This window comes from Papilio machaon, chromosome 24 (assembly GCF_912999745.1).
Source record: "Papilio machaon chromosome 24, ilPapMach1.1, whole genome shotgun sequence".
In the NCBI taxonomy this organism is placed as follows: domain Eukaryota; kingdom Metazoa; phylum Arthropoda; class Insecta; order Lepidoptera; family Papilionidae; genus Papilio; species Papilio machaon.
In genome coordinates, this window is record NC_060009.1 from 5,048,035 (window position 1) to 5,120,123 (window position 72,089).

The following is a 72,089-nucleotide window of genomic DNA, read 5'->3' on the forward strand; positions in this document are numbered from 1 at the left end:
CTGATAGAGTCCTGTTTTATTTGTAGTTGTTTCCACCGCAGAAACATGTTCTCTTCGTATTCATGCAAAAACATGTTACTGTCTTACTCATTCTAGTTCAAAAAAACTGAGATGGCAATAGGTTAATAGTCGACACTGGATAAGCGAGAGATATTGTGCGGTCTAGACGGACTACCTCCTTAAGCGAGAAACTCGGGTAAGTGAGAAAAATATCGCGATCTCTTACTTATTCAGGTTGGACTGGATGTTTCTAATACGAGTATATAAAATTCTCGTGTCACAGTTTCCGTTGCCATACTCCTCCGAAACGGCTTGACCGATTCTCATGAAATTTTGTGAGCATATTCAGTAGTCTGAGAATCGGCCAACATCTATTTTTCATTTTTTTTTTAACTTCGCGCGGACGTAGTCGCGGGCGACAGCTAGTATACCTATATATTTAGTTGGGCTGCGGAAATATGGTTAACAATATTTATTTGTATAATTTATTTTAACAGATATACCTGTGCCTGACGCAATTTGTCTGGGCGAGATTACTGCATAGGCAGTTAGGTGAGCCATTAAAGATTACTGTAGCTACTTACGATTTTATGTCTATTGTTTATCTGTCACGTACACATTTGCAATTGATTCCTACCTTTAAAAAGTGATATAAGCCACTGAACAGGACGATTATTGCTACCTTTCATTGACTTGTAACTGTTCCAAATTTAATCCAGATTTGTGAACCCGTTTTGGAGTTACGTGGAAACATATATATATACATCAATATATCACAACTTTAGTATTTGTAACATTATTAAGAAGTAAGATCGGTATTGTAATGTTTAAAATGGTACTCTGATTTGAATGATGAATGACAGACAGGCAAAGCTCTATAAAGTTACGAGTCCCAAGTCTAGTGCGAAATAATAAAGATGAATTCAACTTTAATTAAGAATCCTTAATGAAAGATTTCAATCTTAATGTAACGTTAGTGATGGACGTAACAGGGAGGGGCTTTGGTTATTAATTTTCGAGGAATTCTTAGTTATTACACTTTAAATGAATGTAGAGTTTTTATTGACTATATTTTGATTTAATTTATGAAACTGGATAGTCTTTTTAGAAAACAAGCTTTTACCTGCGACTTCGTTGGCGCGGAATAAAAGAATGCACACAAGATAAAAAAGTTCCTATGTCCGTCTCCTAGTTCTAAGCTGCCTCCCCATCAATTTTCAGCTAAATCAGTTCGACTGATCTTGAGTTATAAATAGTGTAACTAACACGACTTTCTTTTATATATATATAGATAGATATATAAATTTAGACAGCGGATGTTGGTTTTAAAATAAATAAAAGTTGGTTAAAATAAATGTTAGAATAAAATGGTCCAAGTCAATGAAAGAGCTTGGTAATTAAAGCAACGGTTCAGTTACTAATTTTTGTGCTGTTACTGGCTCAGAGGTAACATTTTAATTAGTGATTTAACGTTAGTTCAAAGCTTTGTAAATTTAATGAAAATGTTTATTTTTTTTTTTACTTTAAAAATTAATTCTTTGCAGTTCGACTACATGAGGTAGAAAGAGAAATTCCCATGATGTCACAGCACTGGAGTTGTGACGTATGTCGCTGTTACTTTGCAAATAATTTGTAAAACCCTGTGCTTATTGTTACTCGACGCTGCAAGACTTAATTGACAGACATGAAGTAAAGATTAAAAAAAGTAAATATTGGATATGACAATATATTTTTGTATACCTATAAATATGATAATAAAAACAAAAGTGAAATTAAATTTTTGTTGCACTTTTCATGTATAAATACGTAGAAATATTTCTTTTTACTTTTATAACAAAGAGTTCTTTGATCAAAAAGGTCCCTATTCTCAAGAAATCGGAGTTTTATACTCTGAATTAGAACAGGAACTGATTTAAAAATATATTTTTTAAATCTAAAATGGAATTAAAATTTAACAAAGACATTACTTCTGATGCTGTTTACATTTTAAAGGTTAACTTTTTTTTTTAAATTGTCAAAGTTACACCAAAGCTTTTCTTTTGTTGTACCTTTGCTTTCGATCGCTTCATGAAATGTTTGTAATATACTTACTATATAATAAATGAGTTTTCACTGCCGAAACATTCACACAAATACAAATTATTATTTCTCTCATCTATCTAATATATAAAATTCTCGTGTCACAGTTTTCGTAAGCGTACTCCTCCGAAACGGCTTGACCGATTCTCATGAAATTTTGTGAGCATATTCAGTAGGTCTGAGAATTGGCCAACATCTATTTTTCATTTTTTTTAACTGCGCGCGGACGGAGTCGCGGTCGACAGCTAGTATTCTCTAAAAAGACAGAGGCAACATTATTTTGTATTAATGTTACAGCAGTGTAAACGTACTAAAAATCTTGTTTACCTAGGAACACATACTATATTGTTATATAGGCTATATAATTTTATACAGTTAGATCGGCAGTCGAAATCATTTAAAACTTTTTTGAGCATGCCACACTCGTGTCATCCCTTTTCTGCGAGCTAGATTAGCACTCGGCAACATCAAAGCTATGGCACTGAGCCAACGCGAGGTACAGTCGGAAACACAAACGATTAGCAAAGGAAATTATTATTATTTTTGAACTACGTAATAGTTAAGACTGTTTTTAAGAAGTTTACGCACCGGACGTTTAATTCTGAAATGTTGATTTGAATCTTTTAGATAAGGATTTTTTTAATGAGTTTCTTAATTAAAATAAAGTGTGTGGTGATGATAGTGGTAAAGATTTATTTAATCTTCTTCAGAAGATTTTTATTTTCCGAGAGCAATTAATGCGATAGCATTAAAATTGTATATCCGCCATATTACTCTATCCTAGTAGATTTAAAAAGATGTATATTTTATTTGTAAAATTTTTGTACGCGATTGTACTTTTATATTAGTTGCTACCCCGATTCGAGTTGTATTAATTATAATGTGTATTTGTGCGTTGTCTAGACGATTGGGCAAATGTCCCGATACTTACGTTCCAATAATAAAAAAGCTAATTGCGCTTAGCGCCAACGTCAACTTTGTCATTAAATTGAGCGATCATTTTTCCCGGGAAATGTTGACTAACATTTTTTTCGGCGACAGTACGAAAGTGGAATCGACTCTCGCTTACGAATTTTCGTGCTAGGGTCTCCGTTTGGCGAAACGAAACAGGCCAATATCAAATAGCTCGCTGTATAAGTTATTACATATTAAGAATTCTGTCAACGTCGAACATGCCGCAAAAAGCTTGCTTTTGCATAGCTTTCGGTGTGTCTACTATGAACGTTATTAAAAACTTTTATAGTGGTAGACCCCGCAACAACAATATTTGTTGGGTGCACGAATGGACCGGGTTGACCGGTGCAATACCACGACCACACAGAAGACAGGCGTGAAGTGGAAGCAATTCCACGTTTTGTCTGATGAGTGTGGTGCCCAAGGCCTAATTTTAGTCCACGTTTCCTTCTCACCCTTTTCTTATAAGGAACGCATAGGAAGAGGATATATCCACTTTCTGTCCGGCCCCTCATCTATCAATTAAAGGTAGGCAACGCATCTGCAATTGCGGATGTCTATGGGCAACGATCTCTTTACTATTTAGGCGGACTCAGGTGACCGCTTGCTCATTTGCCACCTTATAATATAAAAAAAATGAAATTTAAAAAAACAATACGCGATTGTGAAACGAGATTAGAACTTTGATTACGTACACAACTGTGTTACCATTTCTGCTGGCGACAGTACACCGATTAAAGCGTTTAGCTTTTTACTTTGTGACTGTACCCTTTTTGTTCACATAAATCCATTAGCATTTTTAAATGACGGAGAAAGAATCTTTTAAAATGAATTGTACGTATCTTCCGTACATTTGTCCGCCTGTACGTATATATCTCGGAAATCTTTCCAGAAATACCAGATCGACTTTGCCCACATCGTATTGTGTGTAATACAAATAAATGTTCATAAAATTAAAAAGTTTGCATTCTTAGATTTGTCATGTAATAAAATAAAATAAATCAAAATAGAGCATCGATGGCTAAGGGGTTACGCACTTGACTTGCAATCTACAGATCCTGGGTTCGAATCCCGCTATGTACCAATGTGTTTTTCGGTTTTAAATTTACATATATACATTTATCTAACGTTCTTACGTTCACCATAATGCAACCTGCACATATCTGAGAAGAAATTCATAGATATGTGTGAAGTCAAAACGCATTGGGCCAGCGTTGTTGACTATGGCCTGTTCACTCCTAACTTAGGGTAGGCTTCGAGCCCCTCAATGGGGACCTTGTACAGTGTAATGTTTGGTCTAACATAAAATTGAAAACTGCTGTAAACATTAATTTCTAGTTCCATACGTAAAGACTAATATAAATAGTTGTCTAAAATTAAAGTGAATTTGTACGAAAATTACAAATGTACAATTATTTTCACAGGCAAACGGAGAAGGACAAAGAGTAATAACAATAATAATATGACGTAAATAACACCTCAGTGTAGGCGAGACGGGTCCTAGCTCCGGCCTCGTCTCGCCTGGAGCGTTCGCTTTTCACTCCGTTGCTTTTATAGGCCTTTGTGTATCTGGTATTTATAGTTATGTCCCCATTCTGTTAACTACGGCACCAGTGCGTGGATTCTGGACGTCAAGTTATTTGAAGAATGACGGGGAAGGGTTGAAGGTTTTTATAGAAGCATGGATATATACGCATTACGTGTAACGTCTACTAGAAGGTAGTGATAACCATCATAAATTGACATGATGAAGTTAAAACTTTTTAACTTTTATTTTCGTCAAGTGCGGGTTAGGCCCTTCATACAAAAGGCGTCGTACATCTACGAAACTTACTAGTTTAGTAAGTTTAAACGACATTTCTATCTGCAAGTTTGTCAAGTAATCGTTAGAAAATTCGCTGCAATTTCCAATAAGGCGGAACAATTGGCATGTAGTTGCTTTGCCTGTACTGACCGAAAGGACGCTTCGCATTCGTATTGATGATTTAACGCTGTGTATACGGAACACAGGCAACGCGATCCTCGCGACACAACCATAGGTACAATATTAGTTTTGACGATTTACGTTGCTTAAAGTACGAAGGGCCTAAGTCTTTAAGCTTAAGTCATTGTATGATAATGTTTTGCTTTAATCGGACATATCCATTAAGTCTTTCACAAGTCACAAATATCGGTAGTTTGTCAATATTACGTAAAAACCCTTCCACCTAGTAGTCCGACCTATATCATATAATGAATAAAATTCCCTTTCATTTTTGATAGCTAATATATTAATTTGACACATGTAAATTATGTCCCGCATGTCTTCGTTACCCGGGCGTTGAAATATTGTGTGTTTTTGTTCTCGAAAAAAAAAATATAACGTAAGCATGAAATAAATAACAAATTAAATTCGATCAAGACTGCCTGGGCCGAATGATATACTATTTGTGTTGAATAGAAACATAGCGCGACAAATTTATTCGACCCAGTGAGAGAGTCGATACTATCGTGGTTAATTCTGTCAGAGAATATTTAAAACCTACTTAGGTATAGAAAATGACTAACAAAACAAGACATGATAAGACTATTGTGTGTGTTTATCTTGTGACGTTTTTTTGACATTTACATAGGGGCGCTAGTGAACTATTTTAATTTATTTTTACTTTTGCCCACCGGGTCAGATAAGTCTGTCGGTCTATATCCTAATATACGACACAACGATGAAAGACACATGTCTTTTGAGTAGTGGAATTGAGTCGGAAACATGTCGCTAATTCACACTAATCGTAATTATAATTCCTGTGTAGGTGTCACAGATGTCAGAGAATTGTGCGAAACTGAGTTAAATCTTCCGTCTCGCTTAAGTATTTGTTTAATTTACTAAAATTCCATTTCAATACGAAAGTGAAACCTTTTTAACTAAATAAATATTTCTTAGAACATTTTATATAAGCAATAGGCTCGAAAGCATCTAGAATCAAATGAGTTGAACATATAATAAACAAACTGCCGCAACTTATGACTATTTAATGTTTTAACAGACTCTTAGTGTAGCTTTTTTATTCTCACTGAACACATAGAGACTAGACATTTAAATGTCTCTGAGTACGACAGTAAATCAACAAAATAATACTTTTTAAATCAACAAAACAATGTATACAGTTAGTAAAGGCAGATATTTCTTTATATTATTTTAGTTTTGTTTAAGATATTTTCTGAGATAAGCTTATTTAGCTTAATCTAGATTATTCCTACGTGATTTTATTTCAACAAAATATTATACTGCGGCTTATTTGTGTACACAAGAACTTCCTACGCATTTTTATTTAATTATCATGTACAGTGATAGTAAAAAATATTTTTTTTATTAATATTTGTAAAAGGCCGGATATGATGCAATATTTCGAATATATCTATATATCTATATATATATAAAAGAAAGTTGTGTTAGTTACACAATTTATAACTCAAGAACGGCTGAATCGATTTGACTGAAAATTGATGGGCAGGTAGCTTAGAACCAGGAAACGGTCATAGAATAATTTTTACCCCGTTTTCTATTTTTTATTCCGCGCGGACGGAGTCGCGGGTAAAAGCTAGTCTATATATATAAAAGAAAGTCGTGTTAGTTACACTATTTATAACTCAAGAACGGCTGAATCGATTTGACTGAAAATTGGTGGGCAGGTAGCTTAGAACCAGGAAAAAGACATAGGATAATTTAACCCCGTTTTCTATTTTTTATTCCGCGCGGACAGAGTCGCGGGTAAAAGCTAGTTTTTTTTAATAAATGATGGATTTGTGTGTATGAAATAGTATACAAGTCTAAGTAAAATAATTATATACACACTTGCACTTGCATTTTTAAGTTAATTTAAAATTTGTAAAACTCTACTGACCTGTCTCTTAACACGTAAGACAGAACTTATAAATGACTAATCGTGGGTTTCTGAGTTCAAAATTTCCGTCTCTGTTTAGCTGACTTCATTTGTTAATGATAATGACAGGGATGACGATATGTTTTCTATAAAGACTTTTATTTTAGAAACCTATAGTAAAATTATAAACGGAACCCTATATTTATATTATAATAAATTTGAGCTGCTCTTATGGGACGCTAATACAAACACTCGGACGTGATGACATCTCGAATGGTGATAATTTTAAATTCACATTTCTGACACTTGATTAATCTGGCACCTCGCGACTCGAAGGAAGTTCATTGAACTGTAAAATTTAGTGTAGGTCATTTAGTATGAGGTAACTTCCGGTGAACTAGAGAAACTAAATTTGAATGGTTTTTTTATTTTGTTTTAAAATACGCATTGGCGTGTGGCCTTTTTTTATGTGATAATTAGCTATCACCCACGACTCCGTCCGTGCGGAATTAAAAAAAAACTTAATTAGTAGCCTATGTATTCCAGGCTATGTTATACATCTATGCCAAATTTCAGCGAGATCCATGCAGAGATACCTTCAAACAAACATCCATCCATCCATCCATCCAACCCCGCATTCCTATCTATATATATAAAAAAAGTCGTGTTAGTTACACTATTTATAACTCAAGAACGGCTGAATCGATTTGACTGAAAATTGGTGAGCAGGTAGCTTAGAACCAGGAAACGGACATAGGATTTTTACCCCGTTTTCTATTTTTTATTCCGCGCGGACGGAGTCGTGGGTAAAAGCTAGTTTGTAATATTAGTAAGATATGTAACACTAAAAACAGCGACTTTGTTCGTGTATTTGGCTGCATTGTAACTATTACCTTTATCAAGATAATATTGGTTTCTATTAAATTATGTGCTATCGCTTTTATCAAAAAGCCTCGATAAGCTTTCAAAGTAAGTAGCCTTTGATTTACATCGTGCATCATCAGCGGAAAAAAATTTTCAACCACCTATTTGTCATACTAATGAATACAATTTAACCTTGACCTACGTAACGGGTTAAATGTTAACCTTCAAATGTATACTATATTCATTTATTTAATCTTCATTTTCTTTGTAACATATTGTTACAATTTCAGAAAATTTTAAATGTAAAATGGCAGTTTTAGAAATGTAAAAATTGATAAAAAAAAATTAATTAAATTGGTTAATTAATTTTCTTTGTAATAGTACTTGAATTGACATTGTCATTACTTTAATTTTAAAAAAAAAACAGAGACATCAACATGTTTTAATACAAGTATAACGACAGTGTAAACTGGCAGTGATATGCCACAATTATTTGTGTAAAATAAATCATATAAACAAAAAAGTAATGAGATTCAATGTGGATGGCTATAAAGGTAGGGGAAGACCAAAGAAAGTATGGATGGATTGTGTGAAAGAGGACATGCGTAATAAGGGGGTAAATTCAGATATGACGCCTGATAGAGATGTATGGAGGAGTTGTACATACTGTGCCGACCCTCCATAGGGATAAGGACAGGTTGATGATGATGATTTGTGTAAATAAAATAAGGATTTAAATATTTATTTCGTAACAATTACGTGTTATCGCTTGCGTATGACCACTTTGTGTTGCGTCAACGGATGCTATGAAACTAAAAGCATTTCTATCTGGTAACCACTCTGTAAGATAACATTGAAACGCAAATAACTATAATTGTATACTTACAGTTATCTCTCGCTTTAAACAGTAATGGTATTTTTAAAATACATTGAAACGTGGTACGGATTGTAAAAGTTATTATTGCGTCGAATGGGAAAATTAAGAGAATATCAAATATCTTAAATTTATTTATCTTAAATAGATAGTCGTATCGGTGAATGGACTGATAGCGAATAGCTTCGACCAACATCTTAAGAAGCTCTCGCTAAACAGTTGGATTTAAGGCCTAATACGATTTTAGAAACCGCGCGCATAGTGAGGAGGTTCCTGTCTCTGTAGCCCTCACCACTGATTGCTTGAGTCATGGGATTCCGCAGCCGGTGGTATACTATTTTTTATATAATATATTTTTGTTAAATTTTTAATAAAATGTATATAATAATGAAGAGATGGATGGATTGCGGGAAAGGTGACATGATTAATAAGGGGGTGACGGCAGACAGATAGATTTGGAGGACGGAAACCTGATGACCCTACGTAAGTTGGATCAGGTCACGGAGATGATGATGAAGATACGATGGCGCTTGCACAAATATTCGTGATGGATCCACAGATGTTAGAACTGTATACTAGCCATTAAACTACCACATTTTACTAGCGTAACATTGTTTTAATAATTCCTTATTTTACGATGTTTAAATCACAAGTTACTCTTCAAAAAGAAATAGAGTTAAAACGAGTAAAGACAAAACCAACTTTTTAAAAAAAAAAGACGATCGTCCTAAATAACTTGGTATGATAACAGATTTACGAAGATGGAAAGGAAATTGACTACTCTACTATCAAACCGTTGTCATCATAGATCTAGTAATATTCAGACGTGACAGGAATCAAGGGTACATTTGTTAGAACACGACAAAGGGTCCGAATATAAAATTGAAATACTGAGAATAAGTTTTGCGTAGTTTGTGACGCGGATCCTTTTAAGATATTATATCCAACGTAAAACAAGTCACTGTCCACTGAAAGAAATAGCTAAGGAAAATGTAATTTCATTTTATTTAGTTACAAAATGTAATTATTTTTACAGTAGCAAAAAAAAATCGTCCTTAAATATATATACAATTTTATATTTTTCTGGTCTTTGTATGGTTTTGTTTTGCACTTTAATCACCTTAAAAAAACATATTTAGTTAATTAAGAACTAAGTTATAATATGTTGGGTTGAAAATAAAATGTTTTCGATCTTTCTATTTTTAAGACTATAGTAAAAAAGTTGTAACACATTATCTAGTATTAGATTCTTTTAAAGACATCCAAATAACAACTAGGCATTCGTGTACAAATATATTGAAGGTGGACTTAAAATAGCAGCGTGGAGGAGCCAAGTCATCAATCAATGTGAGCGTTGTGAACGACGCAGAGTTCACTTGTTCAATACAATTTATTACCTTTTTATATTTATACATTGAACTGCTCACTGTAAACATATTACGTTAGTTTGGAAGTCGTTTTTTTTTTTTTATTTAAAACGACTCGTGTCCAGTTTATATTATTCCAGTTCAGCGATTGAATCCAATTGACTTGTAATCTGCAGGTCTTGGGTTCAAATCCCGCCATATACCAATGTGTTTTTCGGTTTTCAATTTACATATGTGCATTTATCTGACGTTCTTACGTTGAAGGAAAACATATGTGTGAAGTCAACCCGCACTGGGCTGTGGTTGACTATGGCCTACTCTCCCCTTTTTTAAGTTAGGTTCCGAGCCCCATGATGAGGTCGTATATTATATAAAATGAATATGTCTGCTAGTGTTATTATTTAGTGCTATTATGAATATTAAATAAAATACATTTTTTTTAAATATTAATACTGTCACGTCAGTTTGCCAAATGACATTTCGTCCCCTGTCAACATGATGTCAAGTGTAACTAAACGTTTCACATTTATCATTGTGTCTTGTAACACGTGTCATTATATCATTGAACATAGATTTATGTTGAACATTTGCGAGCGACATTATCCATACATCATTTTAGTTGGTTTTACTATTTTTAGTATTAATATTAAGAAGGTGTGTGATGATTGAACCGTCCCTTAGTTTTTTTTTTTTTTTTTATAAGAGAAGGGGGCAAACGAGCAGCGGGAACACCAAGGTGTTCATCGACGCCCATGGACATCTGCAATACCAGAGGAATCGCAGATGCGTTGCCGGCCTTTGAGAAGATGATACGCTCGCTTCTTGAAGGACCCTAAGTGCGAGAAATATACCTTTAATGTCTTCCTTAGTGTAAAAACTAATAAATTTATGATTGAATTTTAGTGACAGAATGATATACTTTCTCTTATTAATGATTTCAGCGCCACCTATCGGCCATTAATTTCAGTATAAATGAAGTGTTGTGTTATTTAAACAAAGGATAAATTTAAAATGGCATCTGTTGAATGTCTGATGTATCTTTTCATTTCGTTCTTGTCTTAATTTGTCGTTGAAGAATGGGTGGCCAGGGTAACTGGGTCGTTGGATTTTAATTATCACTATGAAGGAAGGTTCCCTAAATCCCTTTTATTGAAAGAGAATGGTTAAAACAGCGATGCGATGTTTGCTATTGATATAAGAGTGGGTTACTACTAACAAAAATTTAATTTCTAATAAAGAGTTTCGTCATCAGTGGAAACCAACCGTGAATATCGTGAGATTCAAATTTGTAATAATATTAAACAGACAATGTGGTTCGTTTTGTTTCCAGTTTTCTTTGTACTTCCTTACAAATTCCATACAAGAAAACACACTGAACATTTCTGTCGCGTTCGAGTCTTAAACGAAATAACGTTTTTAGTGAAACACAAAGTAAAGTTACACGAGCGTAGAATAACGATTGTGTGCAGTGCACGCCGGGCGTCGGCGCTTGTTAACTGGCTACAGCTAAGTGCGTTGCTGTGTCGCCCGCTGTTGTAGTGCGCGTACACTTAAAGACAAAAATATTGAAACAAAAATTATTTCGTAAAAATTTTTTTTTATGTGAGGTCAAGCTTCAGTGTCTAAAAATATAGAATAATCTAGGTATAAACATTTTGCTTTCCGTTTAATAGTGTTGTACATTTCTCTCTTATTCCCTGTTACCATTACCTAAAAGTCCATTTTCTCCACAAAAATTGACATTCATTAATTATTCAAATTGTTTCGAATGCTGATAGATGGCGGTGTTTATAAAACGTTTTATTTAGCGATTGATCGTTTCATTTTTTTCACTACAACAATGTGACATTGTTTTTGCAATTCAGTGTACAGTGTTTAGCGTCGCGTCTGTTCATAAGAGCTTAAATCCGGGCAAGTATTTTGTCGGCAACGGTCTCTAGGCGATATTTTGTCAATGAATCCAAGAAGTTTTCATTTTATTCAAAACTAGCTGTTTCCCGTGACTACGTCCAAAAAAACATAATAGTAGCCTATGTGTTTTCCGGACTGTGATCTACATCTATGCCAAATTTCATCAAGATCCGTTAAGCCGTTGTGGAGATACCTTTAAATTAAACAAACATACTTATTACGCTTTATTTTAATTCCACGCGGACAGAGTCGCGGGCGATAGCTATTATTATAATAAGCAAGATTAAGTAACTAGAATAAATAAATCGGTCGGTATATAAAAACGTAGGGAATAGAATGTCTGTAAGAGATAACTGATATTGGTAGAAAGAAAAACAAAGAACCTCTGTGTTGTCTGTCTAGCCTCTAAAGAACAAAGCGGTCGGTGTTGTAGTCATTGTCTACTTCGTTAGATCGCAATGAATGAATGTTTTTTTTGAATATGCACATATCTTTATGTTCCATGGTAAAGTAGTATGGTAAAGTTACTATAGGTTTCTACAGTTGATAAAATTATATAAAAAAACTAGCTGTCGCCCGCGACCCCGTCCGCGCGCAGTTAAAAAAACTAGAAACAAAAGGAAAAATAGATGTTGTCCGATTCTCAGACCTACTGAATATGCTTACAAAATTTCATGAGAATCGGTCAAGCCGTTTCGGAGGAGTACGGGAACGAAAACTGTGACACGAGAATTTAAGATCATGGTTTTAACAATTTTGTCATTAAATTAACGTAATTAAAAAAAAAAACTTTGTTGTTGAGGAAAAATATCTTTGAATATATTCAAGTAAACAAACAAGTGTACAATCAAATACAAAACCATCGACGTATATTTGCTTAGTGCCTTAACTGAACGAATGTACAGTCGCGAACAAAATTGTAAAGTAGAATTTCAAAATAGTTAAAACGTTTGATATCCTTATTACTTCTTCGGTAAAATTTAAATAAAAAATATTCATCTAATTTCACTCAAGAAGATATAAAAGCTTTTCTTCTAAATCAACTTTTTTGTCGTCAAAATTTGAGTTGTCACGTAAAAACGTGATCAAATCACTAAATAATTATTGTTATAACGCAATTGTACGCGAAGAATCTCGTCATGATTGGCCGAGAATATTGTGCCACAAAAAATACAAGGACATGCATAACAAAAATGTTTTTTTTAAACTCCACTACTCTACACACTTGTTTATCATTCATCATACATATATTATCATCGCTTTCATTTTATTTAATAAAACAGAGGCTACAATATGTACTTATACATATGTCATGACAGTCGAATAATTACACATGTTTGTTCGCGACTGTACCAGCAAACAAGTATACAGTGTGTTTGCCAAGACGGTTGCAATGAACGTATTCGCCCACTGTATAACTGACGCTTGTTAAATATTGCGACCGAACTGACGTCGATTGCTTTGCTCCAAGTTACTGCGAATTGTTATACGTTAACTTGGAATTTGATAGCTATAAGATATTTTAAGGCGCAATTTCAACAGTCGGTAACTCGACTACATCGTGCGGGGAGTCCCCGCGTACGGGCTAGCAACTAATGAAATAATCGGTCGTTGTAAGGACTATCGTCCTTCGAGTGCAGGTAGGGTATTCAGGTCGTCAAACCTACTAGCCGGACTAACCAGCCAGTTTGGCCGGACATTTGGATAGAAATGTCGGACACCCTTATTTAGGATTTTGTCTCTGTATTAATAGGTATTCGAACAGATCATTTATCCATCACTATCGTGGCATCTAAAACAGTTAATTGCTCCTGAACAACATGGCTTCTTTAGGCCCTTTATTATTCAATTTATTTTTTAACGACGTAACCAAGTGCTTTAGCAACTCCAGGGTCCTTATGTACGCGGATGATCTAAAATTCTTCAGAGAGGTAAACTCACTTGCAGACAGATCGCTATTACAGAGTGATCTGGACCAACTATCTGAGTGGTGTAGAAGTAACGCCATGTCCTTAAATGTAAACAAATGTTCGTCGGTCCATTTTTCGAGAAAAAAAAGTTCCATTTCTCACACTTATAATATTAACGGAACGCTACTGAATGTCGCTGACCATATTAATGACTTAGGTGTAATACTTGATAGTAAGTTGCAGTTTAATGTTCACATCGATGACATAACTAAAAAATGTCTTAAAACTTTAGGCTTCGTATTACGAAACTGTAAAGAATTTAAAGCTCGTACAAAAATAAGTCTTTACTCGTCCTTAGTTCGCAGCCGCCTGGAGTATTGCAGCGTCGTGTGGAATCCGCACTACGATACATATATCAAGCACTTAGAGAGAGTCCAAAAAAGATTTCTAGCGCATTTATCGTTTAGCAGTAACTTAGGTAATAAACTTTCGAGTTATGATGACCGCTTAAAACACTTTGGGATGGAATCGCTTTACCAGCGAAGAAAATATCTGGACGCCATGTTTCTGTACAAACTGATTAATGGTTACACCGACGCTTCTAACTTATTATCAAAATTGTCCATCTCTGTACCTTCTAGACTACCTAGATATAAAAAAATTAAGCCGTTTCTCACTAAGGCAGCTCGAACAAACTTAGGCTTATATTCACCAATTAACAGATTAATGACTACATACAATGTATGGCATAATTCTTGTGTAATAGAAGATCCTAAACAAGATCATGGTAGTCCAAATATCGCACAATCCATAAATGATGCGTCTCAAATTGATATCTTCTCTAACAAGTTGTCTAGATTTAAAAAATATCGTCGAGATGTTATGATTTGATTTTAGTTGTTCCTCTTCTTTTATTACATAATTAGCTTCATCACACTAATCTTACTAATTTTGTTTATATAATATAAAGTTTTGGTGTTTCCGTTTGTAGCTTTATTATACTTGTATGATGTGTACACCTATAATTTGGATAAATTATTATTCAGTTTTAATTTACTTTTGTTATATTAGTTATTGTGCATGTGTTATAATTTACCTGTTGGTGTATCTAAATAAATAAATAAATAAATAAATAAAATAGGTATACTCTCGTTTGGGAAATGTAAAAAGCCTAACAAAAACCGGAAAACCGTTTATTTTGGCCCGACACGTAATCAAAAAGCTACCTATGTCCGGCTTTATCCGGACGTCTGGCAACGCTAAGTGCGGACGCTTACAACTAATGAAAACGGTTATCGCATGCGAGCGCTATATTATGCATGAATAGAAAATCCCTCGCACTACGCCTGCGGGTGCTAAGGATAATTGAAACTGCGCTCTTAAACTGTGTAGCTATGCATTAGCAGAGACGATCAGTGAATTACAAAGATCACACTAAGCCAGGAAAATTACTAATTTTTTAATTAATATCAACTACCTATTACTAAATCTACACTAAGGAAACTAGATAGTATACTTAGGTTTTAATTCTAACACACTATTATACTTATTTCAAACTAGCTTTTACCCGCGACTCCGTCCGCGCGGAATAAAAAAAAAAAAAAAAAAAACGGGGTAAAAATTATCCTATGTCCTATTCCTGGTTCTAAGCTACCTGCCCACCAATTTTCAGTCAAATCGATTCAGCCGTTCTTGAGTTATAAATGGTGTAACTAACACAACTTTCTTTTATATATATATAGATATCAGACAATACCTAATACACTGCACTATTCCCATATATTCGTTGTCAGGCGAGGTCGGAATCTGTTGAAATTTCTCGTGTGCCGTACCTCGTAATTCTTTTTATCGAGTTCTTAAAAGGTTTATAATAATGATGGACATATACTTTATAGTACATAAATAATATCATTAAAGTCGTAAAAATCATCACAATTATGCTGAGTATGTTTAAATTAAAAAGAAAAAGTTGACGAAAGACGTCACAAATGAATTGAATAACACAAATTCCATTGACTCGACGCCTCTCCGTCGGCCTCTGTTTTTGGCAACTCTCAGCTTTTTGGCGATCGCAACAAATTTAAATTGGCGCCAAATGTGTTTCTTAACGATGAAAACCATTGAAAAGTTATTCAATAAATCATCTTTTTCAACTAATGTAACCTTATTAAGGTTGTTTAAATTCTTTTACATCAATTTTCTCATATTTGCCATTTAAATTGCTATAAGCAATTTTAGTTATATTTGACATTCTCAAATCTGAATTCGTTGATTCTGATGTCGAAAAAATTAACGAATCTCACATTTGTAGAATTATTTTGCAAAGAATCTTCAAGAGTCCGACGACCGACGAACTGAAATGCTAACTGATGTTTCGGTAATTATTATTTTTTGACAACTTCGTATCAACATAAATCTTTTGCATTACATAACAATGCAAAAAGTTTTTTCTACCTTTTAACCAAATTGCTATCCTTTCTTATAAATAAAAAAAATATCCAATAAAATGTTAAAATAAAGTTGTGTTCTGTTTATTTGAAAGTCTTAAAATTAACCTCTTTTTATAAAAAAACAAAACACTATCAAAACATTTTTTATACATTTTGTATAAGTACTTTTTAATTGTATTTAGAATGTCAAGAATCGAAATTAAAAACGGAAAAATATTTTATTACACGCTGTATATCGATAATTAAAACTTTGTGTTTTTTTAAAGAGGTACAAAAACGTTGATTTCTTCTTAATGAGATTTTATCTTATAATACTGGAATGATTTCGAGAAATCGCTTGTTTTAATTTTGGCAATAAATTGATTAAAAAAAAAAACCTATTTACAAAGGCAACGGAACAGAAGACATTATTAAACGTTTAACATAATTTAATTTAAATAGCAATTTCATATTATTAAATTGATATTTATTTTTAACACTAGTTGTCGCCCGCAACCCCGTCCGCGTGGAATTAAAAAAATTTAATAAGTAGCATATTTGCTTTTCCAGATAATGTTCTACGTCTTTGCCAAATTTCATCAAGATCTGTTGAGCCGTTCCGGAGATACGTTCAAACGAACATCCATCCATCTAAACATTCCCATTTATACCATTAGTAAAATTTATCATAGATTACAAAATATTTTTCTTTCGTAGACTCATTTCACTCTCTCTCTCTCTCGTCGTCTTGTTATTTCCCGTCATAGGGAAACACTGCACTAAAAACACTTCACCACTTCTGCCTTTAACCACTCTGAGTACGGTAGAAGCTGACCATAATATAAATAGAAGTCCGGTTCATTGTAAACTCGGATAATTGTAGCAAGAGTGAGTATACATTGAAAGTTCATGACCTCTATACTGAACGTTACTGTGTTATACGGGATGTTTTTTTAACATAGTACATGTGTTTTTTTAAACATGGTTCAGATTGCTCTGTGTTATAATAATAAGATAATGTAGGTACACATTGACACATGTATATATTTATTATTATTATTAGATTTCGAGGTATGTTAATTTTAATAGAAAAATTAATTTTCCATAGTAATTTTTTTTATATTACAAGGTGGCAAATGAGCAAGCGGCCACGTGAATTCGCCGAAATGGCGAAGCGACCGCTGCCCATAGACATTCGCAATTGTAGATGCCCCCAATCGAGGAAGGATGAGACGTACAAAAAGAGAATATTTAACCTTCCTATGGATCTCCTCCATCTAATCCACCTCCCCTTCCCATCCTTTCCTTATAAGAAAAGAGGTGGGAGGGGAAAGAGGACTAAAATTAGGCCTCCGCCACCATACTCATCTGACGAAACGCGGAATTACTTCCACTTCACGCCTGACTTCTAATAATTAAGTTTCAATAAATATTATGTAACTAGCTTTTACCCGCGACTCCGTCCGCGCGGAATAAAATAAAAAAAAAAGAAAACGGGGTAAAAATTGTCCTATGTCCGTTTCCTGGTTCTAAGCTACTTGCCCACCAATTTTCAGTCAAATCGATTCAGCCGTTCTTGAGTTATAAATGGTGTAACTAACACAACTTTCTTTTATATATATAGATGATCCAATTATTTTAATAATAATATTATAATTATGAAAATAAATATACGCATTACTATCAAGAATATCAAAGACGCCATAAGTTACCATACTTGATTAAAGAAAAAACGAAACTATAGTAGATGGTGATAATGGTCGGAAAATACCCAATTAACATACTACAGCAAAACCATTAAAATGTCAAAGTAAATAAATATTTTAGACAACAATTTAAACGTTGACAGCTTTAATAATTGAAAATGAATCATAATACAGTTTGAGAACTAGCGGCATGTCTTAATGAAAACCATTTAGGTTGGCCAAGATGTTGCCAAAGTGTTCATCCATCAAATGGCAGATTTGTATAATCTGTACATTATAACAGACACCGTGACATGAATAAGATGTTCGATCCAAACACAATCCAAACTAGTCAATACACTATCTAAAGTAATCAATACACTATCTAACATAGACAATGGTAATCGTTCATCTTATTTCTATTAGCTAAACATTTTTGATGAACTATTCATTTATTTTTCGTAAATATATATGCCATAGTAATAGAACATCTCGCCATATTACGAAAAATCTAGTACGAAACTAATTTCTAACAATGACATGAATTTATTAAAAAAATCATTGATTTTGTTCATTGTATTCGTCTTTTCAAAGTATTTTATTATTACTGCCGTGTTATATTTGAGTTCGTAATTTGAACCGATAAATAAAAAAAGAGCAATTGCGTAGAATATGTCAATAATAACGGATTCTATTTTCAAATTAAACTACTGTAGTTCGTTAGATGTAAACGTGAAAGTAAAGTTTTGCAATATCAATAGAGATTGTAGCGCCCTCATTACACGGTTTTTCTATTTTTGGTCAGGCTATACTATTGTTTTTGTATTTATTTTTACAAAAACATAACAAATTCTGTAGTTTTCTAAAGTAAGTTTAATTTCCCGGTCAAATCATAGATGCGCAGAAAATTACAGGACTAATTATTGGACCTTTATAAAATGACGAAATAGTCAATCTAAAAATCGCATCAATTTTTTAAATGTATTCGTTCGATATTAAATTTGTACATTCATTACGATTTATCAGGACAAATTACAAACAAGCGGAGTGCACGATTTACTGTTTACAAGATTCCTCGCCGGTGGCCCTTTCAGATTTGTGTTTATGTCCGAAGATTATTATGCGACTTGCAGTTAATTGGAAACTTGAAAGTTTGAACGATGGCGGAGTAACATAATAAAAATAAAATATGACGAACATTTATTACGTGATAATCAGTTACGTGTAAGTTAGGAATTTATGAATATATCTTTTGAAATTATTGAGGAAAATTAATAATTTATTTTATTGTTGGCTTCAGTAAATGTTATCCTTAAGTTATTAAGATTGGATACTAATTAAATATAATGAATGTATTCAGATATGACAATATTTTACCAGACTTTGGACATAGTCTTTCAAAAAACTTCAATTATCTTACAGTTTTATTTCCAATTAAAATTTTTTTTGAAGAATAATTTACTAAGGAGTAGATTAAGATAAAGAACATGAACTTTCTATGTTTTTATAACTCTTCTTTATTACAACTTCGTTAATGTTTGTTTTACATAGAAATAGACAAAACTTTTTTTGGAATACAAAAACTTCTGAAATACTATTCCGGTGTTCGAAGCCTCTATTGTCGCGAAAGTTTGTCACATTATCCGCTAGAGGGAGAATGTACTACATTAAACTGTCCATCAAATTCGCACGAAAACGAAGAAAACTTAGAAATTGGCATACACGAGTAATACTAAAATAAGATATTTGCCTTTTGAAGTTGTTGTCGTTTTGTTTGTGACAGGGCAAGTGACGATAATGTTTTCACAAGTTTATTCTTTACGATATTTTTTTGTTGTGAATACTAGACGAGTTTATTCACCTGATGAAAAAACTTTTACATTGTTTTGAATTAGTTACGTAGATATTAACTGTATTACTCTAGAAATAAAAAAAGTTTTAAACCACGCCCTTTGACCACCGGTGATTGATACTTTGGACGTAAACGTGGTAATAAACGAGTATGGTTTATCCTTATATGAATATCATCAAAACTTTTCAGCTGATAATATATAATTACTTTGTTTTTTATTTGTCAATATAGTAAGTCGGAAGTCTATGCATAATCGTATTTCAAATACTACTACTACTACTACTTTACTAGTAATACTACTTTTACTGTTACTAGTAATAGGTTGATTTAATATTTATGTTTGAAGTTAGAATATAATAGAAATACTGTATAAGTTTTTGCATAGTTAGGCCCTTGTGTCGCACTCAGAGTCACAAAAACTTCCGCACTTTCTTAGTGTACATTTCTCATAAGAAATCTTTACTCATGATCGCCCTTAGTGACCATTTGAAAAATCTAATTGTGGTATTTAAATAATTAACTTCAGTGTATTTTATTTAATTATATTATTATTTAGACCAGTCTATTATTTTTTATTTTCATTTCAGTAAAATGTCGCCAAAATTAAATCAGACTCATTTCTGAATATGTAAAGTAATAAATTAACTTTGAAACCCTTTTCACTTCGTTTGACGTCAGATAAACGTATTAAAGTCAAAAGTAATGCCGTTTTAACTTATCATCATAGTCTATTATTACATTTTATAATAAAGGAGTTTTAATACGTTATGTAGATCAGGTTATCAACCTTTTTCTAAACATAATCCACTTAGCAAGGATAACGAAAAAAGATCAAGACTGACGACCAACTGTGTGTCTGTGGTTCCGAACCACAGGTTGAAAACCACTGATGTAAAAGAAATACAGACGAATTGATAACCTCTTACTTTTTGAAATTGGCTACTGACATTAAGATCTTAAAATCTTAACACAGCAAGTGAGTTTTCGACAAAATTTGTATTGAAATTTGAGCAGCGCATTATTGAGCGTACACCAAAAATCTCATACTAATCTAAATATATATATATATATATATGCGAAAGTTTAAATAGATGGATGTTTGTCACAAGGGATTAACGCAACGGCTACATGGATTTCGCTGAAATTCAGCATAGAAGTAGAACATAGCCTGGAAGAACACAGAGTCGCGGGCGAAAGCTAGTTTTGACATAATTGATGAAGACGGTACAAAGACACAGGTTTAAAATATTACTATAGGAGACTATTTCCATAAACAAAACAAATTTATAGATACAAACTTCCTAAACGGATGAGTTTCCTTCCTCAAAAAGTATTTCGTTACGTTTGCCAAACAGTATAAAAATATACGCAAAAGTTGGTTTCTTTATCGATCCAATAAATTCACTCATCATGATGTTATAACTGCTGAAGTTTGGATTGCGCATAAATAACACAAATCTGTACAACACTGCTTAATATATTACTGTAAGATGGCAACTAATACGAGTGCTTCACTAGTGATGTACATCTTAGGATATCGATAAAAATACTATGTACAAATTTATTGTTAATATTTTTGGAACGAAGTTCCTTATCGCGTGTTGTGAAAGGGGGCTAGACGGAAAAAATTCTTACGAAAAGCTGTCACGACACTTTTTGCTATAGTAAGTATGTTAACGACGAATGAGCGCTACTTCACCGAAAATTCATAGAAATAAAATGTACTTCTTGTGAAGACTTAAGTTTTTTATTCATAGAATAAACATTGGTTCCTTCACTAATTAATAGAAAGGAACTTCGTTCCATCCGGGTGTCCCTTGACACCTCTCAAGTTTTTTTTTAATATTGTAATTTAAAAATTTAAATACTATGACTAATGTTGTAAATTTGTTTATTGTTTCAGATTGATAAACATCTGTCAAACAACCTGTCAACGAAGACAAAGCAAGATAAAAGTGCTTTCGCCAACAAAGATGTGAAACTGAACGCATGATATCCCGAACAGCAAATTGCACATGATTTCTATAGCCAACTTATCCCACACATCGAATAACACATCAATAATCTACGACAATAGAATACCAAACGTATATATATACAAAAATGAAACTCACAACGAGACATCGGAATTATCTATCGATATATCGAATTCGACATTCGAACAATCGAATACATCATTCGAGATGTCGAACGAGAATTTTACGGAATACGCTGAAATACCATATTATATAAAAGCTACGTCTATGACATTTTGTATAGTAATTATGTGTTTGGGTGTCATTGGTAATGTCATGGTGCCAATAGTAATATTAAAAACGAAAGATATGAGAAACTCAACTAATATATTTCTTGTGAACTTGAGCATAGCAGATCTTATGGTATTGTTAGTCTGCACACCAACAGTACTTGTGGAAGTAAACTCTAAACCTGAGACTTGGGTGCTGGGGAAGGAGTTATGTGAGTATTAAATTGAATTTTTTGATTATTACAAGATAAATGGATTTGGCGGAAGAGGTGATGCATAGAAAGAAAACATCCTTTTTTCTGTACATCGCCTTCTCTATCTTTTAAAGGAACGACAATGCATCTTTTCTATTTTCTACTACCTCATTTATGCAATAGACTGATCTTCACTTAATTAAAACATTAACATTGCGAAAATCATTTAGAAAATTGAGTGATATAAAAAAATACTTTGAGGTATTGGTTCTCTAATTATTCTGTGAACTATGTATTCTAGCTAGCTTAATTCATCTATCTCAAAGTCGCAATGGTCTGAAAAAATATTGTTAAGCCTTAACTGAAGTCATACACGCGATTCAACATTCTTAATTTGATTCGTATTGAAATGCCAAACAACAAGTTTATAAACATTTGTCCGACGAAATTGCTGAATGAATTGCCTGGTCGACATTCTCAGTCCGCTGCGTCTCGCACACTACGGCCCATTAAGCCGCAATTCAGTGAGAACAGAGACAATAACGCAACCCACAGCAACGCTGCTGTTATAATTTAAAAACATGAATATTCATGAAGCGATTCGACCGCCTTTTTACTAGTCATTAGGCCTTTTTATACCAAACAAAACGGTAATTCTTGATCTCAATTAAATGCAGAACTGCCTTTATGCTCTTTGATATGTGATCACCACCAGTGGTTGAGTCCAAATAGTATATGATCTGGCACGAATGGGTCGGATCGACCGGTACAATACTATGACCATGAAAGACAGGCGTGAAGTGGAAGTAATAACGCGTTTCGTCTGATGAGTGTTTGTGCCAAAGGCCAATTAAATTACATTTTTCATATCATATGGTGACAAACGAGCAAGCGGTCACCTGAATCCGCCTAAACAGCGAAGCGACCGCTGCCCATAGACATCCGCAATTGCAGATACGTTGCCTACCTTTAATGTACAGAGAAGGGGAAGCATAGAAAGAAATCGTCTCGTCCGTCAAATCCACTTCCCCTTCCCATCCTTTCCTTATCAGAAAAAGTTGAGAAAGAAACGTGGACTGAAATTAGGCCTTGGGCACTACACTCAATAGACGAAACCCGGAATTGCTTCCACTTGACGGCTGTCTTCTGTGTGGTCGTGGTATTTCACCAGTCGACCCGGTCCAATCGTGCACCCAACAAATATTGTTGTTGTGGGATCTACCACTGTACATTTCTTTGGTGCTTTTAAGATAGGCAATATTTGCAACCTTCCATTTTATTGCAGATAAATACAGCACGGCATTTATGCTCTTAAATATCTGACTACATAATATTGATATGAAAATTTCGCTTCGTCATAACAGTCTTTTGTAAAATTATGTTCATAAAAGATCAAAATCGTTCGACTAAATTGTCTGTTCAATGAATATGAAATCTGAAAGGTTTGATATTGAAAAAAATATCGTTACAGTATGTTACAAACTTTACGATGCACATTCGAATTTTACATTAAAATTTTTGTCAATTATCATTACGAATTTAAAATGTAATATTATAAGTTTCGATAATTAAAAATGGAAATAATCCATTTATTAACATCACTATCGTATGTAATGTAGAATTTTTAAAAGCAAATACCGTTGGTGAACTAAATTAATTTAACAGATTTGATTTAACAGAACCTTACACTTAGGTAGGTAGTGCAACAGCAAATGCGGATGTCTATGGGTTTTTCGCTATGTTGGCGAATTAAAGCTACAGTTTAGTGTAATACTTTACTAAAAAACTATAACTCTTTCACATTTGTGCTTTTTCACAGTAATTACAAGTTATTTCTAGATGTATTATATTTCGTAAAAAAAAACCTTTTTCATACAAAAAAACATCATTTTAATTTTATAGTATTTCTAATTTTATCGTATACGAGTATAAGATATACTTGTATATAATCATTCTAATGTTATAAATGTGAATGTTTAGATAGATGGATGGATGTTTGTTTGAAGATATCTCCGGAACGGTTCAACGGATCTTGATGAAATTCGGCACAGATGTAGAACATAGTCTGGAAGAACACATAGGCTACTTATTATGTTTTTTTTACATGCGACAGCTAGTATCCCATATTAATGACATTTTATTCACTAAAAGACAATTTTTTTTTTAATTATTGTTTACAAATTACGACAAGATAGAAATCATCGCGAGCACTCATAAAGCACCGCGTTTGCTACTTTTATAAAAAAAAAAAAAAAAAAACTTGAGAGGTGTTAAGGGACACCCGGATGGAACGAAGTTCCTTTCAATTAATTAGTGAAGGAAACAATGTTTATTCTATGAATAAAAAACTTAAGTCTTCACTAGAAGTACATTTTATTTCTATGAATTTTCGTTATATATTGTCACGTCGTTGCCATGGAGAAGTAGCGCTCATTCGTCGTTAACATACTTACTATAGCAAAAAGTGTCGTGACAACTTTTCGTAAGAATTTTTTCCGTCTAGCCCCCTTTCACAACGCGCGATAAGGAACTTCGTTCAAATTACATCGTCAAATGTCAATAGAATGATGCTTTATCAAATAAACAGGTAAAAACAATTGCGAACGGACATTTTTCGTAACGATATAACATAAGCTAATATTACATTGTTTGCGAATATTTTTGGCAAGACAATTTTAATTTTAGTTCGTGTAATACATTAGTAGTAGACAGGTTTATTGCACAAAACATCTGGCGTTTTAGATATCAATTGTTTTGGCACTAAACTAACGAGCTACGAACTAGGATGACATACTCGTATGTGGGTCGGTTGCAAATACGGGCGATGTATTAGAAATTATTAGAAACTAGCTTTTACCCGCGACTCCGTCCGCGCGGAATAAAAAAATCTATATCTATAGATTTTTATAATATATATATATATATATATATATATATATATATATATATATATATATATATATATATATATATATATATATATATATATATATATATATATATATATAGATATAGATAGATAAGATAAACAGTCCACTATTAAGTCTATTGAATTGATATGTTCATTTTGGTAAAATATAAGTATCAATTATCTTACTAGCTTGGTTTTCAGGTAACATTTCAAATCGCTGAAGTTTACTTTATATAGGTCTAATAAATAACATTCAAACATTTCACTTTTAGTGCGTGGTCTTAATAAAAACACGTTAGTTTAGTGACAAGCAATAATATTTTGCTCTTAAAAAAGCTCTTTGGACTTTATTTTGAGTAAGATTTTTTTTAAAGATCAAAATATTTGTACACTTCAGCAGATTTATATTATTATTATATAGAATTTAAACGATGAATTGGTTATCATTTAAAAAAAAATTCAATTTTCATCTTAACGAATCTGTTTAGCAATTAACTCTAGCACTGTACCCCGGCCTTTAGTGTCCATTGGTGGCACATGTTGGCTGTATTAAACGACCTACGCCAATACCAAACATTTACATTCGACAACGACCTTATTTTAATGTGATAAAGTTCAAATTCCTTTAAACGGGTTTCGGTAATAAAACTGCACTCGGAACCACAGTTCGTCCTAATTAAGTGCAATAAAGTAAACGTTCGGTGAAATCTTCCTCACGACTGTACATTACTTTTAGATGTTCTGAATGTGTTCTTAGATTTTATACTTTATTCGCAAGCAATAAGGAGGTATTTTGAATGTACGCTGTAATAAATTTTAGAATACTTAAATGTTGATTGTTGTGTTTATAATAAACTTTCTGCGAATGTGCATTTGATGACCATATTACGGATTTTGAACTCTTACATTATTACGTTACATTATTAAGTATCTTTAGTGTTCTTGCGATCGAAGTCATCTGGATATGTAATATTTTACGATTTAAAAAAGGTAACAACTTGCTTTACATAAAGCATACATATGAAGGGAGATACATTTATATTTCTCGAAATAACTATTTTCGGAAAAGTCTCATCGGTACGTACCACGTGATCTTAAGTTCAGATCCCGAAATTCAGCTTTTATCTTGAACCATATTCGAATAATAGCTTAGTTGGAATTGATTACAAAAAATATAACTAAATTTCAAATAATCTGATAAAATTTAAAAAGTAAAAAATAAACAAAAACATTTTTTTAGTAATAGTAATACGCCAGTAACATCTGTTGCACGAATTGGCTAGGTCGTTCGGTGAAATACACAGAAGACAGACGAGAAGTAGAAGCAATTCTGAGGTCCGTCTGATGAGTATGTGTGCGGAAGGCATATTTTTAATCTCTTTCACTTCTCAACCTTATCTTACAAATAAAGGCTTGGAAGGCGATAGGGATTTGATGGAGGAGTGGTAGCATAAGAAGGGTACATGTACTCTTTCTGTGCATCCCCTCTTGCGTTGATTAAAGGTAGGCAACGAATCTGCAATTGCGGATGTCTATGAGAAGCGGTCGCTTCACTATTTTGGTGATTACTGGAGGCCGCTTACTCGTCTGCCATCTTGTAATGTTAAAAATCAAACCAGTTTGGTTTATCTGGTTCGTATTCTGTTATAGTTAAGATTGCCTTAGGTTTTTAAACGCAATACAACATTGTTACAATAAACATAGAAATGACGTAATATACTCAAATAATTGTCTGAACAATTTTCATTGAACATCAAAGCTATATAGGTTTTAGTCACGACATTATTGTGTCACATTTTGACGTCAGTGACCGTATGTTTCTCCAAACGATGTAATAAAGTCTGATATATCTAAACATCAGCTTTTACATAAATACAAAGAGTGATAATAAAACTGTACAATCATTTATAGATGTTGTTTTAGTCAAAGACTTTAATATTAGAATTTTGACATGGTATATTCAATTTTTTGGAACGAAGTTCCTTATCGCGCGTTGTGAAATGGGGCTAGACGGAAAAAATTCTTACGAAAAGTTGTCACGACACTTTTTGCTATAGTAAGTATGTTAACGACGAATGAGCGCTACTTCACCATGGCAACGACGTGACAATATATAACGAAAATTCATAGAAATAAAATGTACTTCTTGTGAAGACTTAAGTTTTTTATTCATAGAATAAACATTGGTTCCTTCACTAATTAATCGAAAGGAACTTCGTTTTCCATCCGGGTGTCCCTTGTCACCTCTCAAGTTTTTTTTTTAAATTAGGTAAGATTCGCAGATGCGTTGTGCTTGTGATAGTTTAGAATTTTGACATGTCACGTATAGATAAATATAATTAATCAATCTGTCCTGTTACTCAAAGGGGTAAGCAGATATTATGAATTAGTCACGCTTTTCAGGTTTATATAGAGATACATCTAACCTATTGGTGTTAAAATCAAAATTCTAAGCTTCATAAACTGAGTTAAAATTATTATAGAGTTTGCATCTTTCCAGTCCAGCAATCATAAAGGCTGGTTTACAACTGGAAAAATATAAAGTTACAGAAATTCACTACGTGGCAACAAGTGTTGGCATACATATATTTCAGTTGTAATCCAGTGATGAAATTGATCGCTGGACTGGAATAATATAAACGTGGAATTAAATACAAGTTAATAATACAAAATGAAACATTGCTATGGACCGTTTTTGTCGTTTTCCCGTATAGCATTTTATTAAAAACACGTCAAAACTTTCACCTGAACAGTACTATAGATATTTTTTAAACCTTAGATTTTATCTTAATAATAAATTGTGCCCGTATTACTATTTATCTATAGTCGAACTATATTTTCCTCCAAATAGACAGTTTTTTGGCAACTGATTTATGACGTTGAGATAGTAAGGCTGAACTGTCAATTATTTTGAACGAAAGGCGAAAACATCTTGCGGCGTTTGGAAAAGATACTGTTTTGTTTCTTGGAGGCATTTAGTTTTTTTTTTATTTTAATACTGGCCGTTTTATGAAGTAAAAAAAAAAATTACTGGACTGACAAAGAGGGTAATGTTTTTCGCGGGTATGTAAGTTTGTTTTTTATGTATGTGGGTTTGTATGTATGTAGATTCCATTATGACGTCATACAGCCTATGACTGATGAGTTTCATTTGACTCGACAAATTAAAAATCGCAGTTTCAAAACGCAGACTATAGAGAGATAAAAGATATTTCATCTTTAGAGCCAGCTTCTATTAAAGTCGGGATTTGTATTTTTTAAAATTAAGGTTACGTTACAAACATAATAAGTTTAAATTAATATTGGATAACATTTATATTGCTTCTTTTATACAGTAGAAATCACGAAAAAAAAACAGAATACGTAATTAAGATCAAATAATACTGGACACTTTAATGTCGTTTTAACTAGTTTTAATTATATAATAGCTGTCGCCCGCGACTCAATCCGCAAGAAATTAAAAAAAAAAATTAGCCTACGTGTAATTCCAGACTATTTTTTACATATGCCTTCATCGAGATCCGTTTAGCCTCTTCAGACATACTTAATAACAAACATCAATCCATCCATCAAAATTCGCATCTATATATATAAAATAAAGTCGTGTTAGTTACACTATTTATAACTCAAGATCGGTCGAACTGATTTAGCTGAAAATTGATAGAGAGGTAGCTTAGAACTAGGAGACGGACATAGGAACTTTTTTATCTTGTGTGCATTTTTTTTTATTTCTCGCGGACGGAGTCGCGGGTAAAAGCTAGTTTATAATATTAGTAAGATTACATGATAGACATATCGTAACTTCCTTCATGTTTACAGCAGTAAATTCTATTAAGTCGCTATTAAAAGCCATCACGTAGATCTTGTCACATAATTCAATTACAAACAATGTAATAACAATGTATCCATGTATACTAGTAATTTCAATGTAAATTAATCGTATATCAATAGCTGTATAATTAATTGGGACACAAAGCGCTTTCCGTTTCATTTTGAATATAGAATGACAATAGAAATGATTGCTTTATTCCCAATTACGTATCGTCAACCATCTACAATACCATTACGTAATAATTTATGATAATTATAACGTACTAGCTATCGCCAGCGACACCGACTGCGCGGAATGAAAAAAAAGTAATAAGTAGTTTACGTGTTCTTCCAGACTATGTTCTTCATCTGTGCAAAATTTCTTCAAGATCCATTTCGGAGATACCTTCAAACAAACATTCATCCATCCATCCATCCATCCATCCATTTAAACATTCACATTTATAATATTAGTATGATTATCATATTGTGTTTCATCCTAATATGTTAAAATTGCAACAAGAGAGACTTCATTATCTCGACTTTACTAGAAACCTCTCCTAAGTCTTATACTTTCATCTGCAAGTTCATGACTGTTCAATCCAATCCGTGAATTTACCATCTAACTTTTTTTCCTCCAGGTCTGGCAGTACCATTCGTGGAGTTGACAGTCGCCCATGCGTCAGTATTGACCATCCTTGCAATCAGCTTCGAGAGATACTACGCCATCTGTGAACCACTCCGTGCCGGTTACGTTTGTACAAAAACTAGAGCGACTCTAATTTGTGCGTTAGCTTGGTTCTTCGCTGCTCTCTTCACCAGGTATATGTTGTTTATTATTTTTTATATTAGTAATAAATTTTCTAATAGAATGTAGAGTTCAGTTTGAGATGTTTATTTTGATATGAAGTTCCATATGTTTTTAATAATATTTAACTGTTCCAAACATTATAAAATTATGCTTTTAATATTAAATATTACATTAAATTCAAATTCAATATAGCTTTATCTCAGATATTTGCTTGCATTAAATATTCCTTAATTAATAGTTTCAGCTGGCAATTTATACTTGAAACTCTGCCTGTTGTTGTAAAAGCTTTATTCGAATAACGTCATTCACATGTCGAATTCTCGCTTAGTTATTGCTTGTTTTTAAATCAATTTTTTAACTATTTAATACTTCAAATATTAGGTTATGATGTGATGTTTTTTTCGTTCATTCATTTCACAATATAAAAGAGTGCATTTTTGAGTTGTAAAATAATTGCAACTAACCATTATTTCTCACTCTCACAAATTCCATGAACCAACAATTCGCATTTGTAGTCAATAAATTCCCACGACGGAATTAGGGGAAATTCTTGTAGAGTTCAAACTGTAGGGGAAACTTTGTAAGCTAACTTAACAACTAAGTTATACTTTGGTAAAGTTTACTATGTTATTTATTTGTAATTCCTAGCTGATGTGTTCCAAATAAGCGACTTACGAAGTTTTACATTCATCTTAGAAAAATACCTTCTTGAATATCTTAACAATGTACATAGAAGTGTGTGTAATACACGAACATAATAACAAACTACATGTAATGACGTCATACTATGTTTATTAAGTATTAAACGTCATATACTGACGTCATTTTCGAATAACAATTAAAAAATTAGTTATACAATTTTCCTAAAAAAAAAAAAAAAAATTTTTTTTACGTATTGAAAAGGTGTTTTTTAAATCCAAACTAGTGATTTTTTTTAATGATAACGAAATCTATAAATTATTTTCATCTTTATTTTACATCAATAGAATATTCCAAGTCTTTGTAATCACATGACTAGACGTTCTAAAAAATAAAGAGCGACTTCTATTCTATTATAAACTTTATAGTTCAGAGAATTGTGATCATTTTCATTTGACATTTATGGTGTTAGTTGAAATAGAGAACTGTAATCATAAGATAATCAGTAGAATTTATTGGCACCATAATTCTTATGACAAATTCTGCTGTTATGTTTTCTTCTTGTGGATTATTTTATTGCATATATGAATGTTTTATAATTTATGTTTAAAGTTTCAAGGTATAAAAAGTTTAAATTTTACTGGACAGTATTTTATGATTCTATGAGATTGAATTTTATCTTTGTTTTTTTTTTAAATATCTTATCCATATGCGTAATGTAAGTGATTTCTATAAACGGTTTTTATATTATCAAGATCATTTTAACTTAATAGACAAGCTAACAAATAGGGGTCTAGGCTCCGAATATGAATTTATCCCATTCGGTGTCGAGACCCTTGGTCCGTGAAGTCCGAAACAGCAAAAAGGTTAGTTGACATCACATGAGACCGAGGAACTGGCACCTGCCTCGGACAAAGAATTCGAGTCTAGCCATTCAAAGGAACACTGCCAGTATCTTCGAAACCTTGCCTAAAGGGACACCTTTTAATGACATATTTTAGTTTTTATATTATATTTTTTAAGGTTTTTAGTTTTCAATCTTTCACCAAATTTGACATCTAAGATATGTCAAAAACTTGATATTTTTGTTATTGTCTTGTGTCAAAACATATGTAGAGATAAAATAAAAACTTAACAGACAGACCGTTGGTTTTTGAGATCAATTTTTTTTGTAACAAACATATAGTCATCCCTGTCATTATCTTTGACAAAACAGAGATAACAACATGTTTTAAACGAGGATTTTGGTCTCAGAAACCCACTGTTAGTTTACTTTATTTATAATAGAATGAAAATAAAATGAAAAAATACAACAAAATTTTTAGTTTGAATTTTAAATAAATCAAACACAAATTAATTATATTTTTTTGTCATCAAAACAAAATAAAAGATAAAACATTTCTGCACTGAAATAATTTCATCACGATCTGAGAATAACCAACATAATAAACCGCATTTTCAATAAATAAAGACGAGAGCTTTCCTCTTACAGCTTTCAATAAGCTCTTGACAATTGAATCAAAAAGTCTGTATTAAAAAGATGGACGACTACCATTTGTGTTTGAAGGAAAGTGGAGTGATTTTCTCTAGCTATATTAGATTCTTATAGCTGCCATCTTGTGACATTTACAAGTTTGTTACTGAACTCTTAAACTATAGGTATATAGTTTGATATTTTAATATTGTTTTTTAACAATAATAATAAGACCGTGGGAGGTCGACCTTCACTCATCTGATAACCAGATAAGACATATTTTTAAGCAAATATTGGAACGAATTTCCTTATCGCGCGTTGTGAAAGGGGGCTAGACGGAAAAAATTCTTACGAAAAGTTGTCACGACACTTTTTGCTATAGTAAGTATGTTAACGACGAATGAGCTCTACTTCACCATGGCAACGACGTGACAATATATAACGAAAATTCATAGAAATAAAATGTACTTCTTGTGAAGACTTAAGTTTTTTATTCATAGGATAAACATTGTTTCCTTCACTAATTAATTGAAAGGAACTTCGTTCCATCCGGGTGTCCCTTGACACCTCTCAAGTTTTTTTATTAATTAATAATCACAACTTGCCAATTGAAAAGTGTTATTGGCTATTTTAACTTAAATTAATTTTAATATTCGTTTAACATTCGTGCACAGAACAAATATTGTTGTTGCGGGCTCTACCACTGACATTATAAAAAAGCGACGTAAATCATTAGATTCATTCTTTTAAGAAGTGTCTCTTTTTAATATATTATAAGGTGGCAACGAGCAAGTGGCCAGCTGAGTTTGGTCGATATGGCGAAGCAACCGCTGTCCATAGACATCCACAATTGCAGATGCGTTGCTTACCAAATGTCCCCTCTTCCGTCAAACCCCCTTATCCATTCATTATAATAAAAGGATGGAAAAGGAAAGAGGACTATAATTAGGCTTCCGGAACGTACGAATTTTTGGTCTTTCTTAAATCGTTTAAGTGGCAATCACTGTCTATTTATTTAGCCACAGAAATCAACACTTGGCTCTGAACCAAACACACCCTTGTTTAGTCAACGTATTGCCAATAAAACGAATTATCCACAAATATGGGCCAACAATCGTTTCATACGGTTCACCGGATCTGTGAATCGCGCTATAAATTTGATTGGTATCGTTAGACAAAGTTACTGCCGAATGTTGCCGCAAATAAATATAAGTACAACACTAATACAAACAAATAAAATATACGATAATACCTTAAACTACTTTTCCACTAAGCAACATACGTACTGTTTCCACTAGCACGTATTTCTATATGAGATAGCGGCTGATTTACTGGAAGTCTTTCTATCGTACTCTGTATTTATTGGCTAATTAATCAGTTGTAGATATCATATACTAAATCTAAACTAAGGGACGCTCTTAGTGGCCATTCAAAAACAATGAATGTGACAGAGTACTGGTTAAGTACTGTCACAACTTTTTACTTCGATTTTTTTTTATTTTTTTTATTTAGTAATTTAAGAGGCTTTGTCGCAATGCGACCATACCGCCCATAAGCCTTCCAATTAATACACATTACATCTTATCATCTACATTGTTTCTTAAACATATGTCGGTCAACTTAAGAAAAAAAAATTATGTGATAAGGAAAGAAGGGTTATCATTTTTACAATAAGTAAATAAGTTTGAATAAAATTACATGTAATTTAAATAGACAATGAGCTTGTAAAATGTAAGTCACTAGTTTCTGTCTTATTTTGCTATTGTAAAACAATTTCAAAGTCGTTGTAAGTATATTGAAGCGATGTCCTGGTTAAGTAATGTATGGCATCAGAGCCAAGATGTCCGTTGAGGCGGCTATATTGCTTTCTCCATATGTCCTTATAAACGCAATAGCTCCGGAATAGATATAGGATGAATCTTTATTAAATTCCTTTGTAACCATCTTAGCCTTTGGTAACAAAGTATGCACATATTTCTTTCTATGTTCTACATTGTTGATAAATATTTAGTAATATACAGACTAGATAAATTTATAATTAATTCATCATCAGCTCACTATACGTCCCCATTGAGGGGCTCGGAGCCTACCCTAAGTTATAGGTGACTAGGCCATAGTCAACCACAGCTCAGTGCGGATTGACTTCACACATATCATTGAATTTTTTCTCAAATATGTGCAGCATCACGATGTTTTTCTTCACCGTAAGAACGTCGAATAAATGTACATATGTAAATCGAAAAACACATTGGTACATGGCGGGATTTGAACCCGGGATCTGCAGATTGTAAGTCAAGTGTTTAACCACTGAGCCACCTACGCTCTAATTTATTTTAATTAAAATAATTAGTTGTTAAACCAACATTTCTTTAACATTATAATTTTTTTTTCTTTAAATCAAATTGCACTTTAATATTTCGTTTTATAAATTTCTAGGACAAATTAAAGCTTACCTTCATATTAAAAGGTTAAATCTGTATTTAAAAATTTACTTCATTAATTTAAATGTGAAAATATATTTTGTCATTTTTGATTTTACTTTAAAAGACTGATACATGATTTATATCCAATATTATACAAGTGCTTCACTAAACAAATACCACTGAACGTAACCCTTTAAGAGACAAGGTTCGTATATATTATAAACTTTTACATAACAGCTATATTGTATATACTTCGCTTTTATTGTTATTTAATTTATATAACTTCTGTAATGCTAAAATCCGTCTAATAATTGTATGAAAGACGAAGATGACTTGATTTTAAAAATATACGCTTTATTTTATTATTTATTGTAAATGTGTTTGTGATAGTTATTTTAATTCATAAGTAAGTTGTACATATTTTAAAACAAAATAACTTTAGGATCTTCTTATCTGTCGCACAATTCTCTTTCAACACACCCTCTATAAGTCTTTCTGTGTAAATAAATTCCTTGTAAATCTTCATTACTTTTAGCACCCTGTAGATATCCTATTTTCTATTTTATGTTCACTTTCTAAATAATTTCTTTGCGAAATTAGTCAATGGAATTGAAGGAAGAAATGCATTTTCAAATTATTGTATGAATAATTACGACAAACCCAATATTCAAAATTTAAGCTAGAATTATTGTCTTTAAAGGAATATTCGCACATAATTGACAAATTGTTATGACACTAAATTCTGGTAAAATAGTAAATAAAACCATCAATTACTTAAAGTTATTGATGGATTATGCCACCATTTTATTAACAAGACTTGGCCTGATTTTATAAAGAAAAAATTTAGTTATCATGTATTTTTTAATTACTATACTGTGATGCATTTCTTTCTTGTAGTTTTAGATTTTTATTTTAGCACGTAGAAATTGTACCTTTTGCTTTTTCTTCTATTGCAGTCCAATCCTGGCGATCGCTGAGCACCACACAGTGACACGGCAAGATGGCACAGTCTCCTCGCAATGCCTCACTCAAGCTGTCACCTACTGGCAAATTACATTCTTCATCATGGTTATAATACTGCTCTATGTACTCCCACTACTGATACTTATTGTTCTATACAGTATTATTGCCAAAAATCTTATTACAGCCGCATCTAAAGTTGTATTAAACAAAACTGTAGATCCTTATAACACGAGAGCTAGAAAGCAAGTGATATTAATGCTGGGAACTGTGGTTTTATGCTTTTTCTTATGCCTCATGCCGTACAGAGTTCTAATTATGTGGATCATAGTAACTCCTTCAGAGTTATCAGATACTGTTAGTCCAGAAAAATGGTACAATTTACTTTATTTCTCTAGAATAATGTTATACATTAACTCAGCTATAAATCCGATACTCTACAATTTAATGTCATCAAAATTCAGGATTGGTTTTTGCAAGATTTGCATTTGTCATAAACATTTTTCTGAAAGAACACAGAATAGACGTGTGCAAAGAACAGCAACGAACGGGTCCACAACTAGTAGCAGTTTATCAAGGACGACGAATAGTTTAAAGAAATTCTTCAGTCATAGAAGCAGTATTGAAAAGAGCGATGAATCTGAGAGCAAAGATAATAAAGACGAGAGAAAACATGGCTTCTATAGGATGTTTACAAGTAGACGATTCATTCGACAGCAATCGGCCCCAATTTGTCCGAGTCCTAAAGTGAAAAAGATAACCAGAATGAGGAGCGAAGGGAATATGCTCGAAGTGGACGCTTTTGAGGTCGATCGTAAAACAAGTCGCGCCTATCCGAAAGATGTCGCGCCAAAATTTATTGGTCATTCCAATGTTAGTGCTAAAAATAGGACAGATATAGAAATGGATTCATCAAATCGTTCGCAAGGATCTTTGAGGCGTAGCGTTTTAATAAACAGCGCTAAGGGAAAAAGTTTCGAAGGTGACAGTAAAAAGTTCGTTACGTACCAAAAGATAAGGGTCGAATGTGTGGTCGGCTTTCAGAAGTCGAGGAGTGTCGATTACGACTTCCCCGAGAGTTTTGTTTGATGTATGTTTAGAAAGATTTGTTTGTAGCTTGCTCATAAAACTGTTATCTTTTATTTATTTGTTTAATTAAGGCCTACATTTGTCTGTCTATTTTAAGATATTTCTATATATTTAGAATATTAGTGCTATTTTTATTTAATACTTGTTATTCTAGTGCCATATAAATTTGCTTATTTATTTAGAATATTGTAGTTAGATTTTTAAAATTTGTAAATACAAATTGCTTTGATTTAATTAAATTAAGATATTTTATTTACGAAACACTTACTAAAAATATTTACTTGAACAGAATCCATTAGTAATATTATTAGGCTTCTTCTATAGTACCTACGTTAAGAAATAGAACTTTTTAATGTTATACGTTATTATTGTTATTCAATAAAAATATTATTACAAACCATTAATAGTTTTATGAGCTCGCAATTTCCTAATCATATAAGAATTTACTATATTTTATGATACTTATGTACGTTGCCTAAATTATTATCAAAATATATAGATAAATATTTAATCTGTTAGGTATATAGACTTTTATTACATAATCCCTTTTATATATGAAGATACCAACACAAGATTTATCATTAACTTATATAGGAACGGCTAAAACACTCACGTATATATATCCGGTGTCTGCATCCTGCCGTTACGGAGATACCTTCAAACAAATATCCATCCATCCATCTAAACATTCGCATTTATAATCTTACTAAATATAAATGCGAATATTCAGATGGGAGGATAGATGGATGTTTCTCTGAGAGTATCTCTAGAACGGCTGCATGGATCTTTATAAAATTTGACATAGAGGTAGAGCATAGTGTGGAATGGAAGAACACATAGGCTACTAATGATTTTTTAATGCCGAGCGAACCTAGTCGCGGGCGAAAGCTAGTATTAGTATACACTATACAGTATGATTCCATAACAGTGTCTCAATGGTCTCGAAATTAATTTACTTACTACTCGTCAGTGTCAAAATGATGTCAATGACCCTATATGACATTATTAAATAGTAGAACTAATGTCTGATACCCTTTTTATTTCTTGACGGTGTCCTAGTATTAATATATTCATAATTAAACACCATTTTATTCAGAAAAGATGTCATCGTATATCAAAATGTACCTTCTAACGTGGAAAATTGCCAAAAAGTTGCCTCAATAACCGGTGTTCGACTTCCATTATTTACTAAAGGATCTGGGTCGTGAAAGACGAGATCCATTGTTAGAACACGAGAAATGAACCAGGGCTTTGTCACTTACTTATTTTTACTTAAATCTTTTGAAAGCTAACACAAAATGGATGGGCTTTATTTTTCAATTACATTTAATACTACTACGACCTAGTTTGTCTTTATACGGGTGGACATTTGTGTTGAAACATTTTGTACTATTTAGCCTATGTCACTCAGAGATAGTGTAACATTCTAATAGTGAAAGAAATTTTAATATCGGTTCAGTAGTTTTAGAGTTTATGTGTTACACACATACAAATATAAAAATCTGCCCCTGTTATAATCTGTTAGATGTAGGTACTTCGTAATTATCTAAAGTTTATAAACTAACAAAAAATAAATTATCTTTTTAAAGTATTTTACTTGGCAAGTATAATTTCGTTCGACCGTAAAACTGTTTATTTAAAGTTACTAGTTTCGTTTGTCTTTAACTCTCTATCTTGTTTCAAACTTTTAGTAAAGCTAACCGTTTTCAATGTCAAGTTCTAAACCTACTCAAGAGATGTTTTTTACTTTAAGTAACTTTACGAATCATTTATTACAATAGTTCGTTAAAAAAAAAAATTTCGTAAAATCTTTAAAGGTACAAATTCCACAATTTCATGTTCAACCCTTTACTAATGTTTGCATTTGTGCATAAAAGAACTGTTGTAGAGAAGATTTCTTTATTTATTTCGTAGTGGTTTACCATAAAGTTTATTTGCAATATTGGTACATGTAATTTCTACAAATTTCTCTTCTTCATACTTTTTAATACTATTTTTTCTATTTTCCAGTCCTATACTAGGCGTCGCCACATTCACCTACGAGAAATACGACGACGGGACTGAAGTGCCAGTCTGCCTAACGCAAGCTGACACCTTCTGGTCCGCTCTGTTCTTCATTCTTATTATCGCCATCTTCTTCATCATTCCACTTGGAGTCCTACTCGTTCTCTACAGCGTTATCGCCAAAAACCTCATGGAAAATCCCGTCATCATCTCCCAACACAGCAAGAACTCTAACAATGCCGGCAATGTATTGCGTTATAGGAAACAAGTTATTCTAATGTTGGGTACAGTAGTACTATCATTCTTCGTATGTCTACTACCATTCAAAGCTCTAACATTATGGATCATCGTATTCCCACCAGAGACAATAATGTCATTAGGTATAGACGGTTATTATATTCTTTTATATTTTTGTAGAGTTATGCTGTATTTAAACTCGGCTATAAATCCAATACTATACAATTTAATGTCTTCTAAATTTAGAGATGGTTTTGTAAAATTGTTAAAGATCAACAAACTAATGAGATGTGGTAGGAATTTAAGAGAGAATATGCAAAGGAGAGATACATTCAATACAACCACATCGACCGGGTTTTCCAGTAGTCAGAATACATCAGAGTCTTTTTGGAGAAGGTACAGTAATAGGGCGTCGTCGCAAAAGTACTTTTTAAACAGGAGTAGTACAAAAACAAAAGAAGTGAAGGAAATATTCGATACAAAAGTGCAACAAGTGAAAGTCGGTGAAATAATAAACGTTGAAAATACAAGACGGAACAGTATGACAATGATATCAGCTATGAATGAACTAAATGATAATTTAGGTGAAATTATAAAATTCGAAGATAGAAAACGTAATAGCCTTAAGTTTATAAAAACTGTTAATGGAATAGTTGAGAATGGTAGAGATGTACAAGTTGATGTACATGAAAATCATGTTAACGATGAACCAGAAGAAACGAGCGAGGTTAACACTGCCAACAATAAACAAATACAAATCTTAAATTTAGATGTTAAGACCAATAGCGTGTATTCTGTTACTTTAGACGTAAGTGATACAAATGAAGGCAGAAACAGGTTCGTATGTGTGCCATCGCAAGACAAAGAAAATAAAAATATATTTGTATACGACTTTAAAAGTAACGAAAGTTTTGTCTGAACAAAATAATTTTGTATATAATATTAGTTAATGTAGTTTCGGTGCATTTGATGCATCAAGTAAATAATGCATTTAAATAGATTATATACATATTTATAAAGTTATGTATCGCATGTTCCTATTTAATTTCAAAGCAGATTTTATATATTGATATAAATTAGCAGTAGCTCTTATATTTATCCAGATTAAAATAAAATAAAATATTGTTTGGAAAATAAATATATTATGTAAAAAAAAAAACTAATAATGAAATAGACACTGCCTTTATAAGTGCTATGTTAAATAAATGTTAATTTTTTTAAGATGCTGTTTTATTTTACAATCCTAACCTTTACCAATTTTGTAACGTTAAATTTAGCTCCCATAGGAAGTGGAATTATTTAAACCTAATGCAAATTATATCTATACAGTCGTATTTGAATAAGCTAGAAATATGAACGAGAGTCATTGTCTGGTCCCGAAGGACGACTTCCACAGGCGAGAAATACAGGTTAAAGGGGAACAGGTTAAACGAGACAAATATCGCGGTCCCTCGGACTCTTACTCAGGTTCGGCTGTATTACGTATGAATTTCAAAATATACTAAATAGAGGAGAAACTAGTAACAAGATATTATCTTTTGTATAATGCTAGAGAGAAAATCAACACTGTATCGGTGTACCGGCGCAACACTAGACTTACAATATCAACGCTTACGTCTCCTCACTACAGCTATCTAACACTTGGTTTTTGTAAATTTTGGTAACTAATGTCAGTAATTATAATATTTCAATTCTAACCAATTGTTGGTCTTTAAATAAGATATTTGAATTACAAATAGTAGATCCTAAAAAGATATAAACAGTAATATATTTCAACATTTTAGAAGATAAAGTGGAAGTAAATAAATTCAACATTTAAATTTAATCCCACAAGAAACTTGGTGAATAATCCAAGCGTGTGTGTTACGGAATGGGAATCCTTTTAAATGAATACAGATTACCATCTTATTTATTATGTGTTCCATTATTTCGTAAAACAAATTTCCGACACAAAGAGATCATTACGATGAAATTTCAAAGGAAATCAAAGAAGGCTTTTACCTTAACAAGGTCTGGTACGACGTATTGGTATATTCTTCTAGTCTTGATTTTTCGCCTTAAATTCTTAACTTTTTTACATTTGGCTGATAATTTTTATTGTGGAAACTTTCCTTCTTCAGCCAAATCCACTTTCCTTCCTTACAAGAATAAGGGGAAAGAGGATATGAATTTCTGATGCTTATACACTCATCTGATGAAACCTGGAAACACTTCGTCTTCACGCCTGTCTTCTATGTGGTCGTGTACAGATCAAGCCGGTCCATTTGTGCAATACTGCTGCGAACTATACCACTATTAAAATACCAACTACTATAGTTATGGTTTTTTGATGTCATTATGAATGTATCAAATCATTTCCTAGAACTAGTTTTAAGGTAAGTTTAAGTGTTTAAATGGAATATATTCAAACAAGTCTCATATTTAACGTATACTATTTCTAATAAATGTAGTCAACATTTTGTTTGATGTCCTGATTAATTCTACGTACTTGCTACAGCTATTTATCAAAGTCATGACAAGATAAAACGGTCCCAGGAAGCCGATGTTTTCGGCGACGGATCTCTTAATTAAGTTATTATATAAAGGAACTAATTTTACGTTAAAACGTGGTATCATTTATTTATAAAAGACTGTTAATAAAGATTTTTTTGTTTGATTTCGATGAGGATTTTAAGATGTAGTTTTATAGAAGAAAGGAAATGTAGAAAGAGTAGAGAGAAGTAGAGAAAGAATAGAGAAGGTAAGTTAAGTATGGATGATAAAAGAGCTCTAAACACCGACTAGAGGAAACTCATAGGAATTACGGTACCTATATTTTACGTTACAATTTTGCATAATATTTTAAGAGCAAATTTATTTTTAAACCCCATTTACACTAAGATACTAGTTGTCGCTTATTTTTAAATCAGTCATAAATACAGCAGTGGAAACTGGACATATACATAATGAGATTGTCTAGTCTCTCAGTAGAAAGGAGGTCACAAAGTCTGAATTAGAAAGTCCCTAAAAGTCTGGCTCCTACGATTATAAAATCTTACAAAAACTGTCCAATCCAAGTTGTTATTTATTGCGTAGTGTAAACGCAAAATTGAGAAAATTTAGTGCTCAATAAAAAAAACCTGGAACGAAGATTACGAGGTTTTATTGTTGTAGAAAAAAAGTTTTGTCCAATACCTTTTTATAACATCGAAACTGGCGCGACAGAACTTTGACGATTTTTTTTTGTACGAAACATTTTTAAGACTTGCTTTATTCTGACCAAGTGTTGGTATTCTTATATTGCTTTTATAAAATACTACCTATCGCCCGCGACTCCGTCCACGCAGAATTAAAAATAATAATAAGTAGCTTATGTGTTCTTCCATACTTTATTCTACATCTGTGCCAAATTTTATCAAGATCCGTTGAGCCGTTACGGAGATACCTTCAAACAAACAACCATCCATCCATCTAAACATTCGCATTTATAATGTTAGAAACACGTACTTTTATCGAAGCTAGAAATAAAATTTGTCAATTCTTTCTCACCTACTCGTAACTTAGAAATAATTATATTGAAAAAAATAATAGAAATTTTTATTCAATTTATTTAAATTGAAGAGCATTTTGACATTGTTTAAATTAATTACAGTAAGATTATAGCCGGATAGAATAGTTTAGTGACATTGTCTTTGATTAATTACGAAAATCTCTTGAAATATGATCGCAAGGAAGTATCTTAGTAGTGGTAATTAACTTTATTGTTGATATTTAGACAAGATTTTAATAAACTCACGAAGTAAAAATGGCAAACTATCACAACGTATAAGTATGAAAATGGTAAAAAAAAAATATACACCAAAAACTTTTAGTAAGCCTTTTAGATTTTTATAGTACAAAGATGCTAACAAACAAATCAAATATAACCTATGTTTCTGAGGTAATGAAGCTATGTAATGGCGAAAGAATTTTCAAACTAAGGCCAGCAGTTTTTGAGTTTATTCGTCACAAATTTCACTCTTTCTCCTTTCAAATAAACGATTCATAAAATGTAAACATTAATATAATTTCTACACTGAGGAAGGACATTTGTCTTTGCCATCTAGCAAATATTAAAATGATTTTCGTTATGATTCTCAGTCCATCTCAACTATATTTCCGATTCATTAAAACTTAGCCCACGCTTCCGACAACATAGTTTTAGTAATTTATCAAAGTCAAAGCTTAAATGCGGCGCAGTTGTTTAAGACTAGGTTTTTAATTAAAACAGAATTACCGGATACACTTTAACTGTTTCTGTTGTTTGCAGTCAACATTATTTTCTGTTATTTTATTTAAGATCACAAAAATATTTCTGCATCTTTACACAACAGAATGGGAAAGTTAACTTAAACTTTAGTTAAAATAAACCTAAAAAATCACGGAAGCAATAATGTTGTAATATTTTTATATGTGATATTTTAAGGATAATTTTTGGAAACAATTCTTTCAGATCTTTAATAAGAAATATTTCCTTCTGGCAAAGAATTCTTAGTTTCGGATCATTAACGCTATCTTTTGTATATTGAAGATCTTCTTTTAGTAGTTTTGGGAAAACAACGTAATATAGTGCCGGATATATTTAAAGTGTATAATAAAATTATTTGCATTAGAGTAGAAAATACCGTGCGTTTTCACTGTCAAAGGAATAGAGATTGAACTTAGTATGGTTTTAAAAAATATGCAATAGAACATTGATGTTTTTTTATATTACAAGGTGGCAAACGAGCAAGCGGTCACATGAATTCGCCGAAATGGCGAAGCGATCGCTTCCCATAGACATTCGCAATTGCAAATGAGTTGCCTACCCCCAATCGACGAAGGAGGAGACGCACAAAAAGAGAATATTTAACCTTCCTATGCATCTCCTCCTCCATCAAATCTTCCTCCCATTCCCATCCTTTCCTTACAAGAAAAGGGGTGGGAAGGGAAAGAGGACTAAAATTAGGGCTGTGGCACCACACTCATCAGACGAAACGCGGAATTACTTCCAATTCACGTCTGTCTTCTGTGTGGTCGTGGTATTTCACCGGGCGAGCCGGGCAATTCGTGCAACTGAAGCTGTTGTTGCTGGCGTCTACCACTGTTAAAACTGTTCAACTTTTTTTTCAGTTAAAAAGAAATTAACTTCTTTTGTATTTTATCATAAGTTTTAACTTACTCCCTTAGCGCGACTGAGTCTTGCCTTCAACATAAGACATCGGCCGACTGTGCTACGCCATCTCCTGCCAGTCGAATGCTTGGAGAGATTGGTCTCCACAGCGTCTCTTCAGCGGTATCGGCCCAGTAACTAAGCAGAAATATTTATAACATCTGGGATTATATGGATTTCAAAACCAATGTATCGTAATTTTACCTTTTTAAGTCTTTTATTTGCTTTCTTAAAATGTGTCCTAATTTTGTTAATGCAAGTCTTTCAAGTTCTTTGTAAACTTGTGCTAAATGGAAGACAAACGATCTGAAAGCGTAGTAAATATTTAAAAATAAGGAATTGATTTCATTGCATGATGGATTTTGTACATATGAAGATTGTTGCAATGAATTTTAATATTTTTGAAATATTACTATATATTATAAATGCGAATGTTTAGATGGATGGATGGATGTTTGTTTGAAGGTATCTACCGAACGGCTCAACAGATCTTGATGAAATTTGGCACAAATGTAGAATATAGTCTGGAAGAACACATAGGCTACACATTAATTGTTTTTTTTATTCGGCGCGGACGAAATCGCGGTATACAGCTAATTAAATATAAAATTAACGTGTTTAATAGAAAACATTTTTTTATCCTTTTGTGTAGTACTTTCATTTATTTACAGTTCTAAATTTAGAAATTAGGTATCGTTTATAACCGGCATTACATTTTAGTAATGGCCAGTAACATTACAACATTAAAGTAAAACTAGTTTGTAGTTTGTATTTTGAAAGTAGACGTAATTATACTTCTGATGCAGGTTAATTGTTCGCACATTTTACTTAATTTATACAACGATAATTCTAAAGCAATAATAGGTGGAAAATTATTTCAAACATTTCTTTAACATTGTTTAAGAAGTTTTGATGTTTGAACTATTTAATTTTCTTAATAAACAAATTATGTCCTCAAAATCACCTTCAAACGAAGTCGTTAAAATTAAGATGTTAAGGTGACTTAACAATAGCTGTCACCCGCGACTCCGTCCGCACGGAAGTAAAAAAACGCAATAACTTGATTTTTTGTTGTTGATTGATTGATAAAGTTTATGGAATTGGAGTGCCTGTATGTATTATTGTATAAACCTCATATTCCGTGCATTTGAAGTCTTTGCGTAAAAAAAATACGAATTTTAAAAAGTTTGTCTGTCCGTCTATACGCAAATTCGTGTTGTTTGGAGGACTTTGGTATGCCAGTGACATAGGGTATAGGGTAAATTTTTTGTTTTTCAAGAGGTAACAGCTAGTTAAAAAATAAATGTTAAGGAAAAAATTTTCATTGAGAGAATCTTTTCCGCTTATACCAATGAGAGAATATGACAAAGGTTTTTCATACCTTTTATTAAAAGAAGCGCAAACTATTCCATAGCTGTTAGAAATAGTTCACCAAAATGTTAAAAATAAAGGAAATGAAATGTTCGTTGTGCACATTAAGCTGATGTTAGCAGATTGTAAATTACACTAGCGAGGCAATTTGAGTCGACTCAAAGACATTGCTTTTGATTTATTCATCCTTTTAAATTGTTATTTTATTTAAGACTAGCTGTCGCACGCGACTTCGTCCGCGCGGAATTAAAAAAACACTTGATATACCTTGTAACATCCATCCATTCATCTAAACTTTCGCATTTATAATATTAGTAAGAGATAACTGGCGTGCGGATAATAGTGAGCGTTTTCACGGTAGATCAGCGCTGCGTGGTGGACCCTATCCGGTTAGCAATCCAACGTTATCTATAACTATTTCTCTATTCTAATGTAATTGCGATTTTATACTGTGTTTCGCTTCTCTTCTCTATTCTCTTCTCTTGTCTATTCTCTTCTCTATTCTCTTCTCTATTCTCTTCTCTATTCTCTTCTCTATTCTCTTCTCTATTCTCTTCTCTATTCTCTTCTCTATTCTCTTCTCTATTCTCTTCTCTATTCTCTTCTCTATTCTCTTCTCTATTCTCTTCTCTATTCTCTTCTCTATTCTCTTCTCTATTCTCTTCTCTGTTCTCTTCTCTGTTCTCTTCTCTGTTCTCTTCTCTGTTCTCTTCTCTGTTCTCTTCTCTATTCTCTTCTCTATTCTCTTCTCTATTCTCTTCTCTATTCTCTTCTCTATTCTCTTCTCTATTCTCTTCTCTATTCTCTTCTCTATTCTCTTCTCTATTCTCTTCTCTATTCTCTTCTCTATTCTCTTCTCTATTCTCTTCTCTATTCTCTTCTCTATTCTCTTCTCTATTCTCTTCTCTATACTCTTCTCTATTCTCTTCTGTATTCTGTTCTGTATTCTGTTCTGTTCTGTTCTGATTTATTTTATTTGTTTTGTGTTAGATTTATATTTTTATATTTATAATTATAATTTTTAGGAACAACCAATCGAAATAAAATAAAATCTTTTCGTTTTTGATACTTATTCGAGGAACATTTCAAAATACTAACGTACTGGCATATCTAAAAGATATTATTGTCTCTCTCATTCTCTACGAAAAATCAGAGATAGTAATATTTTTGTACAAGTATTTTGGTTCAATACACGTTTAATGTCGCAATGGCAAAGGCGTGTAAAATATTTAGAGTGCCAAAGGAAATAAAGTGTTAACTCCCAAAAGAATTCACTTCATTAGACGAGTGGAATTAGGTTTGAATAAAGAATGTTTCATTAAAGGGCTACGTTTGACGTTTAACACTTTTTGTCATCATTTTATAAAGTGAAACAAACGAAGTTACGAAAAGTTTATTATAATAGTCAGGTCTATACTTTTTATAACATAAGGTGAAAAACGAGCAAGCGTCGACAGAGAAACAATTGCAGATGCGTTGCGTATATTTGATCAACGTAATAAGAGACGCACAGAAAGAAAATATTTTCCCTTACAATGCAACCCCTCCTACGACAAATACCCATCCCATTCCCATCCTTACCTTTATAAGAAATTATTAACTTCATATTTTGTTCATTTTCAATTATACTGATTACTTATCATGCGCTAGAAAAATATTGTTTGAAAAAAAAAATATAATTTAATTGTGTTTCCAAAGTTTTTAGTATCCAAATAACTTATATCCTACTTACATTGCAATTGTGTTCCTATAATAAGTAAATATAAAACACTCGCTTTTACCCGCGACTCCGTCCGCGCGGAATAAAAAAAAACGCACAGAAGATAAAAAAGTTCCTATGTCCGTCTCCTAGTTCTAAGCTACCTCCCCATCAATTTTCAGCTAAATCAGTTCGACCGATCTTGAGTTATAAATAGTGGAACTAACACGACTTTCTTTTATATATATAGATAGATATAAGAAGATATATAAGGTTCGAAATTACGACAGTGTTATATCAGATATTTTGCCATCGTAATTTCGAGTGCAAGTGAACCATTGCTCATTCTCTCCTATGCAAAGTAACTCGAGTAATGTTCAGATGGATTTTAGAGATAGATTATTGAGTTCAGGGGTTAAATCTTGAAATCTTTCATGACTTCTACATATAAATTTATCTTATAAATAAATCACTTAGCCGTCGGGGCTGTAGCCAAAAAGGGTGGGCCAATAAATTAGCTATCTGCAGACGTTTTATTCTGCTTGCCCCAAAACTGTGACGCATTGATGCTTGTCAGCAGTTCCTTCATGAATTATGTTCGCTAGATAATTATGACATTTTCTATGTATATTGTTGATAATCAGATAAAGAAAGTCGGTTTTCGCGTAGCTTTCTACCGCGTACCGCCGCGTTGTGGAATGGTCTGTCTTCGGCGGTATTTCCAAACCGCTACGACTTAGGGTCCTTCAAGAAGCGAGCGTATCACCATCTCAAAGGCCGGCAACGCATCTGCGATTCCTCTGGTATTGCAGATGTCCATGGGCGTCGATGAACACCTTGGTGTTCCCGCTGTTCTTTTGCCGCCTTCTCTTATAAAAAAAAAAGAAATAAGTAATTTTGAATGTGGATAGATTGTCGGAAAAAAGATCTTACTAATATTATAAATGTGAATGTTTGGATGGATGGATGGATGTTTGTTTGAAGGTATATCCAGAACGGCTCAACGGATCTTGATGAAATTTGGCACGGTTGTAGAACATAGTCTGGAAGAACACATAGGCTACTTACTAAAGTTTTTTTTATTACCGCGCAGACAGAGTCGCGGGCGACAGCTAGTATGCCATAAATCTCAGATGTATTATATTATTATTTTTATTTATTGGCAAATAAATTATTCATAATGGTATCTTGACATATTTTAATTCTAAATTATGCACGTTCAACAATTTTATTTATTTAACTTTATTCCTGTCTTAGCACAAAAACTAATGGAGATTTATAAAAACAATCGAATGGTCCAGACCACTTATACTTTATGTTGTAGCAATTTAATTTATTGTTACCATAACTGTGAGTTATTTTCATTTCAGATCGTAAACAGTATTTATGTATTGATATAAAATGCCGTAATATAAACAAAGTATACGTCAATATTGATAAAATTTATTCGTAAGTAAATTTCCATCAACTAACTTTATTAAGGCGAGCGTTGGTGGCTCAGGGATTAAGCACTTGACTTGCATTCCGCAGGTCCTGGGTTTGAATCCCGCCATGTACCAATGTGTTTTTCGATTTTCGTTTTACATGTGTACATTTATCCGACGTTCTTACGGTGAAAAACATCTTGATGCAACCTGCAAATATTTGAAGACGAAATTCAAAGATATGTGTGAAGTCAACCAACCGGCATTGCCAGCGTGGTTGACTATGGCCTAGTCACCCCTAACTTAGAGTAGGCTCTTTTTTATTAACCTACCCTTATCCTTTAGTAAAGTCCACATAGTATGAACTCTTCCATATATGTCATAGGTCATATTTTTTTAAATTAAATAAGCCAACGTTTGACCACGATCCCAACTGATGTTAAGTGATAATGTGGTCGAAATAAGTTTGCGCTTGCTGAGTAAATGCTTATCCCCTCAACTATTAAATGCCCACACGTTTACTAACGCTGTCAACTTGTTTCAATCCTTCGCAATAAGTATGAAATACATAAGGATGGATGGCTTCGCCGCGTATTTTTTTTTTCTTAATTTATTAACTTCAAATATTGTATCAATAATTGAGATTCAGCGCATACATTTGCAACTTCTTGTATGGCAAAATTGATGACTACGTTTTCCTTTGCAAGTTTCATAAAAGCTCGCGGGAAATTGCGAGCACGGCCATTAAATATCGCTCAGCTTCTTAACGATATCGCGTCAGCTGATGTGTTCTTATTCACTAAACTGACTTTTAATAAAATATTTGTAACTATACCCTTTTCTTATTGTAACATATTAGGGCGCAATTTCATTAACCGATAACTTTGTTAAACGGCTAACGAGTAATAAAAATGATCGGTCTACGTAAAGCAAGCGTCGTGCGGGGAATCAGTTGACGCGTACAATGCGTGATAATGAAAAGACTATCGCCTAACGCATGCGGACGCTAACGACTAATGAAAACGGTTCTTGCATGCAAGCGCTATGACATGCGTGAACTGGAAATCTCTCGCAGTATGCATGCTGTCGACTAATGAAAATGCGCCCTAAGTTAGTTAAAGGAGAATTAGGCTTTCAACACACATCACACGAAACGCTGAATTACCTCCGCGTATTTTCTGTGTGATCATGCTTGCAATATGCCTCTATGGATATAGAGTTTGAAGCTTCACATCAACCTATATGATGATTACTGGTTACTCATTAAAGTTTGTTAAGAAGATATTATTTTTAAAATAAGAATAAATAGATGTCGCTCTGTTCTTTTTAATAAGATTCCTATTTTTCAGTTATATGTAGTGAGCTGAATACCAATAGCTATATATATGAACCTAAGTATAAAGCTATGTACAACTTAGTTCACACATAATGCGCACGGAGCGCTACAATCGTCGTGGATCCACGATTTCGTGCGAGTTTCCTCTCTTTCAGTAGACTATACTTACTATACTCTTTGCTATTCTGTATTATTTGAGGAAGTTGTTAGCTCAGCTCCCAATAAAGTGATATTTAAAAACCTAGACAGATTACCTTCGGTAGCTTCTCCACAGTACACCGGGGGATCGGGCTATTCGTGCAGCAGCTGCTACTACGAGCTCTACCATCGTCATATTAATCCAACCTTTGTTACGTACATACACTCTTTTGATACAATCGTCATATTTCACCATACAATGATTGTAAGTTTATAGTTGAAGTTATTCAAAGTGAAGTACATTCGTTAGTCTCTGGCTTCATTTAATTGCGCAGAATTATTTAAATGTAATACGACATTAATGACGTCATTATCCGCAGTAACAGCTTTTCCAGTGTTCAGTAAATTTCATTAAATGAAACAGTGTAACTGGAACATTTAATGGCCTTAAAATATAATCCTTTAAGTGGGCAGTTATTTTAAATATCACCTGTAGGCAATAAATGAAATAATGGCTTAATTTAAACTATCAAAAGTATTGTATTTTATAATTTTCTAATGGAAAAAGTATTGGACCAAGTTGGAAAGGTTTTCTTTTAAAAATCAGACAAAGATTAAATTGGATTTTAATACTAAGTGTCAACTTTTACATAATGTAATATCTTACTAATATTATAAAAGAGAATGTTTAGATGGATGGATGGTTAAACGGATCTCGATTAAATCTATATATATAAAAGAAAGTCAGGTTAGTTACACTATTTATAACTCAATCGGTCGAACTGATTTACCTGAAAATTGGTGGGCAGGTAGCTTAGAACCAGGAATCGGACATAGGATAATTTTTACCCCGTTATCTATTTTTTTATTCCGCGCGGACGGAGTCGCGGGTAAAAGCTAGTTTAGTATAGATGTAGAACATAGTATGGAAGAACACATACAATACTAAGTCTTTTTTTATCCCGCGTGGACGGAGTCGCGGGTAACAGCTAGTCGATTATAATTATAACACCTTGACTTGCAAACCACAAGGAAATGTAGTCAAAGAACAAGTTATATTATAATTAATTAACCTATAAAAAGCCTAAATTTTTTAAAACAGAAACAGTCATAGTGAAGTCCTGTTATTTATTGGTATGGAAAAACAAACGTACAAAAGTAAAGAAAAATCCAAAACTAACTATTTTCTTGCGACGGCAGTTCTAATTGCTAAGTCAAGACGCGGCCGAGTTTACTTGAGATTCACCTGAGATCTTTTCCACTTAATAATGTAACTTAAGAGAGAATGCTTAACGACCCTGTAAGCGTTAAAGTTGCGAGACGATTTTATGTACATAGAAATGTTTTTAATTACTTTATATGAAGACGTGGGCGACGTTCTACTTGTATTTCAGAAGACATTTAAATAATGTAAAGAACGAGCATCATGAGCTAAAGGTTTTGACTGGTTTTCAGTTGTCAAGTTTGATTGACAATTCATAGAACATTTGCTAAATTGTAATAATCTCCCTTTATTGTAAAATCTTTCTAATATTATAAATGCGAATGTTTAGATTGATGGATGGATGGATGTTTGTTACAAAGTATCTGTAGAAAAGCTGCATGGATTTCGATTAAATTTGGTATACTTAGAACACAGTCTGGAAGACCACATAGGTTACTAATTAAGTTTTTTTTTAATCCGGCGGACCGAGTTACGGGCTACAGTTAGTGTCTGCATAAATTGAACAATGTAAATAAAGAAATTGCCTTTTATTTTAAACTTATTACGATGACGGCTTTTAGTTTAAAAAAATGTGCTTATAATATTGATTTTTGTTTTTAATTTTGATTTTTGTGAGTCTAAAATAATGTTCTCTTTTAGTGCTTATAAAATGTATTAAATTTTATTCTAAGCTTGTCCTAAGTTGTTCTAAGAACTCCTGACCCGTAGTAGAACAGCCGATTTGTCAGCAAATAAGACGCCGCAAGTAGTTATGGATTGGCCACACGTTTCGTTGGGATCCCAGTCATATTCCCAGGGAGGCCCTGGAGTGGATCCCGCTAGGAACATGAAGACGTGGTCGTCTTTAACAAACTTGGCGGCGCTCAGTGGCAGCCGACATGAAGACAGTCGGGCTGACATGGCTAGAGACCAAACGCAGAGCCTAAGATAGAGAGAGCTGGCGGCGCACTGTGTACGCTCTCTTCCTTACTACGGGGACATAAAAAATTAAGTGAAGTAATTGAAGTGTAAGCTTGTTCAATTTCTTGCTTAGGTAAAGTCCATTGTAATTTTATAAAGCTTTATCACGTAAACTATTGTCATGTCTTCTTTCGTTGTAGGAAATGTCACAACCATTGTCAAACGGATAAAAGAATACCATTAAGAAGAACATATTTCGTAAAAGGAAAACACAAAGATAAATAAAAAGAAAAGACACGTACAAAAAGATAAACACACGTAGAATTCACATTAAATATATAAAAATAGAATCGTGAACAAACTTGTTGACTAATTAATTTGATTTATCATGCCATAGATTTAAAATAACACCATTGTGTCGAGTTGTATTACATCATGAGATTTATGTATGGAGAACTATTTTGATGACAGTTTTATTGCTTTGTAAATTAATGTATGTGTATTACTGACGTTAATACAAATCTTTGAATTGTTTTTAGTAAAAGGCAAAAAGCCAATAGAGCGTCGGTGACTCAGGAGTTAACCACTTGACTTGCAATCTGCAGGTTCTGGGTTCGAATCTCATCTTGTACCAATGTTATTTTCGATTTAAATATGTACATTTATCAGTCGTTCTTACGGTGAATGAAAACATCGTGATGCAACCTGCATATATCTGAAAAGAAATTCAAAATGATGTGTGAAGTCTACTAACCCGCACTTGGCCAGCATCGTTGACTATAGCCAGAGTAGGCTTCTAGCCCGTTCGTTTGGGACATATAGTGAACTGAATATGAAATGACCAATACAGGACTTTTTAGACCAATGATGGTGATCATCTCAGAGTCTACATAATTTAAGGGCTAATTTAGCTCACCTAGTGCGGGTTGGTTGACTTCAAACATACATTTGTATTTCTTCATAGATATGTGCAGGTTGCATCATTATACGTTCTTCGTAAGAAATGTACATATGAAATTCCAAAAAATCATGTAAAACATGGGAGAGATCGAACCTTGACGTGTAGATTTCGGTCCGGTCTGGTCAAGCGCTTAACAACTGCACCACCGACGGTCCGTGATCGTTTATAATAACTTTTTTTCGAGCAATTTGCGACTTCCTTTGCTATACAAATGTTTTTATATTTCTAAAAGCCACACATATTATCATAAAGTCAGTTGTGAATAACATAACAGTTGCCATTACCATGAGTTTCCACAGCCCAAAAACATGATAGAAAACATATCTCTAACTCGGTTTTTAATAGGTGACTGACTGAGATGACAATATGTTTTATAAACGTGTTTCTGCAGTGTAAACTCACGGTACAGCGATGGAAATCAGACGTTTGTAGCACTCCGCAAATGTTGTGAATTATTTACAGCACGTGGATAGTCACGGAAGAAACGTGTTCTTATATTAATGCTTCTACCTGCGCTGCATTCACGATGTCACGCTACACATGTTAAGTGAGCAAAGATGTTATTTTTATCTATGAATATAAAAATACATTTCTGAACTCGTACAGGATGATTCAAAAAGCTTAAAGGCACTAACTTATTTAATCAAGTCAAAATCAAATAATAGTCAGTATAATAGAGATTTGGTGGTTCAGGCTCACTTGATTTGTAATATGCAGGTCCTGGGTTCGAATCCCGAAATGGCGATAAGTGGATTGCAGAGGTTCATTTGGTCATACCTAATGGAGGTCCGTGACAACAGATCCTTATTGGACTGCTGCTTTTCTGTCGCGTATTTTTCTATATTAAAAAAAAAAGTGTATAAATCAACTAACTATTAGACGTAATAAAACCAAAAGTGCATTACTACATTATGACTTTAGAGAATTTTTTAAGTTATTATTTATTAATCTAGCTATTAATCATCTGCCTATCTTTGTCCCACTTACGTAGGGTTGGCACACCACGTTTCTGTCCTCCATATCAATCTATCTACCGACATCACAATAGTTACTCCCTTCTTGATCATGTCACCTTTCACGCAATCCATCTCTTTGTAGGCCTATCCCTACCGGTGTACTCCTCCTCACTCATACTTAAAGTTCTTATCACATGAGGTTCTTACCTTCTCATAACATGCTCATGCCGAGGTAACCTTTTACCTGTTACTTCTAAATTTTTCTAATTTTTACTTATTAATCAGAAAGATAAATAAAGATAAAAAAGTAATTTAATTTTGGAATATTATTTCCGATAGATATTTTTATAACGCATCAAAAATAATATAAGATAAACAACACTTGTTCAGAACGAGGCAAGTCCCAAAGTTATTTCGTCCGAGAGAAAAATTGCTAAAGTTCCGAAGCGGCTGTTGTGGATATACAAAAAGTATCAAAGATAATGTGAATAAATAAAAACTAACGTCTTTTCTTTAAAAAAAAAAAACTTCACCTTCCTTATCTCTACAATTTTGTGGGCCTTTTCTTGGTTAAGAATTTTCTTCCACCTCGGTCTGTTTGTGGTCATTCTTCCCCAGATCACAATGAAATCATTTTTTGCGTCACGATTTACACCGTCTTCTCATCTGAGTTTTGATCTTATTTCGACGACCTTCAGAGTTCCTCGTCGTAAGGGATGGCACCATGACTTCGTTTATTCTTTGCAGGCCAGCACATCTGAGTCAAGTTAGCTTAATGTGAGAAACCACATGCCATTTTTTTGTAGATGTTGGCTTTTAAAAAATACTAAGTATTATTTAATCGTATATTTAAATATTATTTTATTAATTTAATTGTCAAAAACAGTTTATTAAAAATATTCATACAAACGTTCGTAAAAAATTTTAAATTTTTTAACTTATACAATTTAAATGTAAAATCTTACTAACACACATAACTTTTATAACTATACTAGCTGTCGCCCGCAACTCCGTTCGCGCGGTATTAAAAAAAACATAATAAGTAGCCTATGTGTTCTTCCAGACCATGATCTATATCTATGCCAAATTTCATCTAGATCTGTTGAGCTGAAGATACCTTCAAACATCCATCCATCTAAACATTCGCATTTATAATATTAGTAAGATGACTTAGAAGTTATTAACCGCGGTCAGTTTTATGTGGACAGCACTTCAGACTAACGTTACTTAAAATTATAAAGATACGTTCACACTAACTTTAATTTGTTTTTATTTATAAAGAATTTTACAGCAAACTTAACTTTAGTAAAGTAAACATCTATGTTACGATGCTTATAACTTATTTATTATTAACAACCGCACACAGAGTTAAATGGCCACAAAAGAAGTCTCTTAGTGTAGATTTAGTAAGATGTACAGATACTAAGTGATGGTTTAAGTAATCACTAAGAAACTATTAGTAAACAAATTAAATTTTTGATAATCGAACTTAAAATAACCTCATCAAAAGTGGAACTTAGCTTAAAAGGCATTTAATTAATAAATAAAAAACACAAAAATTTTACTTTGGTATAAACGAACCTTTACTCAGTAATGTTGTCTATTAAAACTTTTATATATCATAGAGTATAAAGTTACTTAGGGCAATAATTTGAAGACGGTACTTAATTCTCTGATCTTAAAGTAAGTACGTTAACTTTGTGGCATCGTTTATCACTATGCTGACACTACTGTATGTAATTTTAAGTACGTAAGAATATTACAAAGATTTTAAAACAAGTGTAGTTTTGCTCTACTATCTTGAAAATCGCAGCGACTTTTATCACGACGATCTTTACCAACAATAACGAGCAACTTTGGCTTTGAAGATGATGGATAGAAATGTCGACAATGCGTGTCTGTTGTAAACCTTTATTTCATTGTATTACGTAAGTCTCTTAGCGACTAAAATCGTCAGGTTTAGAAAATTTACATCTCATTGTTTACGCTTTATATACAACTAGCTGTCGCCCGCGACTCCGTCCGCGCGGAATTTAAAAAAAACGTAATAAGTAACCTATGTGTTCTTCCAGATTATGTTCTACATCTGTGCCAAATTTCATCAAGATCCGTTGAGCCGTTCCGGAGATACCTTCAAACAAACATCCATCTAAATATTCGCATCAAAAACTCAGTTTGACTATTATATACCAAGGAAGAATACGAAACAAATGACACCTAACTTTTAAAATATTGTTTCAAGATATTTAATGTAAAGGGTGTATTACAGATTTTTTATTTGGTCAAAAAATAACATAAAAATAGTAAGGTTTTCGTGAATTAATTTCCCAACCTTATTATTTTCTCGTTATTGTCAGGAGATTTAGTTATTAAGTGGCATAGAATATTCTTTGGTAAAAAACGGGTCATTTTGTCTAAATTTATAAAGAATTTCCTTAATATCGAGTTACCCAAATTCAATAACGAGTATTTAATATTTAAGAAGAAAGATAAATCTGTAATTTATTAGGCACAAGTTTAGAGGAAATAGTAAAGACTAGCTGTCGTCCGCGAATCCGTCCGCTCGAAGTTAAAAAGTAGCCTATGTGTTCTTCCAAACTATGGTCTATATCTGTGACAAATTTCATCAAGATCCGTTCAGCCGTTCCAAAAATACCTCCAGACAAACATCCATCCATCTATCCATTTTTCAGACCATCTCTAACTTCTGAAACTTCTCAATTCTATTATCTGACCAATTGTGCTTTTATTGTATTTATATTAAGATAATGAACCCTCTATTTCCACTGTACAAAAACATATTGTGTTGATAATTTGTTTCTTGTAAATTTTTAGTCGGTGGAAGCCCAAGCTTAAAAAAGCTTTCTAAAAACGTCGACACTCTATAAGCATTAATTACAGTAAGATTCATTTAATTTATTAGTTTATTTTGTATTAGAACCCCACTAATCATATATTCTTATCACTAAATACTTTAACCACTAGACTGTCATGCTAAGGGATAAAATTACTCACCACTAAGTACTTTATATCATTTAAGTACTGTACATTAAAGCTACAAAATTATCTTACACACAAAAGCATTACATACATCAAATTAGGTTAAGTCTAATTTTGTTAGCCTCAAAGGGTCGGTTTCCGTGAATATATTTTATCAAAGCTTACTCAGAGGCTTTTAAGCTTGTTGGGACGAGTCATCAAATATCACTTAATTCTTTTTATATATAATTTTTTACGTCTTTAATTTTTTTTAATGGATTCTATTATGATAGTAATGTAACATACAAGGTACATCAACGTTGGACAGGATGGAGTGAATCCGGATCCTGTTCATTCGTAAAATACACGCCAGTCGTGAAGTTGCGGAAATCGAGCCCTTACAACTAACATCAACGTTACTTACTACAGTATTGGAAACTTCATGGTTATTTAAATCATCACTTAATGTAATCTGAAACTGACTGTAATTACCACTAAAGGACTGAGTGAAGCTATAACTAGTTTTTTTCTTTATCCCACTTAAAGGACTGACATTAACATTATTATGAGAGGCATTACAGCTGCGAATGGGCTTGGGCCTGGTTCAATTATTTCTCCATATCACCTAAGCCATTGAAATTAATTATCTACGCAGAGTACTCTGTAGTAACAGAGTCCTCAAGCGTCTGTTACAGAGTCAGCTAGTATGGAGATCACTCAGAAGACCGAAATTAAAAACGAAATCTTGCAAATAGCTGCATCAAGAGCCGGAAAGAAAAAGTTGAAAAGATGTATGATTTTCAAAATTACTTTTGCCTGTTATCTGTCGCCCGCGACTTCGTCCGTTAGGAAAACAAAACAGAATCGGTAGCTACTATGCTGTTACGGAGATACCTTCTAACAAACATCCATCCATCCATCTAAACTTCCGCATTTATAATATTAGTAAGATTCTTGTATATGTACTTCAATCTAAAGATGTGGATACTTCAAAAACAGATCAATGAATTATATAACGTTACACTTCGTAACGTTAAATTATCCAGATAACATTAAATTATTAGCCTTTGGTATTTATAAATTACATTAAATTAGCGCCCTCTCCAGCAGACGTCACAACTGTTTGAGACATGAATATATTGCTCGTTTACTGTCGAGAAATACATTTGATGTTCCATTGTTGTACCACAAGTCTTAATAATCATTTAATTAAATAAAATAAAGTATATTACAGCTCTTAAAAGAATCAATACGAGGTGTTTTGTTTGGTGGTACTATGTTTTATGGAATCAACTACTTAACCAATCATCAATAAAATTGACAGTTATTGTCACAATGGAAAGGAATTTTGCCATTACTAAAATATAAATATGCGCAGGTAGAAATTTACTTCACTTCGTAAAAGTACACAAAACATCCTACACTGGATAAATATTTGGAAATGTCAACTTAAATTTGTAGTTAGAAAGGTGGGCGCGGTGTAGTGTCGATAGTGTCAAACTGTCAACTCTCTGTTATGACCCTGATCATTTGACTGTCATTTATTGAACTGTCGGCTTCTCTTCAAGTTATTATTAATCATTATTTATACAAAATCATTGAGCTCTAACAACTCTTGATTAATTTAACATTTGGTTATTGTTAGAACTAAAAACATTATTTTTTTCTTACATTTATCAATTGGGGTATACCTAATGTTGGTCACACATGTTAGGTTTTGATTTACGGTTTTGAACTTATGTAACAAAACTGTGCAGCTACGAAAGTCGGTTTATGCGTGATAGTTATGTCTGCAAAGTTAAAATCGTCATGCATAACCTAACATGTGTTGCCTGCATTAGAAGAAATTGATTGCGTAAAAGACTTGACATAGAAAAAAGTGAATATTTGAAATGATGAATGATCTGGAAGAAAAAAAAAACCATTACAGAGAAGCAGAGATGTATTCATTGAGATGATTATGATTAATTAACTAAAAAAAATACAGTCGAATTTATAATCTCCTTCTTTTTGAAGTCGGATAAAAATAGGAAACGGCTTAAACACTCACGTACATTTGTCCGTTGTCGGCACTGACTACTTTCGAGCCAGTCGGGACCTTTCATCAGGGTGAGTGGTACTGGTATTATTTTGCGAACGCAGCCCGTCGTCGACGAGGTTGATACCAAAGCGTCATTGGTGTTGTTGTTCAAGTTTCGGTTCCAACTGGTCGGTGCCGATACCGGAAAAATGTACGTGAGTATTTAGCCGTTTCTTATTCTAGTTAATGATATTGTCTCACGAAAGTTTGAATATATTTGATTATAATTAAGATAAGTTTCTTTTTAAACATTTAAAAGTCATATTTAAAATAATGAGTGGGTGTGAAAAGTAATAAAATAACAAATATTTAATTGAAAAAAAAAGTTCTTTGAAGTGAAAATTACTATCTCATTTATAACACGTTTAAGAATTTTTAATAAGATCTTGACGGGAGTAGAATTTGTTTATAATTAAACTTCTAAGATGCTCAATTCGCACAAGGGTCTTTTTCAATTGAATTATTCTTGCTATGAGTTTTAATCAATTGAAAAAGACCCTTGTGCGTATACGAGTATTCTAGTAAGAGTATTCTAGTAGAAGTGTTCTAGTAGTATTCTAGTGGTGTTCTAGTTGAACAGAGTACAAAACACAATTCACGCCTGTAACCTACAGGAGTAGACAGAGATCACGGACCACCATTTGGTGTGGTCAAATGAATCTCCGCAATCCACTTTTCGCCATTTCGGGAGACGGAACGTGACGGGTGGAGTGCCACGTCGCTGTCTTTATCTCCTGGGAATTCACACATATGTGCGGGTTCCATTACGATGTTATCCTTCACCGTAAGAACGTTGGATAAATGTACATAAGTAAATCGAAAATCGAAACACATTCGTATATGGCGGAATTCGAACCCAGGACCTGCAGATTGTAAGTACTTAACCTCTGAGCCACCAACGACCTTTTACCTTAAAATAAAAATAGCATTAAACTTTAATATTAACACTGCGTTAGTTAATGTAATTAATAAAATCAAATTTTATTTTCCTAATGGATTGATATTAAATAAATAAATTTGGACACCTATCACACCGTATACCTATACAATTTATTTATTACGTTTTATCAGTGTACGGTGTAACAGAGAACAATGTACTCTTTGTATCAAAAAAACTCCAAATGCCAGGTGTTTTTTCTTTTCGAACGTAGATCATGAATATTGTTGTCACTAAACAAATTGGTTTATTTGCATGGAATGATTGCAAAGAATAAGTATATTACACGTGGGAAATAAAGCATCGTTGGAACAAAATTGTAACATTGCTAACTTGATTGATAATGAATTTATCTCTCTCGTTTTCAATCTCTGTCCTTTTCTCTGTTTAGTATTTCATATATAAACAGATATACCTATAATGTCTATTATATAAAATTCTCGTGTCACGGGGCTCGAACTTGAACTCCTCTGAAACGGCTTGACCGATTCTCATGAAATCTTGTGAGCATATTCAGTAGGTCTGAGAATCGGCCAACATTAGTTTTTTTTTAACTGCGCACGGACGGAGTCGCGGGCGAGAGCTAGTGATGTTATAAATACGATAGTTTATATGGATGTATGGATGGATGTTTGAAGGTATCTCTGGAACAGATCTTGATGAAATTTGGCATAGATGTAGATCATAGTCTGGAAGAACATATAGGCTACTTATCGTTTTTTTTTTTAATTCCGCGCGGACGTACTCGCGGGCGACAGCTAGTGTTATGCATACATTAATCGAATCATATCTTATTACAATTTTATATTAATGTAAAACGTAAAATATGCATAAATAATATACCACTTTTATTTTGTTCAAGTTATATTAATTGCTACAAACTTCAAGGATGAAGTCATTAAAATTTCTAAATTTTGAAAATCATAATCCGAATCAAGGCACAAACTAATTAAAAAGTTGTCGTTACCTACAATATAATAAACTCTGAATAAACTCCTGAAAAACTTTTCCTTACATTTCAGCATATTTCATAAGAAGTAAAGAGCAGTAAAGTTTTATGTCGCCCTTTGCCTTATCTGAAGGAGCAATTACGTGCGTTTTCACTGTCTAAAATTTATACATAAACATATAACCATCCCTCTCACACTCTCTGAAAAAATAGAGAAAGCAATATTTTTTTCATAGCTATTTTGGCAATGAGTACTTAAAGTTACATACTCGGGTTATTTTTATAACATACTCGAAATATTTAAAGAGGAATAATTTAATAGGTACTTTACCCATATAAGTTACTACAGACCCTGGTTTAAGTTAGGTTTAACTGTCATAAATCCTTTTCATATGAGGATATGTATCCTGTGGCTTAAACTTAGTATTTACTGAAACTTCATCATAATATTACGTAAAAAATCCATTATATGAAGATTTTTTTTGTGATCGGCCGAGCCTATCCTAAGTTAGGAGTGAGTGCTCGGTGTGAACGTAGAGTGGGCTAATGATGATGATGATAATTTCTTCATAATACCTTTATCAAAGCGTTTAATACGATAACTTTTATTTAATTCAAATCACAACTGAAACAAAAGAACGTCTGGCGCCAAAACAAAGTTTACCAATATTTGATATATCGTAAACTTTTGTGATGTAATAAAACTTAGGGCCTTATACGGAATCGTACAATCAGGAATATTTAAATAACCGAATCTATAATATTGTAATTCAGTTTAAAAACTCTTAAAAATATTAACTTTTATGTGACAAAGTTTATTAGATTATAATTTCCTTTTAATTAAATAAATTCGTTTTTTCGAGAAGGAGACAAACTAGCGGCGGGAAAATCAAGGTTATCATCGACGCCCATAGACCTCCGCAACACTAAAGGAACTGCAGATAAATAAATAAATTATAAATTAAATTGTATTGATTCTCATTGAATTGTGGCTTAGAAAATAGTCTTTATAACATAGTTACTTTGTGTTAATTAAAGAATTATATAAACACTTAAAGGAGAACCGTTTAAGAAAATTCTAGAAGTTAAATATTCTCTCCGCAGCGTAAACTCGTTAAACTTTAAAATTTCACCGCCCTTGTTACGAATGCTAACCATCAAAATGGGGGAAATTTTCAAACCGTTTAAAATTAACTTTTGTTAGTGTTACTGAGACGAAAAGTTAGATAAAAGATCCATAGAATAGCCGAGGTTAAATCTAAAAATAACACTTTAGTCCTTATCATTATAGTTATAAGGTTCATTTTGTTACAACTGTAAGATATCAACATTTATTAAAAACTGATAGTACTAATAGACATCGGTCTATTTGTTCCATTCAACAAACATTTGAGCAACACTTCTCTTTCTATTTGGTACTTACACAGTTTGTACTTCAAATGAAATAAGTATTTTATAATACTTTACAATATCAAATATAAATTTCATCAGGTAGTATTTAAAATTAATCTAGTAAACAGGGGTAGGTTACATGTTGCTACGATACGTAGCTTCATCGTTAGCAATTACGTAGCACTCGTAGACTATCGTAGCACATGCTACGCGGACCCAACACAAATTAATAGTCACAACACGTTCTCGAACGCAGATGTTATCGAAAAGCGATGGAATAACGTGAAAGATCCTTCCTACATACGAACTCTATATTAAAAAGCATTTATAAATAGTTTTTCAATATATGGCTTATTTACACAATTCAGACTTAAGTTAACTACCAATTATTAGGAACGAACCATCCTTAAAATTACTTAAATATTAGGTCCTTACATATGAAATTGGCGTTTTGTATGGGAGGAACAAAAAGTCGAATATTTTTTAATATAATATATTTAATTAATCAAAGTATGAACTTCGTGATTAAAGTGGCCAGTACGAAAAACGCCAATTTCATATGTAAGGACCTAATATATATTTAAAGATTGTTTTTATATTTATTTATATACTAAGAGTATAAAAGGCTTTAGATTTTCAATAGAAGCTTAAAGTTAAAAGCCTTCATGGCAATATTAAATGTTTATATTTTCTCAATTTTAAACCATTAATTTTTTTACAACTTTGAGCAATGTTAGTGTTTCACACGATAAGACAAATCAATGACTGTTTTAAATCGTAAATAGTCTGGGAATGTAAAAACATATAATCAATGTCACCGCTACATTTAGTTCTTACATTCACAGATAATAAATACATGCACAATAAAGCACGTATACTAAAACCATTGTCTATTGCACTACAAGCCAATAAAAAATAACAACATGCAAGTAGAACCTACATACATAGTGTAATACTAAAAATTCTCTAAACCCTTTAAATAAATGATCAGTTTTTATTGTAATAGATTGTCTGTTAAACTATGATGCATAAAATATTAAATAACACCGTGACTTAAATAAAATTAGTAAGTTGCCTATGTGTTCTACCAGACTACTCCTCGTTCGTACGTTCTACATCTGTGCCAAATTTTATCAAGATCCATTGAACTGTTCCGGAGATACCTTCTACCAATGATCCATCCATCTAAACTTTCGCATTTATAATTTTAATAAGATGTGTATATAAAGATTGTATCTTTTTTGGCCCCGCGAAAATAGCGTTGTCAAAATTACCAAAAACATGACAAGACGTGGACTACTTTAATGCCCTCCTGACCAGGTAATTGTTTCACACTATAGTATTACAAGATTTTTTTTTCCAATCGACATTATCTAGCTTTGTTTAAACGTCACCGCGAACGGTACATCTAATTAGAGGGCACGACAACAACAGAATGGCCCAATTAGTCCCCCTCTTCAATTACTTAGAATTCGTTTGCGTTCTTTATTTAAATTTTGACGTTTCTTTTTTTCGTTGTTCGTTATTCAAATGTGGCCTGTGTTTTGTTACGTTTCTTAATCATATAAAAAATATTTAATCGTTTTGTTAAAAAATAATTTCACACGTACATCCATAATAGTATTGATATAAAAGGCATCTTAATTTCCTTTATATTAAAATACAATTGAATATACTAACAAACAATTTTCTCCTTTCGTAATAAGGATCGCAACAGGCTTTGAGGTTAATAGTATTTCGGTTAATTTCATTTCGTCGGATTGCCTGTTTTCTGTAGCATTACGCCTTTTATCTTTATCTGTACATATCTTAATAGAATATATATTTTAATATTACTTATTATTTTTCTATAATACAGACTTATTTTTCGTTAAACTTAGTTTTTTGCACTTCTATCTAACTTGCTCCTTAAATAGCTTGAAGGAATTTAATGGTGTCACTAAATTCGTATTCATTGACTAGGAAAATAAAGCACAGATGCGTATTTTAAAATTTAAATCTGCAAAAGGGTGTAGTCGGCTTCATAATAATACAATGCATGCCCTCATACCCGTTACCCAATGACGTGGGCAGAGACCAACCTCCATTCAAGGCAGTCCTGACACATCGCTACTTCTACATTCATACATATATGCATGTATATATGTCGGTTTAGGAAGCTCTTAATACCTCCCTTCTTGAGTATTTCAACAATCTGAACGGTAAAGTTCACTTTTCTTCGGTGTTATAAACATTAATAAATTTAGAGTTGATTAACAAATAATAGCAGTGAACCATCAAAACATTAATGTTCGAGTTTAATGTAGTAACGAATATCCGTAATTGTTCGACATTTGTTCTGAATGACAAACGAGACGGTGATTTTAATTAAACGTTCCGATTGAACATCATGTGTAGAAATAAATTGCGAAATTGTGCGACGTCCGAAAATGCAGCAGATATTGCTCTCGCTATGGTCCGACGATCATGATTGTAGTCAATACGCTACACACCAACAATCGGACTCTTCAGTTAAAACATGTACAACATTGTAACTGTTAATTAAATTATACAGTTCTCAATTTTGCCTACAGATTGTGCAGTTAAAACTAAATGTTTGTATCCTGCTTTATGCCTTATATTCATATTAGATTTTGCAAGTTAGGTTAAAACTGGAAAATCTATATTAGGGCTGGTATACACGGACAACTTCAAATAATCTATAGCAGTAAGTTCAAGCAATTAGTGTGCTGTTTGAATCTATCTATGTTTGGCAGCCTTTATGGTCCGACAATTGTTATTGTAGTCAATATACGTTTTACGGAAATGGTAAATATTTGCATAAAGTTAACTTCTTATGTTAATTTTACGTGTGTATTTAATAAAAGTAATCACTAAGGAGTTTGTATTTATACACAGAGATTCTTTTTTACGTATTCTATTTTTGAATTTCTTACGGTGCGGTTTCACTAGCAACTGTATAAAACTTACTATATGAGACGTTTCGTGTTGTGGAAACACACAGTAAAAGATCAGCATTAAAACATGTTACGACTTATATTTATATTGTTTTACAAAACTATTATAAAAACGAGGTTCAATGTTATAGACCAAAAGGAGCCATTTAAGTGACATTGAAAAGTAATATATCCCAACTTAACCCTTTTCAATAATGCCTTCAATAGTTACATACTACTTCAAGGGAATTTATACCTTAACGCTTTTGTTTATAGTTCATTATGCTATGAAGTTTAAAGATAGTTTATAGCAAAAACATTCTATGTCAAAAGTAAGAAAGCCAGTAGGCAAATCCTCAAGCAGTATTTTTTCATGCAAGAATGACCTTTATTGCGTTTATAAATAACTTGGAAGATACTAACTTAAGAATAACATAACCCACGGTAATAGATTTAGATAGAATGCCTTGGATATAGCGTTGCCTGATGTCCGGATAAAGCCGGACATAGGTAGGCTTTTTGATTGCGTGTCCGGCCAAAATAAACTGTTTTCCGGCTTTTGTTAGGCTTTTTACATTTCCCAAACGAGAGTGTACTTATTAATACTGAGACAAAATCCTAAATAATAAAGGGTGTCCGACCTTTCTTCCCAAATGTCCGGCAAAACTGGCTGGTCTGTCCGGCTAGTAGGTTTGGCGACTTGGCAACCCTACTTGGATAGATAGAATATTTGTATGAATGTCCGTATTTCTCCCTTATTAATTGAATTTCAATTTATAAACAACAAGAACATCTATTGTATTATGGGCGTAGCTTTACATAGCTCATGAAAACCTAAATAGGAGGTAAAAAGTTTTATCTTATATATAACTTGAGTAACTTTAAGAGTAGAGTGACAGAGAATTTATTCAACAAGCACCTACAGTCTTTAGACCACATCACTTAACATCAAATAAGCGGAGTTTTTCATTCCTAAAAATTATTCACTTATTCATATGTACAAGGTCTTTACTAATTGAAAAGATGTTTACATCTTAGTACATTAAATATTCTAAGTGTAACCTACTTTGAAGCTTTTAATTCATACCGTTTGAACTGCGGCGTTAATTAATTAAGTTTTATGCAAAGCTTTAAGTTCAAAGCTAGTATTGTGGATAAATAAGTTCGCAAGACTCATTTGAATATGTTCTAGAGGTTAAAGCTCAACATTTAATCAAAAGTAATTTTATATACATATGATCATTTGATAGACACCACACTCATCATCATCAGCCTGCCCTTATCCCTATGGAGGGTCGGCACAGTATGTACTACTCCTCCATACATCTCTATCAGACGTCATATCCACAGGTGGGCACAGTTAATCGAAAAGTTAACTTCGTTAATCGTTAATTCGTTAATTAAAAAATTAACTTCGTTAATCGTTAAAGCGTTAAATTCTCGAAAATTTAACGCAAGTTAAAGTTAATCGTTAACAGTTAACCATACCAAAATTATACATACTAATTTCACACTTATGTGGCGACACTTGTTTAAAATATTAATTTGACTATACATTTATAGAATGTACACATTAGTATTAGAGATAAGTATGAATGCATTATAGTATATTTCATTACGAGTGCGGAAAGCCTGTCATTGCAAAGAGTTCCGACAAATGTCTAACCGAGCCGAGGCGCAGCCGAAGGTGAGGGTTGACAGTTGGAACAAGTTGTAATGACAGTTTCGCACGTGTACTAAACAACTATTTTTGATACAGTTGAGAAAAATTGAAGCAATTTAATAGAATAATAAAAACACAATAAACTCAACCAACTAAAATGTTTGAAAATGAAAATGGCGCCAACCGTAAAAGAATACAAACAGAGATTTTTTTTGTTTTCTTTACCCATTCTGGGTATGCAAAGGAAATGCCCAAACAGCCAAGTCTTCAGTAGATTATTTTTATTGATATGAAATGAAAATGAAATTTAATGAGATGAAATAAAATGAAAATAACCTAATTTATTGAATCAAATCATTAAATCTGATATTGTAACAAATTAGGAGCTTCTTTTTAGAAATATTTACATGAATCATAAAAACTTCAATGACTTTTTTTGTAAAAACTTCGTGGTTGGTTTTTCTTTTTAACAGACATTATTTTGACAGTTGGGAAAGAGAACGCACGAGTTTGGAAAAACTAAAGAAAAAGCACGAGTAAAAAGTGTTTTAATACAGTTGCTCAAAAAGTGGCGTATTGCAGGGACGAAGAGCATTCGGAATGTGGGCTATAACATATTCGTGCTTTTATATACTCGTAATGAAATATACTATTTCAAACCTTCTTTTGATTTTGTCCTGTTGGTCACGTCTTTCCCGGAAGCTCTGATGCATCACACTTGCACGCGAACTTCACATATATCATTTATCAACTCGTTCGTTCACCATTCGAGTCGCTGACAGTCGCCCAACATAGTTGAACTTAAGAGCGCTTAATTACGATTACGATTACGCAAATTACGATTTAAACAAAATGACAGCACGTCTCCAAGTTTCTTATTTAACGATTAACGGACTTTTATTAACGGAAGTTGAGTTTAACGGAAGTTAACAAAAGCGTTAACACTTTTTGAAGTTAACTTAAAAGTTAATCCGTTAAGTATAATGTTAACTTCGTTAATTAACGGTTAACGGATTAACGAGTTAACGCCCAGCTCTGGTCATATCTGAATTTACCCCCTTCTTACGCATATCCTCTTTCACACAATCCATCCATACTTTGGTCTTCCTCTACCTTTACGTCCACATTCAATCTCATTACTTTTTTGTTTATATGATCATCCCTCCGCAAAACATGTCCAAACAAACATGTCCAAGTAAACTTAATATGCATTTCAAGAAAAACATCGCACTTGAATACACACGAAATGACGACTAAATTAAGCCCAGTTTTAGAATAGTTTACATTTTAACTTTACATTTTAAACTAATATTATCATTTAAAAAAAGACAAAATAAAATCATTGTAGTATCTTATAAAATGCTTTTTAATCTTAGTAAATATCCTGAAAGTGTGTGAAAAGGTTATAACTTGAATGTGCAATAAAATGGCAGCTTTAAGGCACATTTTATAGAGATCAAGTGTTGAAAGGATCAAGTATACAACATATGTTATAACTTTATAGCTTAAAGTTCATAAAATCGGTAGCGATCGACGCGCCATCTATACGTTATAATGTTGATCGACTGAGTTTATTCAAGATGAAAAATTGTCAATACATAAAATTTGATTGTCTGTATGTAATGTCGAGAAAAAACATATATTTTGTATACGTGATATATTTGCGTTGCAGATAATAAAAAGCAAATTTTTTTTTATTGTCTGTCTGATTTTGACGGCAAGGTAAATGATGCACGTGAGCATATTATAGGTTATTTTTTTTTTAATAGCTGTCGCTCGTGACTTCGTCTGCACGGAATAAAAAAAAACTTAATTGGTAGTCTATGTGTTCTTCCAGATTATCTTTTGTATCCATGCCAAATTTCATCCAGATCTATTAAGGTGTTCTGGAAATACCTTCACACAAATATGTATCCATCCATCCATCCAAACATTCACATTTATAATATTAATAATAATAAAGTAAGATTTATTTACGTACCCAATTAGTGAAAGAATTAAAATCATTTCTTGGTTGTATATACGTTACTATTCTTTAAGCATTCGACAAAAAAAATTGGAACAAACTTTGATAATAGAAATAATATTTATAATCCCTTCATCTATAGTGGATTCGTACCCACGACCTCTCATATTAAAGTCCATTCTCTTAACATTTTGTTATTAATGGCTAATTCAATTCAATTATTTCAAGTAGTGACGTCAGCTTACCAGCATGAGGCAACATTATCGGTAAACAAATTACCGACGAGTACAGCTCCTGTCGTTAAACAGTTGGAGGAGGTAATTGCTTTATACACAACAGATTGCTGCGGAAATTCCAACGTTATTTACACTTAACGATACGATTTAAATAATTACATTTCATTTTAAAGAAACATGCGCGTGATGTCCTGTTCTTTTTCTCAAATTCTACACGTTTCAGCGATTGAAACGTAATATTAAACTCGAAGGGTCGGTGGCTCAGGGGTTAAGCACTTGATTTGTTGTCTGCAGGTCCTAGGTTCGAAACCTGTCATGTACCAATATGTTTTTCGATTTTCGATTTAAGGTTTAAGGTGAAGGAAAACATTCAACCTGCACATATCTGAGAAGAAATTCAGATGTGTGTGAAGTCAACTAACCCGCAGTGTAGTTGACTATGGCCTAGCGACCCCAAACTTAGGGTACTTCAATGTGGAGGTGTAGTGAGCTGATGATGATGATCAAGGACTGTTACAAAAAATTTGAACCATGAAGAAACATGGATAACTGAAAACTGAAATTGATTCGATTCATTCAGTTTAATCGATGTTTTTAAGCTGCTCAAGTCACTATGAATGTGAAATTGATAGATGTCAAATGTGCTCTATGAAATTCACCCACCTAAAATTAAAACTAGCTTTTGCCCGGAACTGCATCCTCGTTGAAATAAAAAACTTAATAAGTAGCCTACGTTATCTTCCAGTTATCTGTGCCAAATTTCATCATTAACCGTTAAGTTGTTCCTTCAAACATCCATCCATCCATCCATGTAAACTTTCAGACTTATAATATTAAGTAAGATGGAACAAAAGATTACTTTTGCTAACAAAGTCCTTTTTAAATACTCTAACAGAAAGGAATGTATTAGCAAAAACGTGAGCTATTTGCTTACAAATTTACTACAACCCAATTTAACCTGCTTTCGCAAGAATTCTTACTTGATTAAATGGAATTTCAGGCAAGTATTAACAAACTATTTGATTTTATTTTGTGTTGTGAATTGTTTTATTTGAAAAGATATATTAATTTTATTTAATAAAATTTTTAATTCCGCGCTGACGAAGTCGCAGTCGACCGCTAGTTTATATTATTAATGCAGAAAAAAACAAATTTTAAACTCCCTTTCTTGTATTTTTGCTCTTTTTTCAATTGTTTTTTTTAAAGGAATAAGTAAATTATATTTTAGTTCGCTTGGGAAATAAGACTTTGTCACGAATATGGAATAACTTTATTACTTACATAACTCAAGTTCATGTAACGGGAAACACCTTCTAAATTCGAATATTTGAATAATTTTTAACAGTTTTCTATGAAATTCATAGCTGGTAGTTTCACATATACTTTGACAATAGCAGTATTGTTAGATGACTAGCGGTCGTCCGTAACTTCGTCAGCACAGCTATGAGTTGCAATTCCTTGAGAAACGCACCGCTGAGATCCGCTAGTCATGCTAGTGGTGTGGATGATACCAGGCAGTCTGTCGTGTTGTCCGATGACAAAATCTTTCTAGATACCGCCCGACCATTGAAAGATATTGTCTTCTCGCTCTTTTTCTTGAGAAAACTGAGCTGACAGTATAAAGTATAGCAGTGGAAATTGTAGAAACATTGTTGTTAGTGACATCGGTCACTTAACATCTTATAACGCTGGTAAGCAGTAGTGGCGTTAAGGTAGGGCTAGGTGGAGCGACCACGCAGGGCGCCAGGCATAAGGAGTTGACGTAATCGCCATAGTCAGATATGAATGGGCGCCTCCCCCACTAAGATACCCTAAGACACCAAAAAAAAATAGGACGCCAAAAATATATCTCTCAGGGGGCCAGAAATGCTAAAACCGGCCCTGCTCGTAAGGCTATATTCAACATATATATACACTTTCTTCTACTAAATGAAACGTGTTGTTAATAAGCTTTTCTTCAAAGTGGAAGGAACAATAACACCGTGGTATTGAGTGAAATACTCTAGATGTTTTATCTAAATAATTCATAGAGTACATTCATTTGTGCTTTAGATATAAACAAAACAACATCGGCATAGGAATTGCCTTCAGAAGTAAACAAACCAATATACGTTTCAGCCGAAACTGTTGGCCTGAATTTATTATCAATACGTTCGTATAGTTTGATGTTTATTCGCAGTTATAGTTCTTTGTTCTATTAACTTTAGTGTGAATAAACATTCAAGAATATTGTAATGAAGATTTTGTTCTAGGTTGTTGAAACATGAGACAATAAGTAATTTAAGAGTACACAAAACAAACGAACGTAGTATAAAAGTTGTATTAAATAGACATCTGGCTGGTAATTGTGCGTTGCCATTTTCACTTGTATGACAACATATTGGCATCCCTCTTATTGTCTTTGAAAAAACAGAGACAAAATGGTATTTCACATTTGTTTAATCAGTTAAATTCACTGTAAATACTGACTAATCTATAAAGATAAAGGAAAAAAACAACAGAGTAAAAATTTTTAACAAACTTCTTGTAAAGAAAAAAAGGTTAATTCAATCTCTCACGAGTGAAAACAATGAAAAACTATGGGACTAGTACGAATTTTTGTGACATGATCGCTTTTGTTTCGCCATCGTCAATTATGTAAAAATTTGTATGAGATTTTTGTTGTACTTTACGCCCGATAGGGCCCTATATCATAGGGGGCGCTGTACAATGTTTAAAACAAATTTTGACGATGACGAAACGCTGACAATTGTCACAAATATTGGTGCTGTAAGTATGTAAAATAAAAAACAAACGTAGTCGGAGATGAAACTTAATACATATAGAAAACGGAAACATTAAATTTTAATAGATTATCTATGATACTAGAGTTTTAGTACCTATCTACCCTAAGCTATACTGTATTTACGACCGACATTACCCTTCCCTACGTCAGTGTATAGACAAGTTTTACGTCCTTCTGTAAAATATGACGATCTCTATACTGAAACAATTTCACACATCATAATTTTTGATATGATAACATTTTGTGGTGAGTTGAAATTGTTAAACAAAAAACAGCTTCGATAATATTATTATTATAGGTATGATAGAGTTGTTTTATTTTTAATTTTAAAGCCGAATTGTGGGGTTAAAATCCACCATACATCTTGAATAAAACAAACAATAAATTTTATATTACACTTCTCT

General features: G+C 32.7%; 1 protein-coding gene across 2 annotated transcripts; it reads left to right on the forward strand.

The window, feature by feature from the left end:
- Positions 1 to 489: 489 nt before the first annotated feature.
- Positions 490 to 39,501, forward strand: LOC106717379 (thyrotropin-releasing hormone receptor). 2 transcript variants are annotated; one of them, XM_014511236.2, is made up of 4 exons: positions 490 to 552; positions 21,689 to 22,242; positions 29,587 to 29,767; positions 38,352 to 39,501. In XM_014511236.2, the coding sequence occupies exons 2-4, from the start codon at positions 21,801 to 21,803 to the stop codon at positions 39,499 to 39,501; spliced, it is 1,773 nt and encodes a 590-aa protein (XP_014366722.2). In that variant the 5' UTR covers positions 490 to 552; positions 21,689 to 21,800. The 2 variants fall into 2 exon arrangements, with proteins under 2 accessions (XP_014366722.2, XP_014366724.2); XM_014511238.2 differs by lacking the exon at positions 38,352 to 39,501 and adding an exon at positions 35,249 to 36,406.
- Positions 39,502 to 72,089: the final 32,588 nt, after the last annotated feature.

Coding starts and splice junctions, on each gene's coding strand:
- LOC106717379 (XM_014511236.2), top strand. CDS start 21,801: ATGATTTCTATAGCCAACTTATCCCACACATCGAATAACACATCAATA. Junction 22,243..29,586: donor GGTGCTGGGGAAGGAGTTAT/GTGAGTATTAAA, acceptor TTTTTCCTCCAG/GTCTGGCAGTACCATTCGTG. Junction 29,768..38,351: donor TTCGCTGCTCTCTTCACCAG/GTATATGTTGTT, acceptor TCTATTTTCCAG/TCCTATACTAGGCGTCGCCA.